At 31.2% G+C, this 72089-nt stretch overlaps 3 protein-coding genes across 6 annotated transcripts; 1 reads left to right on the plus strand and 2 right to left on the minus strand.

Moving 5' to 3' along the window:
- Positions 1-1785: 1785 nt before the first annotated feature.
- Positions 1786-2726, minus strand: LOC134683900 (ubiquitin-conjugating enzyme E2-17 kDa-like). Its single transcript, XM_063543209.1, has one exon. The coding sequence runs from the start codon at positions 2558-2560 to the stop codon at positions 2117-2119; it is 444 nt and encodes a 147-aa protein (XP_063399279.1). The 5' UTR covers positions 2561-2726; the 3' UTR covers positions 1786-2116.
- A 39-nt stretch (positions 2727-2765) lies between these two features.
- Positions 2766-29619, plus strand: LOC134683910 (neutral amino acid transporter 9-like). 3 transcript variants are annotated; one of them, XM_063543231.1, is made up of 16 exons: positions 2766-2971; positions 9662-9718; positions 10522-10648; positions 11148-11233; positions 11879-11942; positions 12453-12546; positions 15888-16055; positions 16763-16822; positions 17483-17611; positions 18252-18305; positions 20213-20320; positions 24270-24376; positions 25016-25120; positions 25909-26057; positions 26663-26752; positions 27421-29619. In XM_063543231.1, exons 1-16 carry the CDS (start codon positions 2847-2849, stop codon positions 27596-27598), a joined length of 1701 nt encoding a protein of 566 aa, XP_063399301.1. In that variant the 5' UTR covers positions 2766-2846; the 3' UTR covers positions 27599-29619. The 3 variants fall into 3 exon arrangements, with proteins under 3 accessions (XP_063399301.1, XP_063399308.1, XP_063399290.1); XM_063543238.1 differs by lacking the exon at positions 18252-18305 and adding an exon at positions 18332-18385; XM_063543220.1 differs by lacking the exon at positions 18252-18305 and adding an exon at positions 19212-19265.
- A 1734-nt stretch (positions 29620-31353) lies between these two features.
- On the minus strand, positions 31354-57547 carry LOC134683926 (dynein axonemal intermediate chain 3-like). 2 transcript variants are annotated; one of them, XM_063543247.1, is made up of 23 exons: positions 57403-57547; positions 54989-55079; positions 52111-52300; positions 50510-50578; positions 49642-49826; positions 49135-49239; positions 48409-48555; positions 47288-47446; positions 46800-47069; positions 46451-46529; positions 45669-45793; positions 45080-45253; positions 44606-44728; positions 43719-43792; positions 41392-41536; positions 40802-40886; positions 40330-40469; positions 36486-36549; positions 35736-35866; positions 35008-35212; positions 33528-33619; positions 33031-33153; positions 31354-31874 (listed from the first exon to the last, which is right to left on the minus strand). In XM_063543247.1, the coding sequence occupies exons 2-23, from the start codon at positions 55058-55060 to the stop codon at positions 31731-31733; spliced, it is 2901 nt and encodes a 966-aa protein (XP_063399317.1). In that variant the 5' UTR covers positions 55061-55079; positions 57403-57547; the 3' UTR covers positions 31354-31730. The 2 variants fall into 2 exon arrangements, with proteins under 2 accessions (XP_063399317.1, XP_063399320.1); XM_063543250.1 differs by having other exon boundaries at positions 57393-57547.
- Positions 57548-72089: the final 14542 nt, after the last annotated feature.

A 72089-nucleotide genomic window follows, 5' to 3' on the forward strand; every position in this document is an offset into this window, starting at 1 on the left:
CCTTGAAAACCAATCTTCTCTGCACAACAGGAATTGTCTCTGAAAAAAATACCGACATGCTGAAACATGACAGAATGCTACATTGTAGTTGTTTTTTATAAGAGACAAGTACTTGACTGTGTTCTGCACCTTTAATTTTTCATTAACTTGCAGATTTCATGAAAACTGTCTGTTGTGTACAGATTGGTGAATATTTCTAATTGAGATGAGTTTTTAACAAATTAAAAGTTGCAGAAACACTATTTGTTCTCTAGACAAAGGGTTGATATTTTCACTTAGTACATGAATATGTAAACTAGGAATATAAATAGCATTTTTTTTTTATTCAAGAAATTATAGTTTTTTTTAAATACAAGTACATGTACCTGTATGTTGAAGTAAAAGATCATAAGTATTCCAAATTTTACAATTATAAACCAAATATTCTGTGCAGAGGCCAAAGAGGTTTATGCTTCATTCTTCATTGCAAAATACATTTTGTAACTTGTAACTTACTTAAAGTCATTGTTTTATAGTTGAAGCAGTGAGGCTGGTATGATAATAGAGCAATGGTTTTAAGATTGCAACATTTGATAAAAAATACATGTGAATTAATTTTAAAACACTTAAGACAAGCTTAAAATCAGAATGTAATTAAAACTATATCATATTTTTAACAGTTAATACAAAAGCAAACAAAAACTACAATAAATAAATAAAAACTCTAACAACTATTGTTTTTTTGTAAAATGTTGTCATACTCCATGCAAAAATATAACATTAAAAACCATGATGACTAGAATAACATCTGTCATTAGACTGTTAGACATCGGACTTATAGTAAAGAACATGTTACATCTGCAAAAGGTTTAAAATATATAGAGTATTTCAATATCAAAACATTCTCGGTCAGACTGTGCTACTTTAACTGAACCAAAGTTTTAACAAATAATTAAAATTTAACATTTAAAGAGAATACCAATTGCTTTACAGTTGCATTTGACAAATGAGTATTAGAAATACAAAAAAAATGTTGTGTGCATGTATATTGAAACTTATTCAATTCACTTTCTAGTTAACTTCGACCTGATGCATTTCTATATTTTGTACATAAAGGTTGAGGTGCATATATAATCATGTAATAACTTTTAGTATGCTATACACTTCAGCTGATAATAATTTTTCTAATAATTTTAAGCGAGTCCTACAAAATGTACCAATTCAATTTTTGTCTTGCACTTATTGCAATTTATATACTACATTTTGTAAGTTAACTTTTTGTTAACATGGTTTAAATGCACATTAAATGAGTCCTTAATGTTACCAGTTTTACATGTACATGTTGAAATAGAACCAACATGCTACATTGTAATATGACAAATGAAATAAATAAAACTGAAAATTGTGTGTACAAAACTTATGAAATGTGGTATGGGTTGCTAATTAGACAACTATGCATCTGCATACATGTTGTACAATTGAACTTTGAAATATAAAGACATTAATGTATTGTTATAATGTACATATATTTAATACATGTGTTATTTAATTTATTGTAAATTACTTGTTAATTTGATAAATGATATGTACAATGAGTCTACATTTGTAGTATCAAAATTCCATAGCAAGGCATCTATTTGATGCATTATCTATTTTAACCTGAATTTTCTTAGATCTTTTGTCATGCTTAAGAAAAAATATCTACTTGTACATGTATATTAAGCATGATATACAATGTACATGTAGATAACCACAATCATATTAAAAATGTATTTCAAACCAAAAAAAAAATTTGTTTTTAAATGTATGTATATATACATACATTGAACTAATTGTAACAATGTTTTTATAGAACATGTATATCATACTAAAATTTGTTAGACATTGTTACAATGTTAGATAAACTGTTCCCAGTTTTAAGTCATTTTGGAATTATATATTTATGTAATATCGCACATTCTCTCGAGCGTTCACTATACTTTTGTCATTTACTAGGATCTACAAACATGACTGTCTAATATAAGTGACCATCAGTGAATGTTAGTCTTTTGAAACATTAACACAGTTACAATACTTAATGTCAAAACAAAGGTTATAACAATATTAAATCTAACACTTTCAGGATTACATGATCAGTTTAATGTGCATATTTTTTAGTCCATTCTTCTGCATGTTTCCTGTACTTTTCTTTGTTTGTCTTGTACACATTTGCAATTTCTGGCACCAATGGATCATCAGGATTTGGATCTGTGAGTAATGAACAAATTGATAATAGAACTTTAGAAATAGTAAGTGCTGGTGACCACTGTGATCTAAGTATATCCAAACAAATGCTGCCATTACTGTTTATATTAGGGTGGTAAATTTTTGTTGTAAAGCTCAACTTAGGTGGCTTAAACGGATAGTCAGTTGGAAAGTGAATTGTCAGAAAGAATATTCCATCTTGATAAGGACTGTCCGGAGGCCCCATTATTGTAGCTTGCCAATGAAACAAATCATCTCCTACTGGACCTGCTGAACATTGTGCAGGTGGGTCTTTTCTTAGATCCTGAAGTTCTTTGTTTATTCTTTTCAGTGCCATTCCTGATTGTACACTTTTTGTCAATCCAACTCTGTTTTGAAAGATCTAATGTTTTAACAGTATTTCTGTGTCACGTTTGTGTGAATGAACAGCAGAAATGTTGACTAAGTTAAGGATTGCTGAAATCGAAAATGAAATTAATCACGAGCGGATGTGACGTCTGTTACTCGGCACTCCTCTAATGTTTATATTTTTCGATAATATTTGACGTTTTCCTTGACATCAATATATCATCATGATGACAAAGTTGTCAAAGTTCACAAACTGACTTTCTCTTAGTTTTAAAATGGATAGAAATCGTCACATGTCTGTAAACAGCCCAGACGACGAAATTCGAACTTTACTTTCATCATCAAATTCGGAAAATTTGCAGCATAAAGAAGAAGGACCCTCTGCCTCAAGTCAAACAAGGCAAATATGTTCCTCAAAAATTATTTGTTTACACCCCCACTCAAGAATTTTTTTATCAGCTTTCTTAAAAGATCACCAGATCTTTATTAGCCTCTGTGATAATGTATGGAAATGGTAAACAGTAAACAAAGCTGAAGAAGTTTGGAGATTATGATTTTGGATCAATTCAATATTATGCTCAGACTACTCAGATCATTTGTTTTTGTACGTCATATTCATTCTTATTATTCATGCGTTTTCAATGGAAATTGTGGCATAATAATGTATTCTTGATAGCACTAAAACCCAGGAGACAGGGATATATAAAAAAGAAGATGTGGTATGATTGCCAATGTTGTCATTGAGACAACTCAATCTTCACAAAATGAAACAAAAATTAACAGCTATAGGTCAGCTTAAGGCCTTCAACAATGAGCAAAGATTATACTGCATAGTCAGCTTTAAAAGGCCCTGAAATCACCAATGTAAAACAATTTAAATGAGAAAACTAACAGCCTGATTGATGTATTAGATGAACGAAAAACAAAAATGTAACAGTACAGTAACAAATGACAACCACAGAAGTACAGGCTCTTGACTTGGGACAGACACATACATACAGATTACAGAACATAGCAGGGTTAAACATGTAAGCTCGATCCCACCCTCCCCTCACCTTGGACAGTGGTGTAACAGTACAACATAAGAACGAATTATAAAAATCAGTTGTAAAAGGCTTACATGTAACTCATCAGACATAAACAAATAGAAATACATTGTACATCAAACAAAAACACAGAGTGGATGTGGCCAGGTACATTTGTACTTGTACATCCCAACAACACTGAGACACTTAAGTACATTTTTGTACATATCTGATATAACTTGCAGTGTACTAATGTCCAGCTAGTTCAAAGCCAATAATAATGATAACCACTAATAAAAAAAATGTTTTTTGAAGACTAAATTATCAATGAGTACACATCCAATGGATTTAGTGTAAAGATGTCATAAACAGTGGTAGAAAACTTTTTTTTATGAATTAGTAACACTAGAACACATTGTGGGTGCATGACTGAATTAAAGTATATAACAATGTGTAAGCCTTATTTTAGTATTGATATTGTCATCTGATAAAGTCATGCCGATTATAAGATACAGTTTTCCTTGCTATCAAAGTCTTTCTTTTTGAACCCGTCAACCTGGAACTTATCAATTATTGGTAATATTTGTTATTTATATTAGAAAACAAAAGGTCCTGGAATGGAGTATTTTTTAATCAACAGCATTGTCCTATATTATTTGTAAATAAAGTTGAATTCTTTGATTCGCTGTTTAACGTCATGCACGCTAACAAATTGAAAACTGTACCTTTACGCCTTATTTTAAGTCCAGATTTTTAGAATTTGTACTGTTATCTTAGAAAGTCTTACTGATTCAAGTACTACAATTGGGAACAATTTTACAATGATTGAATTTAGTAGTGTCAGCGCTGACATGCCTGAGATTATGACCTGTGTATATAGCAAAATCCTTAATACACCGTTTGGTGGTGCGCCTGTCAGATGCGGGACGTACAGATAAGGTAGAAGGTAACAGTTGAATATACTATTGGTATCTGTATTGGATTCGACCCGGAATTTGTTAATTATTGGCAATATTAATTATGTGGAAAACAAAAGGGTCTGGAGTGGTGTAATTTTTAATCTACACCATTATCCTATAATGGCTATACATATATATATATGTATATAAAGTTGAATTCTTTGATTTGTCATTTTTACCCCAAATGGCAAATTGGACCTTGTTATATTAGTATTACTAGAACACACCCGCGAAATCGCGGGCATTCAGAGCGTAGTTTAAAGTATATAAAGTGTTTTTGGGAGAATTTTGTAAAATATTGAATGATTGGAGAGTTTCAGCAAAAGTATCATAAGTCATTGGTAATCGGGGACAGAAAAATGCTTTTTCTTTTTATCCCTTCTCCTTTATTTCCAATATTCCCATTATTTGGTTTTCAATCAATTTCAATATGAACATACATTTAGTATGTTATAAACATTCAAGTAAGGAGCCTGTATTTCAGTGATTGTTGTTTGTGTGTTACATGTTTGTTTTTCGTTCATTTTTTTGTACATAAATAAGGCCGGCCGCTAGTTTTCTGGTTTGAATTGTTTCACATTGTCAGTTCAGGGTCTTTTAAAGCTGAGTATGCGGTATGGGCTTTGCTTGTTGTTGAAATCGTACGGTAATCTATAATTGTTAATATCTGTCTTATTGGTCCAGTGATATTGTTTGCCTTAAATTACTGGAAAATAAAGGCTTTTTCCCCTGGAGAAGAATTACAATTTGAAAACAAATGGCTTAATGTTAATCCCAAAAAGACAACTTTTTTCCCAAACAGTGCAGTCTCAGTAGAAATTGTGCATGAATCCAACCTGAAAAACACTCATTTTTACATTTTTCCTGCCTAAAATGACTATATGTGCAGATTTGAGGGTCTATATGTGCATTATCACTGACAATAAGGGGTCTTATTTCAAAGCAGGGTTTTACTCTTGAAATTGGGTCTGAAAGTTGAAGTTTTAGTTAAATTCATGGTTTATTATAAATTTCCCAATACCGTACATAATGTATGATAAAAATGATGCACATTTTCCCAATAAAAAAGGGTAGAGGTAGTTTTGAAAAAAGCCAACAATATCACTGTGGTCTCTTGTGGAGAGTTGTTTCAACATGGCAATCATACCACATCTTCTTTTTTTTGTAATCAATGAATTTTTTTAAAGATTTAATGACTGGAGAATTTAAGAAAAGGTATCAAAAGTTCACATAAATATTTTTAGCGCTTATCTGTATATTATGAACATTCATTACTATATAAATATAGTGTATGTACTTTCGATTCTAAGTTTACTAATCGATCCATATAGTGGTCATTGATATAGTATACCGACCCTTTCTATTTAATAAACTCTGTGACTGCCTTGGATAGTAAACTTGAAAATGATAGCAGATAGAATTCTGAAAATACACTTTATTCTTTGTATATGTATGTTCAAAGTATACAGAAAAACGCAAACCGGAAGTCTAATCTGACTTAAAATTCATCCAATGGCTGGACAATTTCCGGATTCCTTTTTCTCGGTTTTTCTCCACGGTTTTTCTCCAAAAATAACTCAATCTGAATAATCATATGAATGGATGACAAATGGCACTTTGCACTGTACCTAAAGGACACAGAGGCGTGTTGATCAATTAATTGTGGAAAGAAGAGAAGCGACACCCAAAATGAGGTCTTTTCGTTTAATAGTATAGATAAATTGTTGACAACGGGACATCATTGCACTATTAATTCTTACTGTAACATACATATAAGCATTGTTACATTGAAAATGTACAGGGAAAATAACTGAATGTTTTCAAAGCCTGTCATTGTCTATTGACTTTGAAACTTGTGCTCATTTTTTATGTATTAGATTGTTATTAGGTCAGAAACAATTCAATCTTATTAAAATAAGTTCTCATCACTTGCTCCCCGATTTTTTTATGTCACACGGCGACATGAAAAAAAATCAGGGAGCAAGTGATGAGAACTTATTTTAATAAGATTGGAAACAATTTTGAATTTTAGAATATTGATTTTATATTTTTTTCTTTTTGTTTTTATAAGGGACTTAGTCCCCATGTATTAACAGATGTGCAATTCCTGAATATTTTATGCAATTAATTTTAATAAAATTATAAAATGTCCTACACATAATGAGGAAAAGTGTTGCATATCTGCCCTTGAATAGTCAGTAGACCAACATAATATTGGCAACATTCAAAAAAATCCTTTCCGAACAGCATTTGATTTTGATACAGACAGATGCATATTGAATTTGTCATGTTACTTTTACAATTTCATCTGAAGCCTTTGAAAACATTCAAAATGTTACAGAGATATGCCCTTTTATAAATGGATAAAATTCTGAATTTTTCTTTTCTGTTCCCTCACTTTATTTTGCCTTAACTAAATTTTATGAAATTTGTATAATGTATAAAATGCTAATTACCATAACATACAGATCAAATTTGAAGTTGGTGGCGTGACTTTTACCTTTCTTGAGTTAAGACCCTTTATAAACATAGAAATTGATGAGCTTTGCATATCCTTTCTCTAACTTAAATTAGCCTCAACCAAATGTTACTAGACTTGTACACAATGAATACATGTACTTTAATATTACCCCAAAACTTAGATCAAGTACAAATTTGGGTAGCATCACTTTTACCATTCTTTTTATGTCCCTTTATAGCTTCATATGATATGCAAGCAGTGGGCACCATCTGTGTCCCATGAAGACCTTACCTAAAAAAATAAATTACATATCAGTTCACCTTTTAAAATTAAAAATTGAAAGAATTTGCATTGATATTGAGAACTGATTCCATCTTTGGGCAATAAAATAAAATTTTGTTATATTAAAGAATATGAAAATGAAATGCCTCTGCCACATCTGCCACACTATAACTATTCATCTTTTTATTAAACTAAATTTAAACAATTCTAAGAGGAGTTAGAAAAGAATATACATGTAATACTTAATAAGTAACATATGTTGAACATACAAATACCTCAAAAAGCAACCATGTTCAAGTGAATTTGGTGGACAAAGAATTTAAATGTTTACTATCTTAATCTGTTAATCAAAGGTTGTATTCTGTGTAACTTAAGGTGGTACCTAACACCTGAACTAAAATTAATTTGGCTCATTTAATTTTCTTAAAATTTTTACCAAGTATTTACTTTAACCCTTTGACAAAAATATCAAAAAATAAAAAAAATTTAACCAACCGTTAATTAGAAAAATTACACTGGTTATATAGCAGTTTGATAAACACTTATTTTGATCATTGAGAAGCTAAATATTCCCTTAAGAACACAACGTCATTAAAACGTTCTGCTGATTTTACAGAGTTATCTCCCTGTAGTGTTAGGTACCACCTTAAATGATAATCTTTCTTAGATGAATTTTTATTTAAAAAATTGTTTTGTTTGAAAAACTCTTAAATATAAACTGTTGAAATTGTTCTGAAAGTTTAGTGACCTCTTTCTTTGGCACACTTTAAGGGCATTTCATCAACTGGTAAAAAAGGATTATCTTTTTAAACTTATAAATGAAATGTGCATATTAAGTTTTTATGTGTCTATCACCAACCTAATTATTAATAGAAGAGTTAAGGAATATGATTGTAAATTATTCACATATGATAATTATTTTAATTTTTCTATCAGTAATTTCAATCTCTTTGATTGTTGGAAGTACCTCAGACATGCTTTTTCAAAATTTAAAAAATGAAAATATCTGTGATCATTATTTTTTAACAGAAGCAAGTTCATACAGTTTTATAATCTTAGTTCAATTCATGTGCCATTTGGAATTTGTTGGACTGAGAATCTTTCATTGGTCCATTGGTATCATCTCCCTCTCTTTTCTTAATAGTCATCATGTTTGTTGTAAACGTAGAATTCCGAGCGTTTATAAGTAACAAGTTAACACCATCCTTGTAGAAAATAACAGTCACGATTTATTCACACTACATGTATTATACAGTTGTTACATAAAATACTAAAGACACAGCATACACTCCGACAGTACAAACATTCGTCCATCTTGTTTCTTATGGCAACCCTTCTCACCTTCTCACATCACTATCATACAACGTCAAAAATACAGGAAACAACATTAACACTGTTTTGCGACATTACAGACATGAAGACAAAGTCCAAAGTCACATTCACAACAGTGTTCAATCCTCAGTTGACGCTTTTAGGCAAAAAAACAAACTTTTGATGTTTTTCTTGAAATGTTTTACAAGAGTTTCTATAAGAAAAATTCTTGAAATGAGATCAGAAAAAATGTCCCTCTAAAAAACATGAAAATTATTAAAGAGTAGTTATAAAACAAGAAGCACAGTTGAAATTTCAAATGAAGCAAAAACATCACTTGGTGTCCGCCGTCTGTCGTCGTCCATTGTCCTTAACTTTTACAAAAATCTTCCCCCTTGAAACTACTAGGCCAAATTTATCTAAACTTGGCCATAATCATCATTGGGGTATCTAGTTTAAAAAATGTGTCTGGTGACCTGGCCAACCAACCAAGATGGCTGCCATAGCTAAAAATCAGGGAATGTCTCAAACCTGAACATTAAAGTCAGGAATGGTTAATATGATTGTTTGGCTCATTGTTGAAGGCCTAAAACTATAGTTTTAAAATTCTTCTTATTTGTTCTCTGTTGGAGAGTAACGTGTCTTATTGGAAATCATACTACATCATCTTTTTTTTTAATTTAAATACCTTAAAAAGTGAGGGCTTTATCACCAAAAGGGACATAAAAGTATAAGCAGTTTCGTCTACCGTATATTTGTGAAACTGTCCTATTGCAGGTGAAATTTGATTTAACATGATTTATTTAATACATCTTCAAATTTTATTAAAATGCAGCTGATTGACATTGTTTTTTACTTATGTTCATCATGCTCTTAAATATTTATCAGATTGGAATTTATTGCAAAAAAAAACAAACTTTGTGGTTGCATGGTTTTTATAAATGAACTCATAGATCTTCTAGGATTCAATTTAAGATTGTTGTTTTTTTAGTGAACATTTTTCATTGTTTATCTGTAACTTAAATATTTGATTAATTTTGTGTATATTTCAGATCAAAGCCAATACCCAAAAAGAGTGCAGAAAAAGAAGCATCACAACAAAGAACAAGGTATATTTCTGAAATACACATTTTTGCATGCATTCCTTGCTAAGCTTTATCCTTCACTACTTTCAGGTCTGTAGTAACACAAATAACAGATTCTTTTTGAATTAATGGTCAAGATGATTGTTATCTCCCCTTGATATCAATCTCTGAATAAGATAACCCATTAGTTTGTATCAATACACAAGATACAGATCATGTCAGTGTATTATATGTCATCAGATTATTATTTTTGACATAATACAAATAATTTGCAAAGATAAAATTATAAACAAAATTTTGAACTTGCGTGATAACCAATTTTCTATAAATATTAGATAGTGAGAAATTGTAATTTTTTTTTTTATCATAATCTAATTAATGTTGCAAGGACAATATGCAACTAAATATAAAAAGCTGATTAACAACAAAAATGGTGGATTATTTTATCGAGAGAAAATGAAACTGATATTTTAAACAATGTGAAACATTACAAATTTTAACAAAGGAAAAGTATGAGTGACAGGAGTGTTGAAGTTTGTCGGTAACTACTTGTTATACTGTTTGATATCACGCATAGATAATTTATCTTTTGATTTATTTAATTTATACAAGTGAGTTTTCACATATTTCGCATTAAGTTTATAAAATTTTCAATGCTGCGAAAAAATCACTATCAATGAAATATTGATAGGAATTATCTGTATTTTGAATTAGACCGAAATGATAAATTAATTTAGATATTGATACCAGTATGTTTAAACATAAATATGAACAGCATAGCATGTATGTTATGTGAATTATTAATATGAAAAACTTCTTACTTCCAGACAACCAGTGAATTATGCATCTATCAATAATCCCAATTCAGGAAGCCACGAAGACGAGAGAGCATCTGCCATTATCAGTAGATATAAATACTATAACAGACTGGCACCTCATGGCAGTAACAACTTTGTATGTATATATTTTTGTCATTATTTATAGAGCTGTAAATATATGAGGTCTTTGAATATTTCTATTAAGTCCTCACAATTTGTTATTGTATATATTTGGGAGTGTATATTTTGAGGCAGCCCTTTATTTTCATATAGAATGTTAATTTTGTAAACATATGATCTAACACCAGCCCATGTTATTTCCAACATTTACGAAACAGTTTCTAAATCTTTAAAATTATTGAAAGTATATAGAAATGACATATTGTCATACTTTTAAGCAATCCTATTAAAATAAGTTCACATCACTTGCTCCTTGATTTCTTATATGTCACTTTGTGTAAAACATGGTCACACACGGCAACATATGAAAAATCGAGGAGCAAGTGAGGTGAATTTATTTTAATAAGATTGACCTTTAAGAGACTTTACAGATTCGATGAAGCATTATATGATTGTATAGGACATACTTTTAAATTATGCTTAATAACCTTCTGTTTATTTCTTTTATTTTTCAGCTTATGCCAGACCATGTTGTTCCTCAAGTATTTATCAATTATGTTTTCAAACCAATTCCTGGAGAGCAAAGTAGTATTGTTACAATGTAAGTTTTTAATATTCAATTACCTTGGTTTAATCATATAAGCTTTCTATGCCTCTGCCGAGGGCAACAGGGGCATTAAGTGTTACCCTTGTCTGTCCATCTGTCTAATTTTTTGTTTTTAGTTTAAACATATTTATTTCAAGTGGATTGGAAAACAAGTTATTACAACTTATATTAATCACTTTTTGCTTTGTTGGTACGAGTGCTGCCTTGTAAGGGCATTATCCTTCTCCTTTTTATTAAAAATCTACAAGGGTGAATTTTACATGCAAGAGATATTGCTCAGTCAGTCATTTATCTATTTATCATCTTTTCTCAAAAGCATACTTGCAAATGTTGTTTAGTGATTAGTTGATAGTAACTGTTAGATTTTTTTGGCCAGGGTGTTATATGCTTAGGATTGGGTTAGGGTTAGGATTAATAAAAAGAAGATGTGGTATGATGTCTAATGAGACAACTCTCCACCAGGCACAAAATGGTGATGACATTAGCATATATATATAATAAAAACAGGTTGTTAATTGAGTATAGTGCTATATGAGTTGGGACCCCCAAAGTAAAATATGATCACTTATTCTATATATAAGAATAAAAAAAGCTTAATACAATAGTATTGATTCTTAGATGAATGACATATTTTGACAGATTTTCTCTATGGAACACAATGATGGGAACCTCACTGCTAAGTATGCCTTGGGCTATAAGACAGGTAAGCTATAAAAGGAATTGGATGCAGGCATGTTAAATTGGGAAATATCCAATTGCCCCAAAATTGAATATCATCACTCAACAGTTATTGCCACAAGCCATTTGTTCAAATAATACATTCTTGGCACATTTTTTGCAACTATTTATTAATTACATTGAATGTTTCATGTTTAATTATTGCTTCTTTTATTTTAACTTTTATATTGTACCATCAACATTACAAATAGAGAACCATATTACTGTGACAACAGTTAATGTTTTTACTAGTTTGAGTTTGCTTTAGTTGAACATTGGCAACCTTGAAATTATCACTCAGATGATACAGGAAGGTTCTTTTTGTATTAGAATGGCAGAAAGGGCAAAATAGGAATAAGTTCTTTGAATTTAACACAAGAGTCATTTTCTAATATGTTGATATGCAATAACTAGAGGGATCTAAATGTATTATTCATTAATTTTAAAAATAAGTTCACACTTATTTTTTTGTTCTGTAAGATAACTTGTTTTTCAGGCTGGGTTTGCCACAGGTATTCCATTGTTAGTATTCATGGCAGGAATTAACCTTTATACTAGTTACAGAATACTCAAAACTTCACAAGAATATTGTAAGTAATACTGCAGTTCTACAAAAAAGTTTTATCAGCTTTAGTATTTTTTTCACACTCTTTTTCACACTTTAAGTCAATGATTGGAGAGTACCTCTGAAGTCTATGCTTTGTTTTGATATTGCTATACAATTAAGTTCTTACATTTGAAGACTGTCAATCTGCTATCAAGATCAGTAATAAGATAAGGGTTCCAAAAATGTGGATATTTATGACATGATTATGAGCTTCATATTTATCCTCAATTAATACCTTTTTACTCAGTTAAGTGTTCTATCTGCAGACTTGTAATAGAACAATTCAGAAATGGTGCTGCATTATTGCAATGTCACTTTTTAGGAATGTCTGATTGGTCTAGACATATTTTTTTAAAGATGCCGATACTGTATACATTCATTCATTAGGACAGAATATCAGAATTTGTTAATTAATTTGTTCATTATTTAATATGAAGGAGATGACATTTAAAAAAGATTACTAGATTTAACAAAAATGCTGCTGCAACCAAGCAAATTTAAAAACATCAAACAAATAATGATTAAATTGTGTTGCTTGGTAAATAAACAAAGTGCTTTAGTGTGCATTTTATGTAGTACATGTATTGAAGAAAAAACATAGTGAAAATGTTCTTTGGTAGACTAACAAAGCAAGAACAAAATATGTTCCTATAACTTCCTACTCTAGGAAAGGTAGCAAAGGTGTAGTTAGTCAGTCATTGGCTTAGATGCTTGATCTCAGCAAAGATCTCAGCAAAAAATGAATTTAAGATGTTTTTTCATGTATATATATTTTTTTTCAGTAAACAAAATTGGTAATACATGTACAAAATATAAACCAACACAAAACATGGCAGCACAGTTTTATCCTTTGCATTCCCACCACTCATCCCTGTTCCTTGTTAAATGCTTCTGAAATCAATTTCTGCAATAGGGGTGCATTTAAGGCATTGTTTGCCCCAAAACTATAAGAAGTCATAAACTTTATGAATAAAAATCATTTGTAGGTATATGAAAAATTTAAACTGCTAGGTTTTAAAATTTTAAGACTGCTCACAGACATTTAACCCTTTCCTCCATAATTTGAAATTTGTTTTTTGCATACTTGATTCGCATAGGATTTTTAGCTCACCTGGCCCAAAGGGCCAAGTGAGCTTTTCTCATCACTTGGCGTCCGGCGTCCGTTGTCGTCCGGCGTTAGCTTTTACAAAAATCTTCTCCTCTGAAACTACTGGGCCAAATCAAACCAAACTTGGCCACAATCATCATTGGGGTATCTAGTTTAAAAAATGTGTGGCGTGACCCGGTCATCCAACCAAGATGGCCGCCACGGCTAAAAATAGAACATAGGGGTAAAATGCAGTTTTTGGCTTATAACTCAAAAACCAAAGCATTTAAAGGAAATCTGACATGGGGTAAAAATGTTTATCAGGTCAAGATCTATCTGCCCTGAAATTTTCAGATGAATCGGTTAAACTGTTGTTGGGTTGCTGCCCCTGAATTGGTAATTTTGAGGAAATTTTGCTGTTTTTGGTTATTATCTTGAATATTATTATAGATAGAGATAAACTGTAAACAGTAATAATGTTCAGCAAAGTTTGATTTACAAATAAGTCAACATGACCGAAATGGTCAGTTGACCCCTTTAGGAGTTATTGCCCTTTATAGTCAATTTTTAACCATTTTTCATAAATCTAAGTAATCTTTTACAAAAATCTTCTCCTCTGAAACTACTGAGCCAAATTAATCCAAACTTGGCCACAATCATCTTTGGGGTATCTAGTTTAAAAATGTGTGGCGTGACCCGGTCAACCAACCAAGATGGCCGCCACGGCTAAAAATAGAACATAGGGGTAAAATGCAGTTTTTGGCTTATAACTCAAAAACCAAAGCATTTTGAGGAAATTTGACATGGGGATAAAAATATTTATCAGGTCAATATCTATCTGCCCTAAAATTTTCAGATGAATTGGACAATCGGTTGTTGGCTTGCTGCCCTCCAATTGGTAATGTTAAAGAAATTTTGCCGTTTTTGGTTATTATCTTGAATACTATTATAGATAGAGATAAACTGTAAACAGCAATAATGTTCAGCAAAGTAAGATCTACAAATAAGTCAACATGACCTAAATGGTCAATTGACCCCTTAAGGAGTTATTGCCCTTTATAGTCAATTTTTAACAATTTTCATTAATTCGGTAAATTTATGTAAATTTTTACCAAATATTTTTCTCTGTTACTAATGGGCAAGGTTCATTATAGATATAATTGTAAGAAGCAAGAACATTCAGTAAAGTAAGAACTTCAAACACATCACCATCACCAAAATACAATTTTGTCATGAATCCATTTGTGTCCTTTGTTTAATATGCACATAGACCAAGGTGAGCGACACAGGCTCTTTAGAGCCTCTAGTTTTGATAAAATGCTGAACTTATGATTTGAAGTATTTAAGCATTGTGAAAAACAACTATTTCATCAAATAAATTTAAGTCAGATATTCCTATGATATTCCTTTTCATATTGGATACAAACTTTATTAAGTCAACTGCAGACACTTTGTAGTCGAAGTGTTTCAACTGAGGTACTACACAGGCGTCAAAAGGCGTCATTATGGAGTAAAGGGGGTGGCGTCAAAAGGCGTCATTATGGAGGAAAGGGTTAACGGGCAAAGAATGGCATAAATTTATACATTTTTATTCTCTTTTCCATGGAGAAAAGCATATTTTTATGCCCCAGTTATGGGTATTATGTTTTCTGATCTGTTCGTCCATCCATTCATTAGTTCGTCCATCCGTCTGTCCTGCTTCAGGTTAAAGTTTTTGGTCAAGTTGAAGTTCAATCAACTTGAAATTTGGTACACATGTTCCCTATGATGTGATCTTTCTTATTTTAATGCCAAAATAGAGCTTTGACCCCAATTTCACGGTCCACTGAACATAGAAAATGATAATGTGATTGGGGCAACCATGTACTATGGACACATTCTTGTTACTCATATTTTTAATTAGGAGATATTGAGCTCATTCTAGAACCTTAAGCCCTTTTATACCCATCATATTTCAACCTACCCGCAGATAAATATAATTGATTCTTGCCATTGAATTAAAAGATTTAAAATGATATGCAATATATTAGACTCTTTATGTCAATTTTGATGCATGAATTCAAGTTATTTCTTTTTCATACAATTTAAAAGATTTTAAAAGTGTCTTTCATTCTTAAGTCATGAATCTTCTAATATGTAGAAATTTTAATTTCAGTACTATTTAATCTTGTTAGGAATCTTACAAAATGTAAATCTTTTAACTGTTATAATCATTCATCTTTTTTTCTATTTTTCAGCTGTAGATGGACAGTTGGTAGAATTTTCTGATGTATGTAAACATTACTTAGGGAAGTGGGCACAGTATCTAGCTGTGGTTTCCTCACTACTAACTCTACTTGGAGGTGCTATTGTTTATTGGATACTCATGTCAAACTTTCTCTACAATGTTGTTTTATTTATTTGGCGTAAGTATAACTAGCAAGATATGATATTAAATTTGCATAAGTGTTTATTGTAGAATAGACATTCATGAGACTGCAACTTGTTTAAAAAATGTATTAGGCCTAATACAGCAAGTTATCAAAATTGAAAGTTCATTAATAATTCTGGAGGGGTGTCAATATGGCCATGAGACAGCAACCCAACAACACAAAAATAGATAAGATGTCTAGAAATCAACTTAATTATAGTTTTAAACATTAGACAAGTGTCTGTAACATATACATAAAAAAACTGATCCACTGTGGTATAGGAAAATCATAGCAAAGGGCAAAATAAAGTAAAAGAAAAAACTAAAACAGCAGATAGATTTTGTTGAGTGCCTGTTTGTTTTCTTAAATTTCCTTTCAATTTAGAATCCATAATCATTATGACTTGATCATTCAATTCTTTGAGTAATTGCATAAGATAACTGAGTCTTTTTTTATTTTAATTTTGGTTTATATTATGTTATTTTGGATGGGTGGATTTTGTTGGATTCACAATTTATATATCTCTAAATATTCAAACAAATTTTAAAATTAATATTTTTTTTCCATGTCTTTTTTCATATAATGTGGTAGTGTTTAAAAATAGAATTCTCTGAATTTATAATGTTCCCCATATGCCTTGTCCTTTATCAAAAAAAGAAATATATGTTGTGTTATATATATATCAAAATGGTTAATTTCAGATAAAGCTGAACATGATTCTTCAAATGTTGGCAACATGAATAATACAAATCCAGACATAGGTGAGGTATTCAAATAAAACATATTCACTGTGTTTGAGGACATAAGTTGTTTAGTTTTACCAAAAGAACATGTTGTGAGTGTGAAGGATTAATAAAACTGTTCTTTAAATCTCATTGCTTAGCTCACCTGTCCAGAAGGGTCAAGTGGGCTTTTCTCATGTTTTTTTTTGTGTTTGGGACAAATACTAAATAAGATATTGAAAAATTGTTTACAGAAAAAATATCACCAGTACAAGGTCAACAAAAAGAAATTTTTGTTATGAATTCTATTCTAGTCCACAATGTTTAAGAGTGTCAATTGTTGAAGATGTATATTGACAAAGGCCAGTAACACAGGCTCTTTAGAGGCTCAAGTTTTAATATTAAAGCAGAACCAATGTGTCACTGAATTAGGCATAATGCTACTTTATCCATCAAACTACTATAGCAATATAGGAATTGAAGGTTTCTCTTCTGGAGACAAAACTGAAATTAATGTATTAATATATAAATAATCTGCAATGAGCAATGCATGAACTTCTTGAAGGATAACACACACATTTCTAAGAAAATAATTATTTAGGTGTTTCATTTGCAATTATACCACATCTCCATATTTATATATATATTTATATGCTTATATATTATCATTTCAGTTTAAGTTTGTCTTTTATATTTCAGTGTGCAATGTCCATCATCCAGATATGAATCATACCTCATATCCATCTGGATCTCATACACATGAAGATAGTTTTGATAAAATATGGAATGTATCTTATACAGTACCTTTCTTCTTAATACTCATCTTAGGTCCTCTAGTCAACTTTAAATCTCCTACATTCTTCACAAAGTTCAATGCCTTAGGTAAGTTAGCATAATACTCATCCTAGGACCTCTAGTCAACTTTAAATCTCCTACATTCTTCACAAAGTTCAATGCCTTAGGTAAGTTAACATAATACTCATCTTAGGACCTCTAGTCAACTTTAAATCTCCTACATTCTTCACAAAGTTCAATGCCTTAGGTATGTTAACATAATACTCATCTTAGGACCTCTAGTCAACTTTAAATCTCCTACATTCTTCACAAAGTTCAATGCCTTAGGTAAGTTAACATAATACTCATCCTAGGACCTCTAGTCAACTTTAAATCTCCTACATTCTTCACAAAGTTCAATGCCTTAGGTAAGTTAACATAATACTCATCTTAGGACCTCTAGTCAACTTTAAATCTCCTACATTCTTCACAAAGTTCAATGCCTTAGGTATGTTAACATAATACTCATCTTAGGACCTCTAATCAACTTTAAATCTCCTACATTCTTCACAAAGTTCAATGCCTTAGGTAAGTTAACATAATACTCATCCTAGGACCTCTAGTCAACTTTAAATCTCCTACATTCTTCACAAAGTTCAATGCCTTAGGTATGTTAACATAATACTCATCTTAGGACCTCTAGTCAACTTTAAATCTCCTACATTCTTCACAAAGTTCAATGCCTTAGGTAAGATAACATAATACTCATCCTAGGACCTCTAGTCAACTTTAAATCTCCTACATTCTTCACAAAGTTCAATGCCTTAGGTAAGATAACATAATACTCATCCTAGGACCTCTAGTCAACTTTAAATCTCCTACATTCTTCACAAAGTTCAATGCCTTAGGTAAGTTAACATAATACTCATCTTAGGACCTCCAGTCAACTTTAAATCTCCTACATTCTTCACAAAGTTCAATGCCTTAGGTAATTTAACATAATACTCATCCTAGGACCTCTAGTCAACTTTAAATCTCCTACATTCTTCACAAAGTTCAATGCCTTAGGTAAGTTAACATAATACTTATATTAGGACCTCTAGTCAACTTTAAATCTCCTACATTCTTCACAAAGTTCAATGCCTTAGGTAATTTAACATAATACTCATCCTAGGACCTCTAGTCAACTTTAAATCTCCTACATTCTTCACAAAGTTCAATGCCTTAGGTAAGTTAACATAATACTCATCCTAGGACCTCTAGTCAACTTTAAATCTCCTACATTCTTCACAAAGTTCAATGCCTTAGGTAAGTTAACATAATACTCATCTTAGGACCTCTAGTCAACTTTAAATCTCCTACATTCTTCACAAAGTTCAATGCCTTAGGTAAGTTAACATAATACTCATCCTAGGACCTCTAGTCAACTTTAAATCTCCTACATTCTTCACAAAGTTCAATGCCTTAGGTTAGTTAACATAATACTCATCCTAGGACCTCTAGTCAACTTTAAATCTCCTACATTCTTCACAAAGTTCAATGCCTTAGGTAAGTTAACATAATACTCATCCTAGGACCTCTAGTCAACTTTAAATCTCCTACATTCTTCACAAAGTTCAATGCCTTAGGTAAGTTCACATAATACTCATCTTAGGACCTCTAGTCAACTTTAAATCTCCTACATTCTTCACAAAGTTCAATGCCTTAGGTAAGTTAACATAATAATCACCAGTTGATAGACAAGGTGTTTTTTGGGGAGGGTTATATCTGTATTACCATGTCCTTCCATCTATACATGTGACTTAGAATAACTTTTCCTAAAAGAAACAAATATTGATGAAGCTGTACACAATTTTGAAATACTACCTCAGTATGTGCTTAAAGAAATATGATCCCTGTCCATCCTTTTTTAAGGGGAGATAATTAATGTTGTTGATAGTCTCTCATTATTAGGTCCGAGACCACAATTGTCGTCCCTTGATTTTCGTTGTTCACGAATATAGTCCCTAGTGTTAACAGTGGGTTACTTGCCATTAATTTTTATACCCCTTCCAAATTTATTTCTCCATGTTTAATGCCTCAAATTGTAAGAAGGGGGGTTAAATTACACTGTAAAAAAAATTTGGGTCCAGAATTTTAAAGGAAAGTAGTGATTTGGTCCAGGTGAAAAAGGTTGACAAATAGCACTTCGGAAGCTGTCAAAAGATTTCAAGTCGCCCTAAAGATAAAATTGTCCATATTTTGAGTTAGAGACGATGAAGTTTTCTATAATTTTGATATAATTTGTCCCAAAAGTAGTACAACACACTGTGAAAATTTCATCGAGAAAGCGCAGGTGGGATTTTTTTAATTTTCATTTATGTTCTAAAAGAAATGCACTACGAATTAATTGTGTTCTCGGACCATAAGTCTGTATTTATTTTTGAAAAATGTATGATGTAAAATTTCATTATTTTAAGCAAGAGGATATTGATATGATACCAAAAAATAGATAGAACTACCCATTCTAATTAATTAATATTAAAAAAGAAAAAATATTGAGTAATTGTAAGTCCGAGATAATATGACAATGACTTCACTGTTAGTGATGATTTCCTTCTTTTGAAATTAACACATTTATTTTAAGCTTTTTAATAAAATAATTATACATTTCAGCTACCTTATCTGTGACATATTTGATAATCTTTGTCATAATAAATGCTGCTAAATGGGGAATAAATGTAGAGTTTACTGGAAATGAGCAGCAGATGTTTTATGTCGCAGGTAAGAAAGTCCTATTTATAAAACTTTTTATTGTTCTATTCACTTCTCAAAAGATCAGATCCATAGGGTAAGTCACATACAGTCAGTTATCTTTCTTCCTTATTCAAAACCAAGACGAATGTTATGATAAATTTAGGAATAAATTCATGGAAGCCATATATTGTTGGAAATTTACACATGGCCTGGGCCGTGATATTCAAATTTTATCCTGAGCGTTAGCTTGTATTGGTGTAAATTTCCAACAATCGAATTTTATCCTGAGTGTTATCACGGCCCAGACCATGTGTAAATTTCCAACAATCTATTGCTTCCATGAATTATTTCGATTATAATAAGACAAATACGGTAATTAAAATACTGAAGCGCGGGTTGGTTTAGTGTGTGTATGGCTGATCTTTTTTACTCCCTGTAAGATAAAGTTAAAATATCATAATAAATCCGTCGCTTGCATGGGTTATTTTGTGAAAAAACCGCTAGAAAAAAAATCTGTTTAAATCTTCTTATTCTCAAACCCAACATTTGTCATTTTTATACGAGCGCAAATTTTGAAAAAATTTTCGTCGTAAATTGCTATCACGTTGGCGTCGTCGTCGTCGTCCGAATACTTTTAGTTTTCGCATTCTAACTTTAGTAAAAGTGAATAGAAATCTATGAAATTTTAACACAAGGTTTATGACCACAAAAGGAAGGTTGGTATTGATTTTGGGAGTTTTTGTCCCAACATTTTAGGAATTAGGGGCCAAAAAGGGCCCAAATAAGCATTTTCTTGGTTTTCGCGCTATAACTTTAGTTTAAGTTAATAGAAATCAATGAAATTTATACACAATGTTTATGACCACAAAAGGAAGGTTGGTATTGATTTTTTATACGATCGCAAATTTTGAAAAAATTTTCGTCGTATATTGCTATCACGTTGGCGTCGTCGTCAATGTTTATGACCACAAAAGGAAGGTTGGTATTGATTTTGGGAGTTTTGGTCCCAACAGTTTAGGAATTAGGGGCCAAAAAGGGACCCAAATAAGCATTTTTCTTGGTTTTCGCACCATAACTTTAGTACAAGTAAATAGAAATCTATGAAATTCAAACACAAGGTTTATGACCATAAAAGGAAGGTTGGTATTGATTTTTATACGACTGCAAATTTTGAAAAAAATTTTGTCGTATATTGCTATCATGTTGGCGTCGTCGTCTGCGTCGTCGTCGTTGTCGTCGTTGTCGTCGTCCGAATACTTTTAGTTTTCGCATTCTAACTTTAGTAAAAGTGAATAGAAATCTATGAAATTTTAACACAAGGTTTATGACCACAAAAGGAAGGTTGGTATTGATTTTGGGAGTTTTCGTCCCAACATTTTAGGAATTAGGGGCCAAAAAGGGCCCAAATAAGCATTTTCTTGGTTTTCGCGCTATAACTTTAGTTTAAGTTAATAGAAATCTATGAAATTTTGACACAAGGTTTATGACCACAAAAGAAAGGTTGGGATTGATTTTGGGAGTTTTGGTTTCAACAGTTTAGGAATTAGGGGCCAAAAAAGGGCCCAAATAAGCATTATTCTTGGTTTTCGCACCATAACTTTAGTACAAGTAAATAGAAATCTATGAAATTTATACACAATGTTTATGACCACAAAAGGAAGGTTGGTATTGATTTTGGGAGTTTTGGTCCCAACAGTTTAGGAATTAGGGGCCAAAAAGGGACCCAAATAAGCATTTTTCTTGGTTTTCGCACCATAACTTTAGTACAAGTAAATAGAAATCTATGAAATTTAAACACAAGGTTTATGACCATAAAAGGAAGGTTGGTATTGATTTTGGGAGTTTTGGTCCTAACAGTTTAGGAAAAAGGGGCCCAAAGGGTCCAAAATTAAACTTTGTTTGATTTCATCAAGAATTGAATAATTGGGGTTCTTTGATATGCGGAATCTAACTGTGTATTTAGATTCTTAATTTTTGGTCCATTTTCAAATTGGTCTACATTAAGGTCCAAAGGGTCCAAAATTAAACTTAGTTTGATTTTGACAAAAAATTAATCGGTTGGGTTCTTTGATATGCTGAATCTAAAAATGTATTTGGATTCTTGATTATTGGCCCAGTTTTCAAGTTGGTCCAAATCGAGGTCCAAAATTAAACTTTGTTTGATTTCATTAAAAATTGAATAAATGGGGTTCTTTGATATGCCAAATCTAACTGTGTATGTAGATTCTTCATTTTTGGTCCTGTTTTCAAATTGGTCTACATTAAAGTCCAAAGGGTCCAAAATTAAACTTAGTTTGATTTTAACAAAAATTGAAATCTTGGGGTTCTTTGATATGCTGAATCCAAACATGTACTTAGAATTTTGATTATGGGCCCAGTTTTCAAGTTGGTCCTAATCAGGATCTAAAATATTATATAAAGTATTGTGCAATAGCAAGTCTTTTCAATTGCACAGTATTGCACAATGGCAAGAAATATCTAATTGCACAATATTGTGAAATAGCAATATTTTTTTTTAATTAGAGTTATCTTTCTTTGTCCAGAATAGTAAGCAAGAAATATCTAATTGCACAATATTGTGAAATAGCAATATTTTTTTTAATTGGAGTTATCTTTCTTTGTCCAGAATCAACTCAAATCTTTGTTATATACAATGTATATTCACTTTTTACTACCAACTGATAAATTAAAATAATGTTTACCATTCAGTGATAACAAGCAGTTTTTTTACATCTTAATATTTTATGATGTAATTAAATGAGTAGTTATTGTTGCAAACTCCATTAGAAATTTAATTGAGATTAATTTGGAATAAGGGAAAGGGGGATGTGATTAAAAAAATGGGTTCAATTTTCTCATTTGAAATGAAATTTCATAAATAAAATGAAATTTTCTTCAAACATTTTTTTGAGAGGATTAATATTCAACAGCATAGTGAATTTCTCTAAGAGAAAACAAAAATTTTAAGTTCATTAGAACACATTCATTCTGTGTCAGAAACCTATGCTGTGTCAACTATTTAATCACAATCCAAATTTAGAGCTGATTCCAGCTTGAATGTTGTGTCCATACTTGCCCCAACCGTTCAGGGTTCAACCTCTGCTGTCGTATAAAGCTACGCCCTGCGGAGCATCTGGTTACATGATTTTCTCGTAGGCTTCCATCAAATTCAATGTTGACATTTCGTAACTAAGGAGCCGCAATGTTGACTTGCTGAAATTAGTAAATATGTAAACATTGCAATAGAATAGAAAATAAAACAAAACCTACCTAAAAAATCAGTTTTAATACAATATCATATGAATTTTGATGGTTCAAGTAACAGAAAACTTTCAACTTTAGCGGTTTCATTTGTATGATGTCATGTTTTGAAATGACTTAAAAGCGCCAAAAAAATTATAGACTTTCGTGGAATTTTATTTTATTTTTGTGTGCATTACTTCTTTTTATTATGCATCCAAATAAGAAAAACAGTTATTTTGGTTTTTTTTAAATTGCACTTTTTATAACAATAAAATCGGCAAAGGGTCTGCAAATATGTTCCAATACATGTAGATTTACGTGGGAAGTATATTGTAACAGCCATTATTATGTATATCTCGGAGTCTGCGCTAAGTATAGATATATCGAGGATTTTAAAGTATGTGAGGAGATGGCCACTTTATGTATCTATACATTCAGAGTTAAATGAACATTTTATCCTAATAGTTCAAATCTGGATATGTTATATGCAACATGCAAATATGGCTTGATTTACTGTTGTCTATATATAAACTCTGCTATATCTTAGTCAGCCATGATAACTTGATAAGAATAGTGTTAAGAGTACTTGGTAGTCAGTCCAACAAATCAACAAATACATGTACATAAAAATAAAACAAACAAACAAACAAAAAAGGTGTTAGACTTAATCATTAAACTCAGAGAAATGCCTGCCCGCCTCATTTCTCAATTAATCCAATGCATAATTTTTCAGATTTTAAAGGAAGTTTTCCTGCGTTGACTGGTATAGCAGCTTTAGCTTATTTTGTACAGAACTCTTGTGTATCAATAGTTAGAAATCAGAAATACCCGGAAAATAATGTAAGTATGGGGTCTAAGTGTTTTGATTGGTTAATGTCTGAGTCAGTAATTGTTCTCAAAATTTTTATGACCACAAGGTGTGGCTGACAATGAGATAATGACTCATCTGTATCTCACAAGAACTCAAAATACTTTGTGAAGTGGTTTATATATAATACTATTTTTTTCTTGAAATAGAAGACAAATATTATATCTTGTTTCTAGTCATCCATCATAAATCTAACATTTAGTCATGAACATAGATTTATGATAATGAGATTTCTGCATAAATTAATATATAACCAGCTTACTTCTTAGTAAAAAAACCACACATTATAGTTGTATGCATCCAAAGATCTTTTCTGGGTTAACCCTTTTCAGGAACACAAATCTAAAGAATGGAAAGCCAAGGATGTACCAAAACATGAAAATAGCATTGTCATCAAAAGGGACATATGGTGATAGACAAATCCATCTACCATCAACATTGCATGAATGAGTTGGATTCATAGTTTCATATTAATATCTAAATTTACCAACTAAGGATTTATTTAGGAAGAAAATATATATGTTAGTAGTTGTCCGTATTGGTCACATGCATTGACATATTCCCCATTTCCATTCTCATTAATATTACATCTTTTACTTTGTATTTTGTAGATAAGAGATTTGATTATAGCCTATATATTAGTGGCCTTTACCTATATATTTGTTGGTGTTATGTTTTATATAAGTTTTCCAATGGAAAAAGACTGTATAGAAGATGTAAGTATAATGATTTATACCATAGAAATGGAACATTGAGGGATATATATTTGCTTATGCTAACATTAAATTTTAATGTTTAAAAGAACAACATGAAATCATATGGCCGTATTAGTGACAAGAAATAAACTAGAGTTTGACATATTACTAGACAATTCCTTGATTAGTGTTTTCTTTTATGTTGCTGTTAAGTCATTATCTTTATGTATACTCTTCATCTGGAATAATACTAAAATGGATGGATGAATGGATGACTGTTAAATTCTTAGTGGCAAATTAAATGCATATTCAGGACAAGGAAATGATCATGTGATATAAATGTTGACCCTGCTTTTCACTCAACTGAAACGCTGAGCTGGAGGTTAAATTTTCTAGTATGCATGGTTTCTGTCTTCGAGGAGACATGTCACCCTACCCAGACACAATATTATGACTCTGAGCTGACCAGTCTTTGCTTTTACTCTTAAATATAACATGCTTAGTTGAGAAGCCTCAAATACCAATTTGCAGGTGTTTGTTTTTCAACTGGTCTGGGATATAATCCTTGACCTGCTGCACTGAAATTAAGCACACTGCCATCAGACAACAAGAGGATACAAATATAAAAGTAAACAAAATAGAATAAAATATAATAAATACATTGTACTGCTATATTTGTTGTCCTGAATTAACTACGGAGTTTAGTAATAAATGTATCTTGTAATGTTGTGTCCATAAAACTACTAATGAAAATTGAAATAGACATTCCAATGTTTTTTATAGTTAACATTAAGTTTCTTTACTTACAGAATTTACTAAACAATATGTCTGACACGTATGTCCTGGCATTTGTGGCAAGAATAAGCTTATTTTTCCAGATGATGTGTGTTTTCCCATTGTTATTGTATATATTTAGAGTACAACTTTTGTATACCATATACAATACTGTTTGGCCAGGGTGAGCTATTGTATATATTTAGAGAACAGCTTTTGTATACCATTTACATCATACAACCTTTGTATACTATTTACAACACTGTGTGACCATGTTTAGTTATTGTATATATTTGGTATATACAACACTGTTTGGCCAGGGTATGTTGAAAAAGAATTCAAGTAGTAAAATAGATGTTAGACTTTTTACTGGTAAAATGAAGTAAAACTTCTTTTTATGCATAGCACACTAAAAGAAGTCAATATTAATTTCATTTCATTACACAAATTTTGTTTACACATAGAACACACTATTACAGTGTGATCAATACTGATAAGTTCATACCTATTAATTACCCACAGCTATTTAATTTAATCTTCTTTAAAAAAACATTTGTAAAATGTAGTAACGTGGTTTATACATATTATCACTTTAAATGTTGACATAACAAAAAATGCATTTGAATCTACTGACAACAGGTGATATCAATAGTTTAAGTGTAATAAAATCTCAGGTCTTGTGTCACATAATAAAAGTGTCAACTGCAGTATTGTTATATCTTACAATTGTGTCTATCCATCTAGCTCTTTCAGTTTGTATATTTTAATTCTTATTTTTTTCTTTTGTAGTTTGCGCCATGTTTTGGTATTGAATGTGTGTATTATTGCAGTATGTGTGGTGTTTGCAGTATTTCTACCTCATATAGGAAAAATTATTGGGTAAAATGATTTATCACTCTATATTTTGATTTGCAAAGATAAATTGAAGAATAAGCCAGTAATTCACAAGTTTTCTGGAATCATCTATTATGAATTATGGATCTCTATGGAACTTGAAGTTGGGTGACCTTTTTCAACATATTCAAGGAAAGCATTTCAGAGTGGAACATTTGCATAACTCTTAGCAGTATTGCAGATTACCAAATCAATCAAGATATTCTCAATGATGAATGAATTTATTTAAAAATCAACTTGAATGTGGGTGGTGTCACTTTTACCTGTATAGAGTTATGCCCCTTTAAAAATGAAAAAAAATGCTGAATTTTAATTCCATTCCATGATTTAAGTTTACCTTAACTAAATTTTATGTATCTTATGCACAATGCTTATAAGGGCATATCACAGATCTAGTTTTAATTTGGATTGTGTCATATTTATTCCTTTATAGAGTTATACCTCTTTACATTTGGAAAAATTGCTGAATTTGTTCGATTTCTGTTCTCAACATTAACTTTGCCTCAACCAAATGTTAGGAATCTTGCACAGAATGGACACACTAAGGTGCAAAACAATTAATAATTGTGAATAATTGTGATCATAGGTAAAATTAATCCAAACAGCTGTGTTTGTATACTTGTCATTAAAATTATGTTGATTTATTTTTTCAGATTTTTTGGAGCATTCTGTGGTTTTGCCTATGCCATTATGTTGCCATGTCTAGTACATTTGACTATACAACACAGAAATGGAGAACAGTCTATATTAAGTACTATTTTACATTCCTGTCTCATTGTCTTAGGATTAGCTAATTTTGTTGGACAGTTTTTAGTTCTCAATGTAAAATGAAGTGTGTGTTTCAAAGGACCTCAGGAAATCAAGAGAATGTTTCTTGGTCTTGGAGACCGTAAAGTGGATTGTTCTAGTGGTGATGAGTATAAAGATTTTATATGGATTGGCAATTTGATAGTTGAATTTGTATCACTTTTACATACTTTATAAGCATGCTGCAAAATGTATTGGACAAATTTCTAAAATAATTCAATATTTGACTGTATTATAGCAGGGCATTAAGTCAAGTAGTTATCAAATTGCTATATATAATTTGTATACTGCCAACAGAAAACAACCTTTCAAATTTTTTTTAATTTTTGATCTCCTACCATATTTTTTGTTTTACTTTTAGATTTATTTTGTTAAATAATATATTAAGTGTGTTATGAATGTTATATTGTACTAACTTGTGAGTGTGAGAGAGAGAAACCATATTTTAAGAAATGCAAATGATTGTGTTAATCTCAAATAAATTCAGGTCAAAATTTTAGATCCACAATCAATTTAACTGTATTTTATTTAGTTTAAGATACTGTGAACTACAAAATATTCAAAAGATATGTAATTTAGATTCATAAATATTTGTGTGCATTTTATATTGCTATTGTTGATTTTTAGACAGAAAGGAGGGATTAGTTATTACTAGTTCAGAAATTACTGGATTCAAATAATACTATACAAATCTGAATTGCTATTATTATTTTTGAGAAACCTATCCCACTGCAATTTTTCAATAATCAAATCATCACAAACTTTATAAAGTAAAGTATTTTTATTTTTTCCATGACAGCTTAGCAACAAAAATCTGTTGAAAACGGAAAAGCAAAAAAATTTTTTTATATTTTTATATTAGTTGTTGATTCACTATCACATTCTGTTAGTGTCTGTCCCTGGTCAGGAGCTTTTAGTCCAGTGGCTGTTGTTTGGTTCATGTCTGTCATATTTATTTTGGGTTTTTTGTTTGTTAGACTGTTGGTTTTGTTTTGAATTGTTTTACATTTTTCATGTCTGGGCCTTTTATTGCTTCCTACATATGATACCTTTTTCACATTGTTGAAGGCAATATGGTTGCCTATAATTGTATACATCCACTCCATTTCAACTCCGGTGGATAGTTGTCTCATTGGAAATCATGAAAAAATCTCCATATTTATATACTTGGCACATTTTGTTTTACATTTTAAAATATCCCAGTATATACTTTGAATACTGTAAAAGTATTTAAACATGAGATTGATTTAAATTAATGGCCAGTAGATGGGGAATTTAGTATTAAATGGGGTTATATATGTTTTAGTCTGTATCTTAACTCAAGAGATCAAGTCTTTTAGGACACACATCAGCATACCTCATTTAGTTGTCAGAATTAATTTTTTTTTATTTGTATTTTGTAGCTTGTTAGGTTACACTGCCATCATATTGGTTGTTTTAAATTTATGTAATGTTCTTTCCAATTGAATCTAATATGACTAGACTCCCCTTACATTGGCGGATTCAAGGGGGGGTTCCGAGGGTTGGAACCCCCTTTTTTTTGGCCAACCAATGCATTTGAATGGGGACATATAGTTGGACCCCCTTTGTCCTGGGTTGGGAACCCCCCCCCCCCCCTTTTTAAAATGGCTGGACCCGCCCCTTCCTTATGTAGCATAGCTTCAAAATTGCCAAGTACTCTGCTTTTTTAGATAAAGTCGAAAAAGCTTTATTGCTGTTACTTTCAGGACATTGGTTTGTTCCTTTTTAAATGTTATCTATAGTTACTGCTAATAAAATGAGAATTATTTTAACAAAACATTCTGATAGATATGATTATGTTTAGTCCCCTTTTAAAATTATGTGAGACTCCCATCTCATAACTCCCAAGTAGGATACTGTACTCAGAAATTTTTATTGCGAGGTTTTTATTTATGCAAATGATGTGACCAAATGAGTATTTCAATAATAACTCCCATTTGAATTTGATACATATATCTGTAAAGAGTTTCCTGAAATCACAATAACTAATTTGGCATTGTTGTACATTCATAACATATAACAATAATAATAGCTTCTAAATCATCAGGAACTTGAAAAATAGAATGTTTCTAAATAAAGACCTCAACCTAATATTCAAATATAACAAATTTTACAGTAAAAAATAAAGCATAAAGGGATTTTTATAATACATTATAAGATCTTTATGAAAATGTAATAATAAATAGTAAAACTTTTATCTTGCAAAGCATTTCATTGATTAAACTTTAATTGATTTTGTGTGATTAAAGTATTGGAATGGTTGTACTAGATTTATGTGGGATTCATTTGGGGTATAGATAAAGATAAAGAAATTGGTACCAGGAGTCCAATACAGGATCCTTGGTGCAAGCACTTTGATATTATGCATTCAATTCATTTTCATGTGAGACCACAATTTTATCCAAACAGTATATTGGCATTGCTTTGATTTATGTCATATCTACATTCCAGTAGCTTAACATATATTTTCATACAAATGTTCAAACTATATTACATTTTACCAGAACAGGAAATGTTCAGGAAAATAAACTATAAAATCATAAGTCTTTTAGTCTTTTTTTTGTTCAATTTTATTTACCTCTGACAATATGTGCCTTGACATCCAAGTCCATCAAGAAATAAGAAAATATCACAAGGGAGTGAGGAAGTGAATCAAATTGTAATTCATGGATGGAGAGACAACACCATTGTGGTAGTTCATTAACCTCTTATTTAATGTTTTTAGAAAAAACATGAGAATATCTTAATAGACTTTAATCACAGAGAGATGTCTTGATTTTGGTAATTTTGATAATGCAAATGTTAAAATTTAAATAGCAACACTTTAACATGCAAGTTTTTCAAATATTCAAAGTCAATGAATCATGACTGAAGGTACATGGCTTATCAACCTCCATGGAAATGAGATATGCCAATACTTATACAACGCATACCAAATACCATTGACTTATCATAAGTAGTTCCCTTAACACAACCCTAAACATAAACAAATACATGTAAACTATAAAGCAAAATTTTAAAGTCAATAAACCATAACTGAGGGGATGGGGTCAATATCTCTAATAATGAGATGTGTCAATTCTTATACAACTGCATACCAAATATCATTGACCTTCAACTATTGGTTTGTCTAAAAACTAAGCAAAAGTTTCAGAGTCAAGAGACCATAACTGAGGGGGCGGGCCAGATAATCTCCTTGGTAATGAGATGTGCCAATACTAATACAACAGCATACTAAATGTTTTTGACTTATCACTAGTGGTTCATCATAAACTAGAACTAATCACAAACTAAAACATTGTTGATGCCGCCGGAAACAGCATACCTATGTATCGCTTTTTGACTCTGTCAAGCAAGACAAAAACAGAGTACACTGTTCAAAAACAAACAAAAAAAGACAGAAAAATTTAATTGAAGTATTTGGATATTGAATATAGATTTTTTTTCTTCTGATATGAGGACACAAACAAACCCTTACAAAAGCACTACAACTTGCAAAGAATTCAGTAACACTTCACTTTAGATTTGATGTCTGATCCAAGTTTTATCAAGTCAACATTTCAATTTTGTTATCTGATTTCCTTAAAATTAATCACTGATTACAAAATCTATTAAAGAAATGAATAGTATAAGTGCCAAAATCAACTCCTGAATAAATCAAGAACAGTATACAATGCCAAACCTAATTACAAGAAAAAGACTTAGAAAAAGGCAGTCCTGACTTGGTAAAGGCTTTGTTTAAAATAAGCAGTTATAGATTCATATTCAACAGATTTTATTTCAACTTTTTTTCATATTAATGCATCAGTAAATACAAAAATTATTATTCAATCTATTTTCTGTCAATAAATATAAAAATAGTGTATACATTTAGTTAAATATAACAGATCACAGTCTTAATAAACACAAAATATTCACAATATCTTAAATATAAAAATGCAACAATATAATGTCTAAACAAATAAGCAGAATTAGGTATTTTAAAATGGACGGAATACAATCGAGTTGTTTTAAAAGCTTGTGAGAAAACCCCTAAGTATAATCTAGTTAAATACAAAGGTATCCCATTTCAGATCCAGGAAAATGATGAAACACAAAATATTTTAACTATTGTCAATGTAACTAATATGATATCCTATGTTTCTGGTAAAGGTTCATCTTCCTCCTTCAATAATCCCAATTCTCTAAGGAATGATTGTTCTTCCTCTTTAAACTGGTGATATTCTTGCTTCATTCTGTATTCTACTTCTTCATCAGTTAGTGTCACATTTGGTGCAATCTAAAATAATATACAATATTATAGTTTGAATGTGTGACATGTTGTTCAACTACAAATGGAATACAATAGAAACGATTTGTTAAGGTACTTCAAAAAGTTGTAAGATACACTTTTTCTCCTAAGTGGACATTGGAGCATTAGTTATATAGTTCCAAATGGTGAAGTTGAAATCATCCCTTCGTAAATTTTACGGACGCCATCACGAGTTGGTTGACCGTTATGGAATAACCGTTTCACAAATGATATCGGATATGTTCCTTACGTCGTAACTACAATCCCCTTCCCTTTCATGAATTTGACCTACCGAATTAGACTATTTACCGGATTTGTAATCACATAAGCAACACGACGGGTGCCGCATGTGGAGCAGGATCTGCTTACCCTTCCGGAGCACCTGAGATCACCCCTAGTTTTTGGTGGGGTTCGTGTTGTTTATTCTTTAGTTTTCTATGTTGTGTCATGTGTACTATTGTTTTTCTGTTTGTCTTTTTCATTTTTAGCCATGGCGTTGTCAGTTTGTTTTAGATTTACGAGTTTGACTGTCCCTTTGGTGTCTTTCGTCCCTCTTTTATACAGTTGCATACAATTAAAAGCAAGACTTGCGTGTTATCTAGCAATGAAATCCATTTTATTATAATTTACCAAACAATCATGAATAATTATTAGACTGTCCAACAAAACAGGTTTAACTCAAAGTAGCCAGATTTTTTCTTCAAAGTTTTGTTTATTTCGTTGACTAGCAAACCTGTTTGGATCTAAGTTAAGACTTCAATAAGTAGATTGAGGTTTTTTTTTCAAATAGCTTATGCATTTGTTGGTTCCCTAGCATATTTCTTAACCTTGAGGTAAACTATTAAAGTATGAAAAGCAACCATACTGATACAGTCTCTGCTTTGTGCAGAAAAGGCCTCTTCCATGTCTTTAAAATAGACGAGAAGTCTCATGCATTGTCTTACCAGTCATGCTTCAGTGAATCCCTATATAATCAACAAAATTTTTCACAGAAAAAAGGGGATCCCAGACCCCAGGTCCCCCCCTTGGATCCACCTATGAGTTCCTAAGAAAATTTTTGGACACAGCTTGCATGAATACAGATGGACAAATAGTTATGTTTCCACTGACTTGATGGACAGGGAACTAAAAACACTCAACTTACTCCTGCTTTCTTCTTTAGTTCATTTTCAATTTCTCTTTTTTCATGTTCTCTGAAATCCCATCTCTGTACCACAAATGATCGTCTCTTCACTTCACGCTCTACATAATTTGATACAGTTGCAAGCTGAAAAATAAAATTCTCTGGTTTGTTTTATCCTTGATAAATTGTTTTGCAGAGATAAACTAAATTTTATGATATTTAATGTTCTTTCTCACTAAATATAAAATAACATCTTCCCCAAGAAACTAGATATTTTTTGTCAGACTCTGATCGTATTTTCCTGATTCTAGTAATGAAGAACAGCTTGCATATGTCCCCTGTGGAAACATATATTTTAATCTGTCCAAGGGCAACAGCTATATTAACAAGGATGTGTTTTGTAACTACTGCCTTCTGGTTCTTTGGTATACAAAGTTAATTTCTATGACTTTTTTAGAGTTACACATTCAATGCAGTAAAATATTAATCTGGCAAACTCAATAAGGAAATTATCATACCTCATTTGGTGTAGGTTGTCTAAGACTCCAAGGTATCTCCAATATATGTAGAGTTCCAGCATTATCCCCTACTGCTAAAAGATGTTGCTTCTCTGCAAGGAAATATTAGGATGTTAAAAAAGGTTTTGTAGCTATAGGTGGATTCACAATAACAAACACATTTCTTTTTTTTTTTACTTTATCAGTCTTCATAATTAACCATAGGCTCAGCAGCCTAGGCTTATAAAATTGTTTCGGGCCTTAAAAAAATCATTTCTAAAGGCCAACAGAATCTAACAAAATTGGTCCTAAATATATCTAAGTTTATCATGGAGACTGCTTTATATGTAAATTTTGAAATTTACAATAGCAACTTATCTATATATTCTGGAACATATGGTAAGCAAATATGTCATATCTAGTTAACAGTGCATCATAGATACTGTTTGATATGTTTTCTTCTTTTTCTTCATGGGTCTGAATAACATCAACTTAATGCAACAAACAAAACTTAACCCCTTTGTTTAAAGACGTATTCTTGTTACTTTTCAGTCTCGTTGAAATCTCGTTCTTGAATTATTTCCAAAACGTGTGATACAAGTGGAAAATATCTTTAAAATATTATTATCAAACATAAGTCTGTGTAAAATTATGTATTTACAATGAACGGTTTTTGAGTTATCCAGTTTTCATATTTTACGACCAATCAAGTCTGTATTTTTAGCCAAAATTTTGAGAAAATAGGTGAGGGATACAAAAAATGATTTTACAGGAATCATGTTCATCCCATATCATTTTGGTCTTTTCAAATTTGTTAGATATGTATTTTTTCAATCATTTATAACAAAAAGTTGAAATAATATGCATTTTGATCTTAAACCTGAGAAAAATCACAAAAATATAAAATTGACAGCATGGTAAATCTCACACAAAAAAGCATCAAAATATGATAAAACTTTCTTCTATTAACACTACCTATAGTTTTTTAAGTAAAATTTATTCAGATTAGTTCACTTCATCTTTGTAGAAAGTATGAAAAAAAGTTTAATTGTGGAACTGTGATTTTTTTTCAGGATAAAAGGCCAAAAATAGGTAAAAATCGATGAAAAAGGGAAAATCATAAAAATTGGGCATTTTAAAAGCACCATAGCAAAAAGCGAAATGCACCACCATATGATTCTTTCTTCATCAATTATATTGTTAGTCTTATAAATCATTAAAAATCAGGTTAAGAAAAAAAGTTTAATTCTAGAAATCGTTGGCTCCTCAGAGGTGTACATCCTTAATTTCAGTTTCAAAATCTTGATATTGAATAAGAGGTATCCATAATTCATTCAAGGGGAAGCTACAAACATTCCATGAGATCTTTAAAATCTCTTTTATAAAATTTAAATTTAAATATGACATTATGGGTACAAAAATCAGAAAAGAAGTGCAGCTGTAGCAGCCATAATATTTAGCACATTTGACTCTATAGTCATCTCTTGTATGTCAGACTTACGTGATACAGGGAATGGGAAAATAGTAGTGATCTGAACTGGAGAAACACTCTGTGTCAATGAAGGCTCATGGGTTTTATCTAAGATATCCCAAACATCCACACTTCCATCCACTTTAGCAATAAAGAACACTGCTGGTCTTGATGGGGACCAGTAGCCTGCTGTATATCTCACAGGACTAGCACAAGATTGTAAGATTGGTCCACTCTACAAAACATCAATAACAAAATAAATCAATGTTCTAAATTCAACTGTTTGTTTTATTTTTTGTTTTCTTTTAATTTCACAAAATTCACAAAAATGTCAAATGTAGTTGTAAATCATGTTTCCAATAAAATTATCTCCCCTTATTGAATATTTTTTGTAATAGTTATGTCCCCTGGCCAAGTCAGCTCCATTGACTCATGGACTCTAATTTTATATTGTGTAACATTTCCAAAAAGACAACCTCTATAATTTTGTAGATGGATGCTCAGATTAATAGATTCTATCTACTTAAATACAGGATGTTTCACAATACCTTTTTGGACATTGTATCTGTAAGTGAAAAAGTTATCCAAATTTGTGTAAATATGAGATAAAAGACGTTTTCGTTAATAAGTAATCCTTCAACATTTAGATTCTTTTAAAAAACTTATGGACAAAAAACTATGTGTCATAGACTAATATATGTTGTAGTTGTTTTGTCTTTCATAATGACTGACTAAACCACCACATCCTAGATACCTACATTTATTCCTTCCTTCCAGATAGTGAATGTCCATCCTCCAACACATAATACTACATCATTAAAGAATGGAGATCTTTGTAATGACATTACAGGTCCATCATGTACAGCATGATAATAATCTGGCTTGGGGGCTGTACAAATAAAGAAATATCAAATTTGTAAATATTTTCTTGTGCAAAAGTAACTCCCCTGACCAAACCACATATTCTACAACTTGTGAATATAAGTTTATTAATAGCAATATTTATAAAATGGTGACATCAGTAATGTTGGATGCTTACAGTTGTCATTGGAAAAGAAATTACCAATGATCCAATCTATATCATAACAATTTCCATAATCAGCCATAAAGACCCACGGAGAAATATCTATTCCAATATAGGAATGAAGAATTAATGTTTTGTTATAATTTCTTTATGCTACGCTACAACTTGAGTGGAAAATTGAATGAAGTTAAATCTTATATAATTTATACTACATAAACAACTTCTTTGTGTCACATAATAATCATGTACATTACCGGTAGTTTTCTTTGTTTAACATTTCACTAATTAATAATTATAATATGAAAATATTGTTACATGTAAATTTTATTCAAGTGTACTTGTACAAATACCTCTGTTTCTAAATATCGTACATATAAATTTATATATTCCTAGATGTTCAAATAATGTCTGTGTCATTCATATTGGTCACATATATATATAACATGTATTAGATCCTAGATGTAACATGTGTGTATATTCTTACTTTGTATTTTTCCTGTATCTTGATCTTTTTGTGGCATCCAGTCAACAAATACTACTTCTCCATCCTAAACAATATTGTATTATTAATATGAGTAAAAAATGTCAGAACTCCACAATATCTCATATGATATACAAGTCAAATTTTAAAAAAAATCTATCAAAATTTGTTTTATGAACAGTGAAAACTATGTTTCCATCTTTGGGGAGTAGGTTTGAATTCTGGGAAGAATTTAGTAAAATAAAAAATGACCACAATTGTTTTTGTGAAGTAGTACTAGGTACTAGATATTTTTTTCTCAATTAAAGTGTATTTAAGGGGTGTTTCATACGGAGATTTTTTTTAACTTTCACTGTAAAAGTTATTTAAGATAATAAAAATTGTTCATGATTAATTTCAAATTGTGAGACAAAGTCCATTTATATTTCCGCTTTGTTTTTTTTCACTAACAAATGTAGACTTAATGTTCTTTCCATATCTAAGAGTATGTAAACTCTAAACATTCTACTTACACTCTGACCGCTTAAATTCAATTACAGAAGCCAAACAGGGTAGGGAAAGCTGTGCTGGACATTTGAACATGATTGCAGTGTTGTGAAATGAGAAAATGTGTGCCAAAAGCAAGCATGTGCAATTACAATCATTGTGTTCATTTAATTGAAAGACAAATAAATGATGAATAACAGTACACATGGTATAATGATACTTAATATATAACCTTCACCTGACTTCACCATCTTGTGAAACACTCACAAAGCTGTTAAATATATTCCACAGAACAAATACTGTTGTAAAACAGAGCAGTCAAGTCATCCTTATTATCATTACCAAATGGGAATCTTACTTTTGTACTTTAATCTAACATCTCATTCTCGGAGAAAATTATAAGGTTAATTCAAAAATATTACATCTCATGCTAAAGTGAAACTAAGATGGCTAATGCCAATATATTACATTTCATTCTTAGGAAAGCTTATATTGCTAATACCAAAATCTTACATCTCATTCTTAGGAAAGCTTTAATGGTTAATACCAAAATTTTACATCTCATTCTTAAGAAAGCTTAAATGGTTAATACCAAAATCTTACATCTCATTCTTAGAAAAGCTTTAATGGTAAATACCAAAATTTAATATCTCATTCTTAGGAAAGCTTATATGGTTAATACCAAAATCTTACATCTCATTCTTAGGAAAGCTTAAATGGTTAATACCAAAATCTTACATCTCATTCTTAGGAAAGCTTAAATGGTTAATACCAAATTTAAATGGTTAATACCATAATCTTACATCTCATTCTTAGGAAAGCTAAAATGTGTAATACCGAAATCTTACATCTCATTCTTAGGAAAGCTTAAATGGTTAATACCAAAATCTTACATCTCATTCTTAGGAAAGCTTCCAAGGTTAATACCAAAATCTTACATCTCATTCTTAGGAAAGCTAAAATGGTTAATACCAAAATCTTACATCTCATTCTTAGGAAAGCTAAAATGGTTAATACCAAAATCTTACATCTCATTCTTAGGAAAGCTCCCAAGGTTAATACCAAAATCTTACATCTCATTCTTAGGAAAGCTTAAATAGTTAATACCAAAATCTTACATCTCATTCTTAGGAAAGCTCAAATGTTTAATACCAAAATCTTACATCTCATACTTAGGAAAGCTTAAATGGTTAATACCAAAATCTTACATCTCATTCTTTATAGGAAAGCTTCCAAGGTTCATACCAAAATCTTACATCTCATTTTTAGGAAAGCTTCTATGGTTAATACCAAAATCTTACATCTCATTCTTAGGAAAGCTTAAATAGTTAATACCAAAATCTTACATCTCATTCTTAGGAAAGCTTAAATGTTTAATACCAAAATCTTACATCTTGTTCTTAGGAAAGCTTAAATGGTTAATACCAAAATCTTACATCTCATTCTTAGAAAAGCTAAAATTTATGGTTAATACCAAAATCTTACATCTCATTCTTAGAAAAGCTAAAATTTATGGTTAATACCAAAATCTTACATCTCATTCTTAGGAAAGCTTAAATGGTTAATACCAAAATCTTACGTCTCATTCTTAGGGAAACTCAGATAGCTAGTACCAAAATATTACATCTCATTCTTAGGAAAGCTTTAAATTGTTTATACCAAAATCGTAATCTCATTATTAGGAAAGCTTAAATGGCTAATACCAAAATTTAACAACTCATTTTAATGGATACTTAAGGGCATATGATACAGTTTTGAACAGGTATATACAAGTTGATGAAAAATTGCATGTAGGCTATTTTTTACCTGATTTAATCAAATATGTGATAAAAAATATACCTTCATTTGCTACTTTTTGAGTAAAATGAGATAGAAAAAGATAAAAACAATTTTTTTGTTTGTTAAATAATCGGAAATTTCTGTATTTTATAAGTTTCATTAAAAATTATGCAATTTTTATTCAGAAATAACTCATATTTATCAAATGTTCATGAATAGATGAAAAAATATAATTTTTTGGCTGCATGTTTATCAAAATTAAAAAAATTGCGCTATTTACAGTTTTATAATTTGGGTCACATAATCTCCTTGCAAAATGAAACAAATTGCCGTTTTAAAAAATAGGGGTCCATGAACTTGTTTTCAAATTAAATCAACTTGAATGCTAAAAATCAGTCGAAAAATGCATCTTTTCCCGATATGTCATGGTTTGACGTCGGGAAAATAACATTTTATGTTAGCAACGTCATTACCTCCCCTGTAACTGTATTGTATGCCCTTAAATGGTTAAGATGGTGCTGTTTAAATGCATTTTACAAGTTCTATTTCCATCTGGAAAATATTGGTCATATTTTTGGATAAGACTAAAACTCATCATAGAAATAGTTTTATTACATCCTTACTGTGCAGCAAAAATATATTAATTTAGACACAGATAAGTCAAAATTTACATTACTAGTATTGTTCAACATCCAGATCTTTTTGATTTTTCTTTTGTCAATTTGAAATAAAATTCCTAATTTGAATTTTAAGGATTTTAGACACAATGTTAACACTGATGGTGTAGTAAAAATTAACAATATATCCTTGCTTAATACATACAAGCAGATGCAACATCTTAAAATTTCTATATATGTCTAATATCAATTGACAAAACTTAATGAGCTTCATTATTCTTAACACCCCTTCCCCCTGTTTTCATATCAATAAGCAATCACTTTGTTAGTACCATATATAAATGTTTAATTTCAATATAAACGTTTATTATTTAAAAAATAAATTTCTGAATTTCATAACTATTTTAATTAAATATGACTATACAGACTAGTATCATGCTACATTGAGATGTAAAAGATCAGTCATGCATATCATGTGCAGGTACATACTAGTATATCATCAGTATATATACAGTGTCACATATTTAATAGTTAGAATTAAAGCATGCATTACATTTATTTATATATACATATAAAAATATATGTGAAAAATGGTTAATTTCACTGTTACTATCTTTGTAAAACAGTAGAGAAAACAATATTAAATGTAATTGTGAAGAAAAAGGTTATGTGCAAAAGTAGGTTGGAATAAGGAAGAAAGGTTGATGCTTGCTCTGTTATAACAGTAGGTGAAATAGATAGAACAGCTATGTGCAGGGTGTGACTAAACAGGACATTACAGGGAGTCAGACCCATTCAAATTCACTCTCTTCTTTTACTGGTGGCTGCATGACATTCTTCAGTATCCAAATCCCTAACACCCTCAAACTTTGGGTTGAACAGAATAAAGTTCAACTCATTTCTCCTGTCATGCAATCACCATTTTATGAAGAGAGTGAATTTTAAATGTAAAATTTTGAGTCTACCTCTGACCCAACATAGAAATGAGTCTTGACACTCTGCAGTGTCCTCTTTTCCTTGCCAGACCCGGGTTTCATGGATGAATAATATCCTCCACCCATTGCATCTGACTTAGATGTATCTAATCCATCTGTTGCTTTATTTACTGAAATAACAACAACACGCCTACAGTTAATATTTATATATGAACACTATATTGTAAAATTTTAAATTAATAAACAATTTGATGACGTAATATTTTTAACTGAAGAATAATTAAAATTAACTTGTGCACATTTTGAAACGGTAATGCTGAAATATTCCATAAATATATTATAAAACTTGTCACAGGTAGAACATTGAATTGCTGTATTTAAAACAGGGTTATTATCTGATATACAAATGTATATTTTGATTTAAGAAGGTGATTCCTAATTTCCTAGCACTATGTACAAAGTAGTATTTTTACTTATTATTGTTCTTTCAAATTATACTTACATGATCCTCTGTCTCCTTGTTTTTCTGATATAGAAAACTTAGTAGGACTATGATCCCCACCTGGTTCAGACTTGTGGAGATGAACCTAAAATTTAGGTCAAATCTTATTACTAACAGTGGCAGGAAAAAATCATATGTTCTTTATTTAGCAGTGAACTTATTCAACAAATAATACTCTAGAATACAAATGTGATGCAACTTTATGCAATAAAAATTTCTGACAGGTATATTTTGTTTAGTGGCCTCATGTGCAAGTACGCACAAAGAGGATTAAGTAAGTAAGTAAGTAATATTTTGTTACAGATTTTTATATGAATAATATTCAATTTAAATTTTTAATCAGAAATATATAAGCTAAGATCAAAAAGTGTTCATTGCATGTTAAAACTGTAATGATAACAAGTTGTTCTAAAGTCCGAAATCTCTCCAATGATTGTCAATGTATCTATATTTTGTATTGTTGTATAAGCATTTGGTATTGACCTATATTGGCTGTCTATTTTTTTAATTTATCAATATAATATAATAATCTGTTGAATAACGAAATACCAATTTCATTTTAAAGATTTCTTCTGAAACTACAAACTTACTCTTAAAAATGGTTTCCATGACAAATCTAAGTGTTTAAATGTATTAGGCACTCCCATTGGATTCTTTGGTCCTTTGTCATCTGTTTTCTTTGTTAAAAGCTGACTTGGACCTTTTGGGGGTCGCGTATCCCAAAACAGAACACAACTAAAAAATAAAATAAACTCCTAATACAAAAAATATACAGTTATAAACCTATCCCTGCTCACCTTGTTAATTACATCAACTTTTACAAAGTCTTTCTTGATATCACTCAAAACAAAAGTTACAAACTCATATCCTACTATCAATATTTGGCATTAAGATAAAACCCTTTTATGATTTTAGTCAATAGAAATAAAAATGTTCAATGCATCAAAACAATGCCTATATAAAATTTAGTTTTTGGTAGCTCAAATGTATAGGTAAGATGTAGAAGATACTGTAGAGAAAACTATAAATGTGTCATTAAGTTTAATCTGCAAAAATTAAAGTAGGTATGTATTTTTTGGCAAATGCTGAGTAATAAATATAGAATCATATATGAGTCAAGTTCAGAAAGAACAAGTTACCCTGTATTTTTGCTATGTTACAAAATATTCCTTTGATCTTGCTGACTGATAATTTCCTTTCTCAGCAGAGTCGAGTGATATGAAGAATCATTGCTAAAAACTAAGGGGGCACCTGGCGTTGTCAATGAATTTGACATAAAATCAAAGGTAAGTCATAGGTAAAAAAGGCGATAAACAGATTATCATTGGTCATCACAACTCGATTGCTTTTTTTTCACTTTTGCCATACCAGCTCAAGCAGGAAAATCAATCTCATTGAGATGATCAACAATAATTTATAATTATTTCATCTTTTTTTACAGTTGTCTCTTTTTGTTTATTATATCATGGAAGTATTATATTGACAGGAACTACTACAACCTGACTTCAAACGTTTCATCTGCGATGCCGCGCGCAATTTAATGAAATGTTAATTAGCTTGAAACATGGCAAGTTATTCACATACCAGCGTGTGGTGCCCTACAATATTGTCAGTCTCGGTTGTTTTCGGGATTACGGAAATAAACGAAGAAATAAAAAGTTGTGATAAATTCTTAGGAAACAGCAATCGGCAAACCTCGGCAGATTCCGTTACCGTACATCTGCATATATATGTGTGCCGATTGAGTGATTGATGGATAAATGATAGTCGTCATTAATTCTTTGGAAAAACACATTGACGATGGAAATTTGTACCAAATTTATTGAATAAATGCCTCATTTTTATTGATTTATTTTTCGGTAGAAATTTGACTATATGTAATATATATATCGCAAGTTGTGAATTTATAATAATAACTACCGTGTTTACTCCACAAAGTTGCACACTTTTCCTGCATATTTAAGACGATTGTAAATGATGGTTCTGATAAAATCAAAAGATAAAAGAGATTTTAGATAAATGTAGGAATTATTAAGCTTCGCTCTAAATCCAGGATAAGATCATTGGTTGGTATATACGAATGTTCAGCTGAACTCGATGTGTTGAATTTATTTTAGTACTGGGACTCAAGGATTTTTTTGTGACATTATTCAAATTCTTGTGCGACGGTTCAATAATATTTACCAGTATAATTTGGTCGGACAGTGATAACATATTTTAGGGAACATAAATGTATTTCATAATTAGCTGTATAACGTAGTTATAGATCTCTGTTTTCTGCTGTTGTATTTTGTTGATTGGTACTTGCTCGATTAATTTTCATATTGTAAACTGGAAATTTCTACTTTCCAGGATTATCCTGTAACTTAACCATATATATTACTCTAAACTGCACAGTCTTAATATTTATCAAATATATTTATTGTTAACCGGCTGTAACCGGAACACACCTTAATCGCAATTTAAACTTCACCGACAAACTAATAAAATAATGCCTCTCACTATTTCAAATTGTTGTAAAATAAATAATTCTGGGCCGATTTTCATTTTTTATGCATCAGTCGATTTGTTTAAATACGTTGTTTACGATTAAAGGTCTACCGACGCGATTGAAATACGTAAAGGTGTTTTCCGACAGGTACTATGTTAATCTGTCTCGATTAAAATCATGTGATTGAAAAGAAGTATCTCTGGTCGATTTATGACCGCGGCATTGCACATGGTCACAAAGGGCTATTAACGATAACATACTAATTAGTCAGTTTCCATATCTTTTTAACAGAGCTCCCCGGGTTATAAATAAGTGCTAATAAGTCGTTGTAGTTCCTGTCAATATAATACTTCCATGATTATATTAACATTATGGATATGCTGATCCTTTAGGTTGACAAAACAAATACACAAAATATCTACTTACTAATCTGTAGCACATGTCATTAACTGACAATTCTGCAATGCTTTGTTTTCTTGTGGAACACCCATTCTGTTAACCTGAGAAATTACAAGAAAATACATGCAACTGCAAATCTTAACAAATGTAATAAACAATGTTTTAAATACCTATTCCAATTATTTAAATTCATTAACCTTTGTTAGTACATCTTAAAAATCTGTATTTTGATGATTCACCTTTTCAATGCTTGACTACATAATATGAAGTCCCCAATAACGGTAGAAATTCAATAAAAAAAAAAAAAAATCCAGAATTTTTCATTGTACTAATGAACTCAAAATCGTTCAAATTTTTTTTGTCGCCTGTTTTGAAATCCTGGACCTGCGCAGAAATCTACAATGTACTTCCTTTTTCCGGTTTTGTTTGTATAAATCTTTGAGTAAAATATATATTTATCAGTCTAGTATAAATAGGAAGGAACGCAATACCTATTTCATTTTTAATAATTCTTTGATATGAAAAAACGTTACCTGATGATAGCGTTTCTTTGTTTACATTGCATATGACCTCATAACTTAAATAACGTCACAACTAAAATCCCTAACAACAGAACCAAAATCGGAAACGTTACGGTATTTTCGTTTCTTTTTTTTAACAAATATTTAAGTTACAAAAAAATAATTCATACAGACTTCGTCCCCATTTACAGGTAATGCCTGCCTCATATTAAAAACTCATCAATGATTGCTTACCTCCATATGATCTGGTACCCATAATAGATCTGCTATTGTAGCTTTGTACTTACCTCCATATGATCTGGTACCCATAATAAATCTGATTTTGTAGCTTTGAAATTACCTCCATATGATCTGGTACCCATAATAAATCTGTTATTGTAGCTTTGTACTTACCTCCATATGATCTGGTACCCATAATAAATCTGTTATTGTAGCTTTGTGACTATTTTCTATACTAGATACAGCACAATATCGTACTATTGGTGTTTTTAATGCATTTGGATCTTCAAAACCAGGCTGAAAAGATTCAATATGGATAAGGTTAAAGCACTTTTAATACTTAAGTAAAGTATTGAAAACAAAATGTTTCTTACATTCAACCTAAGCCTTTCTCAATCTCAAGAAAATAGTCTAGCAATTGTCTTTCATTTGTTTTAATTGCTACGCTAACTTCTGTTATAAATAGACTGTTTCTTATTTCATCAGAATAGTCTTATTATTATTATTTTGAGATGCTTTCATTGCATTTTTCTTTTTTACATTTGACATTTATCATTACATCAAACTGTAGGAAAAAACATCATTTGTCTTTTAAGTCAAGCACTATTAAATAATTCATAGGTTAGTAAACACTGTAGCAACTCTTACCAAAACGTTTGTTTTTTTATTCCTATTTCCTCCTCTTTGTTGTTTAAGTCTATCGGCATGTGCAGATATATCCCATAATACAACTTGTCCATTGTAACAGCCACCAGCTATAATGTTAGGATCTGATGGATTAAACTGGAAACTGTAAATATCATCTGGGGCTTCTAAAAGTAACTGTAAAACAAACATAAATTATAGTTAATCCATTCCCTTAAAAAAATTAAAGAAATAAAAGGACAACATCAGACCATAAAAACTTGAGAGAATGATACTGAAGGTTTTGGATGCTTATTCCATTCGTTTTTTTAATAAAAAAGAAAGCTAGATTTTCTCTTTGAAATGGAAACTATAACCATCATTCTAATCAAAATAATAAGTGTAAAACTCTAGGAAAATCTGTTTTAGTGGACTTAAAACTAATATCCCCTTCATATATAGGAGACACTTTAGCAAACAAAAGGCTCCACTAACACATTCTAGTAATGAACATGTATTGTCAAGAATAAGTTGCAGACCTTAAATAGAATAAAACAGTAAAATGCATGGTGATCATAAATTTTTCATGATAATCAATGTAATGTTATCATACCTGTGGATGTATGGGATCTGTAAAACTCCATATAAGTATCAAAGATGGTGTCATTATCACCTTTGCGGCAGAATCTATTCGGTCATCAAATGTCATTTTTTCTGCCACTGACACAGCAACCACACCTGAAATCAAATGTCACGTTTTAAAATATATAACACAAGACTATCCAAGTGTAAATTATATATGTTCAACTAGAATTTAAATTTGCTATTTAGTAATTTTCCATGATCTAAATAATGAAATCAAATCTATTAAAGTTTGGTTATAAGAAGAAAATAGTTCTGAATACATGTACATGTACATCATTTGTGATTCAAATAATATAAGTATGTAATAGGATTAAATTTCAACACAATTTTGATAATGATATTGCTTCCATCACATCATTAAGAAACTACTATGAACAGAACTGCACTACAGAAAAAAATTGTCTTGAACACAAAAATATGCTTCCTTTTTGGGGAGTTTTTCTTAATTTTTTTTAGTGCAGCTCTTTTTATCATTCTGAGTTCAAAGTTAAGCAATTTCTAATCATGACATGTAAATGAATGAGATAAATAAAAAATATTTCTTATAAAGCATATTTCTTGCAAATGAATCCTGATATGGCCAAAAAAAATCAGATAATTATACCCATTCTTCCCCGAGATTTTGATCTTCAACTTCAAATCCTATTCCCATATTTTATAAATCTTGGAATTTATTTACCCATAAACCAAGATTCAAGCTTATTCTTTTCTTCTTTTTTTTCAAAAAATATTAATTTCTTCCTTTCTTACCTTTTATTGTAGGATGCCACTGTATGCATGTTATTCTCTTTTCTTTACTAAACTGTAGATCTGTGAAAGACTGGTACTCCTACAAAATTGATTTTGTTTAATATTTGAAAATTGATTCACTAAGGCATATCATTTTTGGAATATTCTTACCTTACACTTATAAGATGGTATCAATTATGTGAAAAAGACATTTCATATGCAAACTTCATTCTGAAAATGCACCTCGGTACTAGATATTGCACTATTTCAGTACCATAATTTTACATTGATAGGGGTATGCCAAGAGTTTAATTTCAACATTTAACTATATGGAAATTTGAACTTATACTTTACTTGTTAAGTAACTCACTTTGAGATGATTGTCTGCTTTACTACCAAAGCTTTGGTCCCCATCACCTAGATGTAACCAATCAATAAAGAATACATCCATTATCTCATTCTGTTGTAATGCAGCTTTAAATCGTGGAGTCACGTCACTTATAAAGTTTGGTAAGTTTTTGGAACTAAGAATGGCATCTTTTTCTTGATTTGAAAACTCTCTGGGATAATATTGTGTGTTAGCATTCCTTGGATATTTCCAATCAGTCTGTGTGCCCTCTTCTTGTAATGTTGGAATAGCCTACAAAATATAATGCAACAAAATAATGTATCAGTTCATGTATTATTTTTTTATAAATACGGCCTAAATTCAACTTTAACATTATCAAAGGGTTAGTAAATTTACTGTGATTCAAAAAAAGAAGGCAAGATCAAGTTGTTGAGATGGTCTCAATGAATAAGCTGATTAATGATAAATCTATTTGCTGATAGATATAACAAACAACAACAAAAGCCTACCTGTGTGCTCTTGTCAAGTTCTAATTTCTTCAGATCAAAGGTTCTGTCATCATATCCTTTACATTCTATATAACCATCTTTGGCATCAGCCACATTTCTGTCGGAGAACTTAGCAGGCCCTCCAAACTCTTTCCTGATTCTTCTAACAGAGACCTTAATCTACAATACAGAAAATAAGTTTAATGATTACATTACCATACATTAACTTTCATTACCTGACCAAGAAAAATTGTAAAATCTTCAACAAATTGAAAATCAATATGATAATGAATAAATGAACCAAAACAGTTTGTATAAATATTTTCAAATCATTATATTCAACTCCATCTTTGTACTAATGTTTCCCTTTTTGTTTTCATCATATAAACAAAGTTCTAATTCCTTTTGCTTTGAAACAGATTAAGTACTGATTTTCATTTTGACAAGCATGATAACTTTTGAAGAAATTCTTGCATTGCCACAAAAGCTAATGTTTGAATTTGGCAGCTTCATAATATAACATATGGATCCATAGAGGGTAAGTAAAATCCATAGGGGGTGAGGCCGGAGGCAGAGTCCCCTATGAATTTTATTCACCCTCTATGGATCCATAGGGGGTCAGTAGTTAACCGTATAACGAGTTTATCGGACGCTGGACTTTTTCTGCAGCGTTTTGTTGAAAAATAAACAATGAAACACAACAACATTAATGAATGACGTCAACATTAACGAGTCACAAACCCCATATGAAACTTACTAACCCCATACAGTCTCATAGGGGGTCACCTCGTGACGGCGTTTACCCAATCACAACGTGATAATTTATCTGTGGTCCGATAAGATAAGATATATTTTATTTCCAAATAAGGGCCCATAAGGGGCATATAGAGAATACAAGCTTCATATGACCAAATGTAGGTGTAGCTTGTTTGCAATAAATTAATACCTAATATTTAACATTTGGTCACACAGCATTTTATTGAAGTTTGATTCAAAAGTTAAAAAAGGGCAAATTATAGATAGATTTTTACTCTTTATACATATGAAAATGATCAAAAATAAAAGACATTTTGGATCACTTGTACAGAAGCAATGCTTTGTTGCACATTTAATCATTCCATTCTCACAACCCTGTAACCTACCCTTCGTCTATTTTCCACCACATTTTCCTCTTTAATCTCTTTCTCACTACCCAGAGAGACCCATTCTTTAGATTCTGGAGGTGAATAGGTGTATATAATCTCCTCCTCTGCCTCTGCTCCTTCACCCTCAGCATCTTCTACACCAGCCTACAATCACAAAATATTTCACAAGGTCAAGCATAAAATAATGGTATATTTCTTTCACAAATAAAATATGTATATAAAAGATGTTCTTCTTATGTTAACACTAGAAAAAGATAAAATGTATAATAGATTTTTAGAATTCAGCTTAGCTAAAAAGCTATTTATGAGAAGAAAAAAATATTTCAGAGAAATACAATACCAAGGACAAAAATGAATATGTTGAACAAAAACATGGAGGTTGGATATTAAACATACCAAGTGAAAAGAATGAATTTATCTTCATAAATTTAAACCAGGGAGGTGGTGAAAATGAACATTTGAGCCATTATTTACTTGCATCAATGCTTACCTGAGGCATGTTAACCTTACAGACATATAAAAAAAAAACAAACAATTATTATGTCATAATGTTTGTAGCTTTCCATTATGGGACTAACTAGTCCATAAGAATCTGGAATGCAAATAATTTTTAAAAATTCACTCCACATTCATCATCATCTTATATATTTATTATAATGTAGATAATGACATTTATTCACATCATGACAAGTCAGTAAATTCACCAAACTATTCCTGACTTACACTTAATATCTTCTCTTTAGCTTCTTCTGTGAGGGCAACATAGAAATTCTGACCAAATTTAAACTCTGAATCGTATACTACCAGAATTTCATCTGTTGGGTAATTCTGAAATGTTAAAAATACTCAAGTTACAATGTATCGAAAGCAATTGTTTAACTACTGTTTATTTTTGTATACACCAATCATTAGGTAAGAACCTGTATTTCAATGGCTGTCATATTTAACTTATTCAGTGCCTGTCTTTCATAAATAAGACTGTTGTTTGTTCTTTTGAATTATTTTCACTTATTCTGAGATGCTTTTAAAAGTGTGACGTTCTTATTGTTAAAGCCAATGCTATTACTAACAGATGCTAATGTTCTTTCCTTAAAGCCTCAGATATGCACCTTGTTCAATGATATTTATAATGTATGGCCTCAACTGTATATACATACACAGATATATAAATACAACAAAACTTTGGAAAACAAACACAATCTTAACTCTAAAAATGGTATTTAAACATACAATAATATCCTGTTTGAGTGGAGCAAAATCACAGACACCAGCCCTCATCCTCAAGTCTTCCATTATTTCTTCTTTTGTAATAATTTTGATGGGATTTTCTACTGTGACATCTTCGTCCATTCTGCAATGGAAGATCTCCTGTGTTTTTGATGACAAAAACAGTGGTACAACTCCCTCAGGAAGACCTATATCAATAGATGAAAAATGTAAGTATTATGCTAGCTTTTATAAGCAACTTACTTTAAAACTATGCATTTACTGTGGATTTATTATTTTTTTGCAGTTTTTGGATTGAGGGAAAAGGGGTTTTTCATGGACATTAGATTTCATAGTGTTGCAAATATGTATATACAGGACTGCAGTCAATTATTATTTCGCCTAACATTTATGTAAATTTGTGGTTTCCCTTTACCCACTAAATCAATGATAATTGGTACCACTTGAATATAATGAATCCAAGGACCAAAGTATTACCCAACTATGTGTAATTGTTTTACGTTTTTTTTTTTATCTAGTTTAGACACTATTTTATCTTGTATAGAGCATCTCCTATCTATTAGAGAGCATATTTTATCTTGTATAGAGCATTATTTAATCATCAATAGATCTTTATTTTATCTTATAAAGGGAACTATTCTATCTAGTATACAGCACTATTTTTTCATTTTATCACCATATCCTGGAATACATCTATCAGATTTCTTACATTCCTAAACAGAAAATCATGCAACCAAATAATTTTTTATTGTATTCACATAATACGAGTTCAATTATTAATATTCAACATATTTCAAGTACTGTTTCATGTCGTATTTTTAATATATCCTGTAGAGAGAAAAAAACAGTATAAAAAACAATGTGTTTATACCTTCCTCTTCAGTAGCCTCAGCATCTGTTGGTGTTTCTGTCTTTGGTTCTTCTTTTTTCTTTTTGTCACCTACAAAAAGTAATGTCAAATTGTGATAAAGTAGGATTTCAGGTTCAATTAAATATTTTATAATTCATAACTTGTCTAACAGCATTGCTGTCAAGCATTTGTTAGGCCACGGTTTTTTAATTTGTTGGTTTACGGATTTTTCCCATGAAAAAGTCGGGTCAGTCGGTCAATCAAAAAAAGAAAAAAAAGATCTTTCAAAACAGAAAAATATGAAAAAATAAATATATATTTCACCTTACTAACAAAATGTTTGTCTTAGATACTGTTTTGTCATCATTTCTTAACATTTAGTTCGATTAAATATTATTGATCAGTGATCATAAACATCGCATGACATCGTTTTATAACTTTCTGTAAAAAAGGGGGGTTGCACAGAAAAAGACGATACTAAAAATTGTCATTTCACAAACAAGAAAAACAGATTCGCGTAGCTCTCAATCAATTCCAGAAAACTTGGTAAATAATGATCTTCAATCACAAAAAACTGATATAGAAAAAAAAATGTAAAAACGTCGTACAAAATTAAGTTTCAACACACGTGTCGAAAAACGTAATAGACTCGTCCACTGGAAAAACGACAATATCGGGTTAATCAGTTGTCATGCAATCCGGTGTTTATCCCAATGATCGATATTTTTTTATTATCTATGAAACAAGAAAATTTCAAATGATTTGTTAATATTCAGTACTTTAATTGATGTATTCCACCAGAGACATATGTATTATATGTCTCTGATTCCACCTGTCCACGTTTGGACAAGTCTATTTCTCTCAGATGATGCATCTTACGGACTGATGACAAATTAGGGAAACGAACTTATTTTGTAATTGGTTTTAAACACAGGTTTCGTTCCGCAAAATTATTTGCGCAAAAGACATTTCAAGGTCAGTTATAATTGACTTGTCTATTTTAGGAAACGTAAATTGGAAGTTTTATTTTTCACAACAGAAAGTGTTATCAACTTTGTTAATGATTAATGCATTTCATTTCATTAAAAAAAGAAAATTTTAATTATTTTTCAGGGATAATGCATTGATAAGGGTCGGCGGGAATAAAACAGCATGAAAAGTCAATTTTATTTTTATTCTGAAAATCGGCAAAATCGGGTCGGCGGATCCGTAAACCAACAAATAAAAAAATCGTGGCCTTATAACATATTCATTTATTTTTTAATGATAAAGATTTTTAATTTGTTTTAATATGAAACTCTTGAATTTGAATCAATAAAAAGTGAAGCATATTATAGAAGTTACAATATTTAAACAATTGAAACCAGTGTATCATGTTTTTCAATGACCAATTTCCTGATCTTAATGCATTTATTTGATACAGTTCTACAGTGTGGTCAAATAGTTTGAGCCACAGTGTTTAACTCTTCCTTTTTTTGGAAAAACCATTGAAAACTATTTATTTTGTTCTCATTCATATGTACGAAAGAGAAGTTTTTATTTTCAAGTTAGTTCTTTTTGCTTTATCTAACTATGAATATAAAATGCAAATACTTTCCTAAGTTTAAATATTAAATATTTACCTTTTCCTCCAGCTTTAGCAGGTGCTTTTCCAGGAGTAGGACTCTTTGCTGGAGCAGACTTTCCTTTTGCACTATCAGGTTTGCCTTTAGCACTTCCAGGTTTGCCCTTGGCACTGTCAGGTTTACCTTTAGCACTGTCTGGTTTACTCTTAGCACTTCCTTTAGGAGACTTCTTGCCAGCAGCTGTATCCTTTTCAAGAGAAATCAATTTATCTTAATAATATCCTAAAATGTTGAAAATCAGCTTTCTTTTAGAGAAAAATTTATAAGGGTTCCGCGGAACCCAGTGTCTCGCCTTTTTTTGCTGTAAATCGCAGGCTCAACAACAATGAGGAAAAAAATCAATAAACATATTCCTCTTGTTACTGATTGTAAGAAAATCTAAGTCCATTTAAAAGTAAATTACAGAAAAAACGGAGTAATCTTTTTACAAACTTTACTTCTGGATACAATCTTATGATCATAAATAAGCTTCTATCCACGTTTGGTACAAACCCAGGATAGTTTAAGAAAGTTATTTAAAAAATTTTAAAAACTTTAACCACAGAGTGAATGTAATGGTTCCCTGCAGAAAAACTAAGTCCATTTAAAAGTAAAATATGGAAAAAATGGATTTATTTATTTACAAAATTTACTTCTGGATACTATCTTATGATCATAAACAAGCTTCTGTTCAAGTTTGGTACAAACCCAGGATAGTTTAAGAAAGTTATTAAAATTCTAAAAACTTTAACCACAGAGTGAATGTAATGTTTCCCCGCAGAAAAAAACTAAGTCCATTTATAAGTAAAATACGGAAAAATGGAATTTTATTTTTACAAAATTTACTTCTGGATATTATCATATGATCATAAACAAGCTTCTGTCCAAGTTTGGTACAAACCCAGGATAGTTTAAGAAAGTTATTAAAATTCTAAAAACTTTAACCACAGAGTGAATGTTTTGTTTCCCCGCAGAAAAAACTAAGTCAATTTATAGTGAAATACAGAAAAAATGTAATTTTATTTTTACAAAATTTACCTCTGGATACTATCTTATGATCATAAACAAGCTTCTGTCCAAGTTTGCTACAAACCCAGGATAGTTTAAGAAAATTATTAAAATTCTAAAAACTTTAACCACAGAGTGAATTTTTTGTTTCCCCGCAGAAAAAACTAAGTCCATTTATAGTAAAATACGGAAAAAATGTAATTTTATTTTTACAAAATTTACTTCTGGATACTATCTTATGATCATAAACAAGCTTCTGTTCAAGTTTGGTACAAACCCAGGATAGTTTAAGAAAGTTATTAAAATTCTAAAAACTTTAACCACAGAGTGAATGTTTTGTTTCCCCGCAGAAAAAACTAAGTCCATTTATAGTGAAATACAGAAAAAATGTAATTTTATTTTTACAAAATTTACTTCTGGATACTATCTTATGATCATAAACAAGCTTCTGTCCAAGTTTGCTACAAACCCAGGATAGTTTGAGAAAATTATTAAAATTCTAAAAACTTTAACCACAGAGTGAATTTTTTGTTTCCCCGCAGAAAAAACTAAGTCCATTTATAGTAATATACGGAAAAAATGTAATTTTATTTTTACAAAATTTACTTCTGGATACTATCTTATGATTAAAACAAGCTTCTGTCAAAGTTTGGTAGAAATCCAGTAAAGTTTAAGAAAATTATTAAAATTTCAAAAACTTTAACCACAGAGTGAATATTTGTTGACGCCGCCGACGACGACGGAATGTAGGATCGCTTAGTCTCGCTTTTTCGACCAAAGTCGAAGGCTCGACAAAAATTGAATACCAATTAATGGCAATTAAAACTATGATAGTATATATCATGACATACTTAATGTAACAGTTTTGAAACAAGTGCTTATTTTGTATGAAATGCCTACTAATGAGTCCCATTCACACATATTTTGCTGATTAATACTTTTCCTTGGAACCTTTTTAATTGCCTATCAACTGCTTCAAAACTTATTCTACACATAAGCCCTGCTATAAATGGCATCATCAGAGTACCTCATTTTCCAAATGGATACAGTTAACATGTTCTCTTATTCATGATTAAACATGTCCAAATTTGCCCTACTCACAATAATTGTCTGTCCAAATTTGGCCCACTGTTATAGTGCACCTGTGTTATTGTTAGGGTTAGGGCATTACTTGCTTTAAAAAAAAGAAACAAGGAATGTGTCCATACATTGTAGTACACACACTCACAGTGACACTTTCATCTTCCATGTCCAGTGGATTGTGAAATTGGGATAAAAACTCTAAATTGGCATTTAGATTCAAAAGATTATCTACATGTATCATAGGGAACATGTGTATATTGGACTTCAACTTCACCAAAAACTACCTTGACTAAAAATTTTAACCTGAAGTGTATAGACAAACAAACAAACAAACAGACATAGACTGAAAAATGTTATGCTCTTAGGAGTGTAATAATAACAGATTTTAAAATACAATTTATATTGCACAATAAGAAACCAAAATAATTAATTAATTCCAGAAAAAAGACAAACAAGACATTCTAATTCGAACAGCTTCCAAATTCCATCCTGCAAAAAAAAAGTACAGAAAAGAATCCTATTTTGCAAGAACTATTACCGACTGGAACAAACTACCAGATAACATTGTAAATGCACTTCAGTAGGCTCTTTTAAATCTTCAAATTCAAAGCATCAATATTAACTCAAGTACAACATCTTACTTTATCATACAAAACATTTTTTTTTTTTATTTATTTTTTTTTTTTAAATTGTACATTTTTCAATCTATGTCTTGTTGTAAGTTTCCTCCAGTGACATAATCTTTAATTTGTTGAAGGCGGTCACTATATGGTACATGTAGAATAGAATAGAAATAAACTATTACCTTATCTTTCTCATCCTGCTTGGCATTTTCTTTCTCTTTGTCTGATGAATCTTTAGTCTCTGGTTCAGGCATTTTGCTTCTGTTTTATGCTCTAAAATTGACAACAAAAATTACAAAGTTTGTAATATCAGAATATAAATACATATGCACAATGTATATATATATCACAAATGTGAAATGATCAGTCATGCATTTTATAAATAATTACATATTTTGAGTTTTTAAGTACATTGCATCTCAAGTTCTAAAGCAGGGAGGTACAGGATTTTTAAAAGGGACACAATTATGGGATCCTGCTTATTATTTAGTGAGAATCCTGTATCCCACTTCCTATTGCCATAATAGCACATGTAATTTCCCGCATCACCTGCACTATGTTTTCATTCTTAATTATCCGACATTCACTCGGCACCCTATACAAAAAATCATCCAATCCCACATCAAGCTTAGAACCTAATAAGACCCAAGGTAAAGGGCATTAATTACTACCCTCATATTAGTTAGTAGTTAGTGTGCATTCTTGGTTATGGTAAGGTATGGGGATGTTCTTGGTTAGGGTTAGAGCTAGTACAGTATTAGGTTCAGTATGGGTTGGGGTGAGGTTTATGTTTAAGGCTTTAAAGATAGTTTAGTATCTAGCACATATTAATGAAAATAATTATCTCGTGTCGTATGTTTTCGCGTCATTTGTTTTCAAATCAACCCCATTTCATTGGTTTAGACTGTACATGCTTGCATTGTGGCGTGTTCTTCGGTTTCTATAATTGGAACAACAACAACAACACTACAACGTGAAAAGTGTATGACACATTCAATTTCCCTTTTAAAAGACGTAAGAACTACAATAGCTACATCTTCAGCCTGTCAGACACTGGATCTTCAAGACATGTGACTGTCACTTGTTTTTTTGGTAGTTTTTAATACAAACCAGCCAGTTCAAATTATCATGCTTCTTATATAAAATGGTTGTTCAAAATCCATCTATTCAATATCTAATTGACAATTCTTTTAATAATTTTTATACATTCTTAATACATAAAGATGAAAACAAGCTTAATTTTTTTACATTAAATCCCAAATTTTGAAAACTGCATTTTATTTTCAAAAGAATATGTCTTTTGTAAAAAGTTTGAAATAAATCACAATGTTATAATTTCAGGACATGAAACCTCATCAACATAAATCAATTTACTAGTTATTTTTAGTACTGAAAAGTATTAAATAACTTTTTTTTTAATGATTTAAGCAATCACCATGACTTTTAAAAATACTGATTTCAAGATTTTTTAGTCATTTCCTGTCCTATATATACTGGTCCAATTTTTAATTCATACGAAAACATATGACACCATTTTACATATGAAAATTGCAAAGTAATGGGAAACATTAAAAAATTATTGTTAGTCTAAAAAGCCCTCGACATAAGATCTAGATACATTGTACCTATAAAGGATCTATAAACATTAAACAAAACATGCTTTTAAAATTTTAGTTTAACACCTGAATAAAAACTCAACAGTGAAAAACGTAAGTAGTGAAAATTGTTATTAGTACAAAAACACATCACACGAGGATATATACATGTATACTATTATTTTTGTTGTTACAAATTATGTAAATCAGTTGTATCTGATTTTATGCCCTTTATGGGCCCTGTAATTTGGGAAATAAAAATATTCTATTCTATACACCTTATCGCTAATCCCAGCTGACCCTGCAGCCACTTTTGATGCATACAACAATCACTTTTCCATTGTGGTGACAGATATTTTGTTTTATGACGTCAAAATTTAATGGGAACGTGTGATATCCAGGAATGGCGGACAAATAGCGATAAGGTGTATTCTATTCTATACTGAAATTTCAGGGGGCCCCAAGTTCGGATTGAGTCTTAGACCTTTTATCAGTGTAGGGATCAGTCTTAACAGCTAGATCTCCAACCCCCAAATTATTTTTTGAACAATCATGACTATACACCTTATCACTATTTGTCCGCCATTACTGGATATCACACAGATTCCCGTATAATTATGATGTCATAAAACAAAATTTCTGACTCCACAATGGAAAAGTGATTGTTGTTTGCGTAAAAAGGTCAAGCTGCCGGGTCGGCCGGCCGAGTAGGCTAATAGCGATCAGGTGTATTGTCCAGTGGGGAACCCCCTGGGTTTTTTTTACAATCAATGCATTTTGAATGGGGACAGTTAGTTTGAACCCCCCACCTTTTTTTGTTCTGGGTTAAAACCCACCCCACCCCTTTTTTTAATTGGCTGGAACCGCCCCTGATTGTCAATATTGAGGAAAGTCCATGTCAACAACTATATATAGAAATAGTTCATGTGCGTTTTTATTTGGTATTACGACATTATAGGTATGTTTGTACTTTTTGTTATATTGTTTCAACCTGTGCTTACAAGAATTTATTATAAATGGGATGTCCTGGTCAAATATTAAGCCTTCGGAGCAAAACTTGTGACTATGTGTTGCTTTGGACTTTTCAAATCGGATTTGTTTGTGTGTTGGCGTCCATTATTAAAGTTCCCGGATGTAAGCAATGTCTGTTTCCAAGAGCAACATATTAAATTTATATTCATTTTATGCATATATATGACCAAACTGAAATTCAGAGCTGATTTAATTAATTTAAAAAGTATTTATGGTGTTTATGTAAACATGGTAAACGAACAAGAATTATTTTGGTTTTCGAGAAGTGGATAGTTTAAATGGCGGGAATCTTTAAAACAGGTGCTCGTTTTCCCATTCTCGTTCGCCCTTTTCGTGTTTGCACCCTTTTTAAAAGATTTTGTGTTGAATACATTTTAATTTTGGATAGTGCTTTAGCTACTGTATAAGATTTTTTTTAATTATTTTTTTTAAACGAAATTTTCAAGAAATGTCGAATTTTCCGTACTACACTTATAGTTACTTATAGTTGATTTCCATTATTTGTCAAGTCGGTTTTTGAATGAATTTATGGATTGTGACTCTGTTATTTTATCTGGTAGTTTATTCCAGGTTTAACCGTTTTAGCAATTCTAACAGAGAAAGAGTGTTTACGGATATTGGGAATCTTTTGATGAACAACTTTTTTACTGTTGGTCCTGCTACTATTTCTTTGTTGAGAATCATCTGCCTTTCTTAAAAATGAGCTTACTTCTTTGTCGTAGTATCTGTTCATTGTTTTAAAGGTTTCAATCATGTCTCCTCTTATTCTCCTATAGGATAATGTAGGTAGGCCTAGTAAGTTTTTTAAGTCTCTCTTGGTAGCTCATGTCTTTGAGACCTGGTAATTGTTTTGTAACCCTTCTATTCCCAAGTATTTAAATGTTCTTCTAAGAACTGCGAATATGGAGTTTGCTTTGCTCACTTTTTCACTAATGACGTGGTTTTTGAAGGTGAGTTCTGCGTCGATAAGGACTCCAATATCTTTTCCCTCTTTAACACACCCCTGTTATAATACACCCAGTCCCAATATAGTCCCAGAGCAATAAAAATTAGCCTTGAAAGACGTCCTAATTATTTGGACTAAGTACACCAATGCTAGTATAATATTTTATTTCTAATGGAAAATGCAGTTGTAAGTGTTTAAAAAGAAAGTTTGAAGAGTCCGATTTTTTTTTATGGGGGGGGGGGGGTCTTTTTACCAAAAATAATAAAATTGAGAATGGAAATGGGGAATGTGTCAAACGAGACAACAACCCGACCGTATAGAAAAAAACTACAGCAGAAGGTCACCAACAGGGGTCTGTTGTTCAACTTGTGATTAAACTAATCATATGATTAATTTTAATCAGTCGTTAAAAGTTAATCGGATGATTAGTAAATGCAATGATTAAATTTCGTTGTTCAACTTATTTTAATCATTGTATTTACTAATCATGCGATTAATTTTTAATCATATGATTAAGTTTGGGTAGTTAGCAAGTGTTTCCCACAATGCATTGTAAATCAGGGCCTCTATAACTTCCCTGTTTGCATTAAATCATAACATTCTTCTTTTAAACAGTTTTTGGGTACCAATAGTTATTGAATAAATATCTTATAACATGTTCATATTTTTTTATGGAATCATATTCACTTTTAGGTTAATTTGTTTCCAGTTCACAATGAAATGTTCTTTAATAAATGGAAAAATAATTTCAGTGAAAAGTCAAGTAATGCCCTAGCTACTTGAAGAATATGCGGCATGGCCAATTTGTGTGTCCCTACATGTTTACCATGAAATGGTTATGGGTACATTTTGTAATAATCAAAATTTGCATTTCACTTGAAATATCATGCAACATTTGGTTGTTCTATAAACTCAGAAAGATCCAGAAATAATGTCAGTGATCTGAATTGTCTCCAGTCAAGAATGCTTCCGATTCATGACCGTGATTTTCATGATTTTACCCCGGTTTTCCACATATATCCAGATCATAATGATTTCTTTAAAATCCTGTCACTTATGTTGGTGTTTTTTGTACAACCTTCATCACATGCTAAATGACAAAATAACATCTCCATTGACGCGTTGATGAAAAGTGCTTTCTTTCACGTCCGCGTTTCATCAAGTATGGCAAGCCAAGTTAACATTTAAGATATTTTTTTAGGATGGTGTAGATCGCACTATATTTAACATAACTGAGATCGATTGTAGTTCCTATGGCACAAGGAGATACAGAGGGACAATTACAAATATTCAATTGTTAGGTCAAGGGCGCTATCAGAGAATGTGCTATTATTTGAACTTCGAAAAATGGGGAAATTAGCAAAGACTTGCTTCCAAAATCTCCTATGGCCTGTACATTAATGCTTTGGTAACATTTATTATTTATAAAGCTGTTTTGCGTAATATTTTATTGAATGATTCCGCACAATAATGTGGCCGTCGTTGCAATCAACACCGTCACTGAGCGGTAAAATACAAACGGAAATCTGCCGAAATGTGCAGTTTAATTCTGTTATCAAATGACCAATTAATGAGTGCGTCCGATCCTTCGCCCCATCTTGTCAAATCTCTTGTCAATTTATGTGTCAACTCAACTCCTAGCAAATATATTGTGTTTCTTTCAAATATTAAAGCTCTTTCCAGGAGCTAAATATATCTTAAACATCTCTTATTACAAGGATAAACTTATTTTTGCATTGGTACTGCAGCCATCTTGGATGCTTTAATCATATGATTAAAATTTAATATACCTCAAAGAGGTCGATTAAGTTTAACGACAGTTTTAGCATTTTTAACGCAGCGTTAAAATTAATGACAAGTTGAACAACACACTAATCATATGATTAAATTTAATCGAATGATTAAGAAATTTTAACGACGCGTTAGCACTAACGACAAGTTGAACAACAGACCCCAGCTGGTCTTCAATGTAGCGAGAAATTCCCACACCCGGAGGCGTCCTTCAGCTGGCCCCTAAACAAATATACAATAGTACAGTGATAATGAACGCCATACTAATTTCCAAATTGTACACAAGAAACTAAAATTAAAATAATACAAGACTAACAAAGGCCAGATGCTCCTGACTTGGGACAGGCGCAAAAATGCGGCTGGGTTAAACATGTTTGTTGGATCTCAACCCTCCCCCTATACCTTTAGCCAATGTAGAAAAGTAAACGCACACAAATAAGACTATTTCAGATATTGACTCATTTAATGGCTTTGCTCATTGTTGAAGGCGGTACGGTGACCTATAGTTGTTAATGTTTGTGTCATTTTGGTCTTTTGTGGATAGTTGTCTCATTGGCAATCATACCACATCTTCTTTTTTATATCATTTAAGACTCCTCTCATTTAAGTCCGATTTTTTCGTAATTTATGACGTACAATGTCAGAGTAACACATTTCAATTTTCTCCCCTATTTTCTGATCGCCTTAATTGTTATCTGCAAAATTTGCTTTTAAAAAAATGTTAATAATAACTCTAACAAAATATCGCAGCTTCTTTATTCATATATAATGTAACATTTTTTCTACAAACTAAATTCGATCAGCGTACATGAAGTTTATGTCCATCCTGTTACCACTACGGGCGTATTGCATTTGCGCCAAATTTAAAACAAAATCCAATATTTCATTTGTGACACAAGGTTATATTTCATAAGCGCCAAAAAAATAAAAAAATAATTTGCTCAATTTTACAGGTAATACAGTATATAACGGAAAAGTTGAATATTCATATTATATGGAAAAGAACAAATTCAATAATTGTTGCAGGGATCAAAGATCGATTTTTGTAGATTTCATCTTGGGCATAATTGTTCTAGTCCATATGAATATGTATTTATTTATTATGAAATGCACATTTATAGATTTCATCTTGGATCATCTTGGGCATAATTGTTCTAGTCCCTATGAATATGTATTTATTTATTATGAAATGCACATTTATACCCCTAGAGGTTGAAGGCATATACAAACAATACAATACAATGGAAAAATTAACATATTAAACATCATATATAAAGTGGTAAAACAGTAATATTTATGCATGCGTTGTGTCCTCTCTCTTGTAAATGTTGATTAATATTTCAAAAGAAAAGCCCAAAGTAACCTTAACATTTAAAACAGCAAGTTTTTTGTATAACAGTGTACTCGCAGAAAAAAAATTTCAAGACATTTAGAGGGAAAAAAATAGCGGGTACTTTTGTCATGTCTATGCTGTTACCAACATATTGATTACACCAATATCATACTTACTTTTGTCATGTCTATGCTGTTACCAACATATTGATTACACCAATATCATACTTACTTTTGTCATGTCTATGCTGTTACCAACATATTGATTACACCAATATCATACTTACTTTTGTCATGTCTATGCTGTTACCAACATATTGATTACACCAATATCATACTTACTTTTGTCATGTCTATGCTGTTACCAACATATTGATTACACCAATATCATACTTACTTTTGTCATGTCTATGCTGTTACCAACATATTGATTAAACCAATATCATACTTACTTTTGTCATGTCTATGCTGTTACCAACATATTGATTACACCAATATCATACTTACTTTTGTCATGTCTATGCTGTTACCAACATATTGATTACACCAATATCATACTTACTTTTGTCATGTCTATGCTGTTACCAACATATTGATTACACCAATATCATACTTGTTAATAGTGCAATGACATGCTGGAAACCAAAATCAAAACAAAAACAATATAACTTCATCAAAGTAAGTTGTTATTAAACAACATCATTCAAAAATAAAGATCTTTGTCTATCCTGTTACTATGGTTGCTATGGTTATAGTAACAGGATAGAAAATAGCCTGAGACTATTTTAATTATAGTAGACATGTGCAGACACGTCTTTAAAGAATTTATAATAACATTTAGTAGGTCACATAACAGGGGCGGATCCAGCCATATAAAAAAAGGGGGGGTCCCAACCCAGGACAAAGGGGGGGTTCCAACTATATATCACCATTCAAATGCATTGAGCGGCAAAAAAAAGGGGGGTTCCAACCCCCCAGATCCCCCCTTAGATCCGCCAATGCATAATGAAATTGTTCGTTGTTTGCACCCATCTACAGGTTATAACGTCTTCGTCTTTAAAATTTAGCATTTGCATATGTAAGTTATACTGCTAGCGGTAACAGGATAAACAAAAAGGTAACAAGAAAGAACCGTGATATATCATTAATGCACGTTCCTGTAACCAACAAAATAAAGACAAAAGTAAACCAACATGCGAGGGTTTTACTTGATGTTGGGTTTATCTGAAAGGGGGGAAAATGCTGAACAATATGAATTGACATCTTTGACTTGCATTGCTGGTAATACAAAAAAAGAAGGTGTGGTATGATTGTCAATGAGACAACTATCCACAAAGACACAAACATTAACAACTATAGTTCACCGTACGGCCTTCAACAATGAGCAAAGCCCATACCGCATAGTCAGCTATAAAAGGCCCCGATAAAGCAATGTAAAACATTTTTATTATCAAAATTTTAGAGTCATTTTTCAGTACAACATGAAAAGTTAGCAAATGATTTTATTTCACAAAATGGTTATATATATATATATAGAAGTTTTTACTCTTGAAAACAATCTTCTTGGTTATGAAAAACAAGCTTACAATTCATCGAAACCTTTTCTAAATAACTCGGAATTTCTTTTAAACATGATATTAACAGAAGAGACAATCTTGCTTTGGCAATTTGCAACCTTTGTTCCATTTTAGCAATTTCAAAATTCCAGTCAATCTAGCATACATCTGACCCTAACCCGAAAGTAATTGCAAAAGAAGATTTTTAAGTTTTAATCTTTAGCATTATACCCCAAATATACACAGAAAAAAGTCCCATAAAATCTAACTTGAGGAAGACTTAAAAATCACCATTTAAAATTTCTTTGGAGATTTGCATTGAAAAGGGAGATAACTCTTGCAAAAAAGAAAAAAAGAAAACTACCCATAACACTTCGGTTGTTTACATTTCATGAGCAGAAGATTAAATAATTTCGTCAAATTAAACTGAAAACCCGATCAAAGTATCATACTTTAAATAAATTTCAAGAAAAACAACCAAAAACTGACCAAAAAAGACTAATTTTTGCAAGAGTTATCTCCCCTTCCAATGTTAATTTTCATAGGAAATTAAAAATGCGGATTTTGAGTTTTCCTCAAGTTAGATTTTGGGGACTTTTTACTGTGTCTATAAAAGGCTTAATGCTATAGATTAGAACTAAAACATTTTCTGTTGCAATTAGTTAAAGAAGGTTAAATCTTAGTTTGACTGGATTGTCATGATGATCAAAGAATAAGTCATTCGTCTTTGATTTAATTCAATTAAATTCTTTATTAACTTAATGTTTCACAACATAAAGGTACATGGTATAATCAATATATTCGGAATATAGATTACAAAAATGTACGATCATGACAAAACAGACAGAAGTATTTAATAAACAATTTTTTTTTTCGCCTGTCCATCTGGCCTTTGTTAGTCTTGTATTATTTTTAATTTTAGTTTCTTGTGTGCAACTTGGAGTATAGTATGAAGTTCATTATCACTGAACTAGTACATATATTTGTTTAGTGGCCAGCTGAAGGACGCATCCTGGTGCTGGAATTTGTCGCTACATTGAAGACCTGTTGGTGACCGTCTGCTGTTGTCTGTTCTATGGTCGGGTTGTTGTCTCTTTGACACACTCCCCATTTCCATTCTCAATTTTATATAAATACAATTCCAAATTGCAAATATTTGTAAAAAATGAATTACAAATCATCTTTCTGAGCTTCAGTGCTCTAAATATATATTTTCCTAAGTTGCACAAATCTTTTACATTAGTAGCCGTAAAGAAAGATAACGGCTATCAAACTCGTCACCACTTGACTATTCATTTCTTTTCATGAAAAATCATCATCATTGTTTTAACACCAAGCTAACTTGTATTTGACTTTTTATTATATACTAACCAACCTTAGAAACGCAACACTAGATTATTCTTTTTGTAACCACGATTTTTATTGTTAAAAATGTTAGCGATGGTAGTATTTTTAGATAACCGATTTTGAAGATTGAGACGTGTAAATACCCTTTGAACAAGTTTAGTTAAACTTTTGAATGAATGTGTCACCGCCAAAAGCAATGACTGCCTGTAACAAAAGCCACAATGATTGTCAGAAAAGATAACCAATTCTGTTTGACATGTTTTGCACCTTCTGAGCTTGCCTTTGTACCACTCATTACAATGGGTTTTAGTAATTATGCGTTTGAAACTTTAAGGCTTTAAATGTTTTTCTTCGGCCGATTCTTTGGCAGTCAGTTGATGGTAAACATTTATGGCATGAATCTATGCGCAATGACATTCGGCAATTTGATTAACAGTTGACGTTGCGGTCGTAAACATCAGTGTCTCGCAAATGACGTTGTGTTATCAAATTCTATTGACGTTGCATTGGTACTACATGTTGATCTGGTCATTGATGATCATTGATGGTCAGCAACAAATCTGCCTGTATCGTTGTCGGAAGGACAGTAAGACGAGTTTCTGAAGTCAATCTGTATGTTTGCCGCACGTTCACGTTTTCCTGTTTGCAGTATTCTTATGAACTGATTAAGTTTTTTATTCCTCAGTCTTGGCAATATGGAGATGCAACATTTTTAACTGATTTTAGTGTGGCCAAGATTTTTAAGAACTGTTTCAGGAAGCAAAAAAAAATGAAATTTTTTTATGGGTTCAAAATTTCGCTTGAAGAATTTCGTGCGGCTTTTAAAATTCGGTATCTTCAATAAACACAGGTAAGTCAGAAAATGAGTGTGCATTTTTAAAGTCAGTCAGTGTATATCTCTGATTCAAATAAAGAAAAATAAAGGTCTTGACTTCTGTAGAAAGCGCGAGTCTCACTCTGACGAACATAATTAAATTCTAATATCATCTATGTATCATGAAATTATTGATTTTCCAAACAAGCTTACATATTTTTTACTGCATTTGCATTCAGATATCGCAGATCAAATTTTTGTTCATAGTGTGTTAATTTACGGTTTTTTGATTGAATTAAGCCTGCCAATTGATATTTTATCGTGTGTTTTTCTATTTTGTTATGTTATGCTATTGTTTCAGAAAAGGGAGAAGGTTTGGTACCGTTGAAACGTTTAATCCCCGCTGCAAATGTTTGCACCTGTTCTAAGTCAGCCTCGGGATCTGATGTACAGTAGTTGTCGTTTGTTTATGCAATTTATACGTGTCTCTCGTTTCTCGTTTTTTTTAATATAGATTAGACCGTTGGTTTTCCCGTTTGAATGGTTTTACACTAGTAATGTTGGGGCCCTTTATAGCTTGTTGTTCGGCTCCGTGTTGAAGGCCGTACATTGACCTATAATGGTTTACTTTTATAAATGGTTATTTGGACGGAGAATTGTCTCATTGGCACTCACACCACATCTTCCTATTTTTTTTTTTTTAAAATAAATTGACTATTTTGAAGGAATGTGCCGATATTTATAAAATATCTGAAAACAAGATATTATTCAAACTTAATTTTCCCTGTTTTTTTTGTTTTTTTTAAATCACAGACGCTTGCATGGGTATATGACAGATATTTTTTTGTTGTTGATTAAAATATTCAATTTGAGACATGCACAGAGGTGATAGCTATGTATTATAAATATGGCAAATTGAATATTTTAATCAACACCAAACAAAAATAAGAAAAATATCTGTATCACATACCCAACGAAGCGCCTGTGGAATACAATTTGATTGATAAAAACAGAGACATATAATGCATGTACATGTTCCAAGTCAGGAATATGACAGTTGTTGTCCATTCGTTTGGTGTGTTTGAGCTTCTGTTTTTTGCCATTTTTAGAAACTTTACGTTTTAAATTTCCCTCGGGGTTAAGCATTTTTGTGGTTTTCGTTTTAAGAGACCGTTTATGTACTCATCAATGCAAATATGGTATTCAGATGAATTTCTACCTGATACTCTATGAGAAAATTCACTCAACGAAACATTAATAATATCAATAAGAAAATTTGTTAACTTAAAAATGCAACAAACAACAACGTTCATAATTAAAACTTATTATCAACTACCGACAATCAATAAGAACAAATGCATAGAATTCGCAAAGTTAAGATAATATATGATGAAGAAATCAGGACACAAAAATCTGTTGATAAAGTTCATATTTTAGCGTAAAAAAGTGGTCCTGTTTATGTTACGTTTTAGTCCTTACTTGCTTTAAATATTTTTGGTGTAAGTAGACATATTAAAATGATTCTTTCAATTTACTTTCTGCCTAGACACCACTATTCTGCAGAGTACACCGATATACCGAAAAGATTACAAACAGAAAGAACCAAAATCACAGAAAATGTTCGATATTTCGTTTTTTATAATGCGCTTGCTGGTTATATAAGTTTCTTTATAAGTTTCGACTTGTCGACGCTACCAGAGACATTAGTTTAAACATATTTATTTATAGTGGATTGGGAAACAAGTTTTGCAACTTATATTAATCCCTTTCCACTTTGCGGGTGCGAGTGCTGCCTTGTAGCGGCATTAGCCTACTCTTTTTCGAAATCTACAAGGGTGTCTTTAACGTGCAAGAGATATGGCTCTCTCTTAACACGGGTCAGCCATTTATCGTCCCCTTCCGACGGACTATCATCGTTTCCTTAAGACCATACTCGCAAATGGTGTCAAGGGAGAGACATATTATACAAAATCTCTGACGCTATCAATCAAATTATTATTTTTCAAAGTATAACACGGTAAGGTATGGAGAAAATAGAGGCTGAATTGGAGATTATTTTTTTAATCTAATTGGGAATCAGATTTTTTTTAGGAAACACACATCCCCCCTTTTTTCTTTGAAGTTAAATGGTCATTCATTAATAAAAACACGTTCTTATTTCGTACTAGACAAAAAACGATGGAGGAATATACAAGAAACTGAACTGAACTGTTAAAATGAGCATAGAGCATGACACGAAGGAATTATTTCTTAAACAGAAGATTTGATGGATTACTAGAAGTGGTAAAGCTATCGGTCCTTATTTCGTCACGTATTCAAACAGTTTTTGATAGGTATTGAATTTCTTGATATAAAAATGATCTGAAAAGAAATATGTGGATCAAAGATTTTGAAAAAATAGTACTCGAAAAAAAAATGGGAGTAGGACTTAAAATATACATACATATTTTAAGTAACAATGTAATTTAAACACACTATTTATATACATATATATACATATCATAATGTTTAAAATATTTACAAAATGATAAAGATAAACGCAATATTTCGGTAGACAAACTAGCTTTATCAAGCGTGCATCTATCCAGGTCCATTGACCAATATAACAGAATTGAAAGGACGATGTTGTGTATTAAATGATTAATTCTTTTTCTTTCCTGTATCTTTTCTCGTCTTTTTCGTTAAAACCATCAGGTCCTTAAGTGTGGAGTTTCCGCTTTGAGCCAAGATGTCTTGTGAGAGGACAGGTTTTGTTGGTTTTCAGGGGTATATCGGCCAGCATTTTAGAAAGGGGGCGAAGTTTTTAAAAAGATCGCCGAGCGGAGCGAGGTGAAACAATTTTTGGGACCTTTTTGGGGCAAAAAAAAAACACGAAATAAGTGTACAATGCATATTTTAAACGGTTCCTAATTTTGGCATGTATATTTTATAGTTGCTGTTAAGTGTGAGGGTTGGACATTTTTGATGCTGTATTATCTGTATTAATTGTCTATCAAAATGACAATCTAATTTAAATATTGATCTCTGATTACGTTAGACATATGAATGTAGTATAACGTAATCAGAGATCAATATTTTAATAAGATTGTCAAAATGATTGTATGGATCCAAAGCTATGTACTGATATATTACATGTGGGACTTGTCAGTAAAAAATGGATATGAAAAATTCTCACAGACTTCTTGTTATAAACCAGATTTACGCCGGGCTATTCAATGAAATTTACAATATGACCGACACGATTTAAGAAAGACAAACAAGCAGTTTTTATCTAAATGTTTGGTTGATCTTCACCCAACAAAATTAAGAGAAGTGAGGGTTCCAAATTAACCAAAGACTACGATAAGTCTAAAAGGACAAAAAGTTTATTCATGACGGTCGACAAATGGAGACTAAGAAAGGCCACTCCCAGCAGCCGGTTGCAGATTGGTCTTGAAAATCAGAGTAATCTCGGACTAGACTTCGACATTATCCGCATTAAATACCAGCAAAACATATCATTATAAGTAAAGAATTGTCGTATAAAAAAAAAAATACACGGGAAATGGCAAAGTTCTCGAAGTCTAGTCTGATTAATTATTTTCCAAAAACGAAAAAAAAAAGAAGTCCAAGCAACAACAAAAAAGGGGGCCGTAACTCTCTCCGCCCCCTCTGCAAAAGTCACTGGTTTGGTATCATGAACGATGGTTATTGAGACGAATATTGAATGTATTCAATGTTTCTCCCACATACCGAACGCCGCAAGTGTCACATGTTAATAAAATATGTTATGTTGTAAAGTTGCCAATACAAGCAGTTCTCTCATCAGCTCCATTACTAAACAAAATTATACCATCTACTCAAATTCCAACTGTAAACCGCCGATGGAATTTAGGATGGCTATGTCTACTCTTTTGCGACTTTTATAGCAAGCTCGTTAAAAAAAAACTATAGCGCAAAAACTTAACACTGATAAATGAACCATAATCAAAGCGCGAAAGCGCTGTAAAGGCAGTTAATTACAGGTTGTGTGTATTTCTAGTCAAGTTATATCATTATCTTCCATAGTACAGAAGTGGTTTGAAGTATTTAAAAGTATTTTAAAAGTATTTAAGAGTTCACCTATATTGATAGTCTACTGTTTCAGAATATTTTCTGTACCTCGCCACGAAATGCATTTTTAAGACCTAGGAGAACTTTTTCTTATTAACATAAATAGACGTCTTTTAACTATTGATTATATACGCATATTCAATGACTCCCATCCTATGAAAAGTAGTTCACAAAGACTGACTAGTCCCCGTTATGTACTGTGTGTATTGCAAGAACATCCAGAAACATAATGGTAGATATGCATAGTAACATGTCAACTTTTTTTATGACCATACTTTTTAACTCAAAGCAAATGAACAATGAAGACAAGAAGAAAATGATGCAACGCAAAAAAAACTTACTTGTAAATCTATGAAATTCTCTTTACGGTATAAGTTTTTCTCATTGTTGGAGATTGTGCAGTAGTACCTGTAACTGCTTATATATATATAAAAAAAAAAGAAGCTGTGGTATGATTGCCAATGAGACAACTATCCACAAAAGACCAAAATGACACAAACATTAACAACTATAGGTCACCGTACTGCCTTCAGCAATGAGCAAAGCCCATACCGCATAGTCAGCTAAAAAAGGCCCCGATAAGACAATATAAAACAATTCAAACGAGAAAACTAACGGCCTTAGTTAAGTAAAAAAAACCATTTCTTATGCACTTAAGTTTGCTAAACTCACTAAATATCATGAATATATCTCCTTATTTTTATATGCATTACAATATCATTTACAATTGTAATTCAAATCTATATATCAAAGCACAATGGATTGCACCACTTTCATTTATGCATCCTTTGGCAAAATACAAATTCTTAAATTACACAATATAAATTTATTTATATAAAAATAAAATCTAGTATACGACTCTCACCATATACAAATCAAAGAGCTGATTGCTCTGAGGAGGTGTCAACGTGTATTTGTTCCACCTAACAGAAGTTCCAGTGGAAACTTTATTATAAACAATGTCATAATACCTGTACCTGTTGGAACAAAATATTCTATACTATTTATTCCGTTAGGAACATTTATTGTATTATTTCTTCCTGTGGAAATAAAGGCAACAGTAGTATACCGCTGTTCAAAACTCATAAATCCATGGACAAAAAACAAAATCGGGGTAACAAACCAAAACAGAGCGAAACGCATTAAATATAAGAGGAAAACAACAACACAACACCGAAACGCAACACACACAGAAACGGACCAAGCATCAGACAAAACACCACGAGAATAACAAATATAACATGAAAACCAAATACATGAATTTGGGATAGAGAAGTACCTTGCCACATCTTATCTCAATATCTCAAAAATAAGAGAAAACGCAAACGACTCAACGTTAAAATGCAACACACAGAGAAAAGAACAATAATATAACAATGACCATCTTCCTGACTTGGTACAGGACACTTTTAAAGGGGAATAAAAGTGGTGGGTTGAACCTGGTTTTATGGCATGCCAAACCTCGCACTTTAATGGCACAGTTAAATATAACATTGAAATGACAACATAATATTACAGGACTACAATACAAATAAATATTCCAGAATAGTTTTACCATTTGGAACTTATATTATGAAGGAACTTCTATTCTTCGACAGAATTACCATAAAAACAGCCCCACTATATAACACAGGCTGCTTTGTTCCATTATCGTTATGATGTTGTTTTTTTCTTCAAACAAGAATGTGTCATAAGTCATGGATTTCCCATCCGTACAATCATTTTCTATGTTCAGTGGACTGTGAAAATTATGTAAAATCTTTAATTTGGCAGTAAAATTAGAAAGATTATATCATAAGGAACACATGTCTACTGAGTTTCGAGTTGATTGGATTTCAACTTCATAAAAAAATACCTCGACCATGAACTTCAACCTGAAGCAGGAAGGAACAGAGAGACCAGAAAACATAATGCCCATAAATGGGACATAAAGATGGTAAGACTTGTTACATAAATACCCAACAACTTTTGAAAGTTCCCAAGTGTTTTTTTAGTGCGCAACAACAATTTTAATCATAACAATTTTTAGCAAAGTATTTTGCACGATCTGGATTGTCTAGAAAAAGTGTCATATTTGTATAATGAACTTACATGCCTTTTTCTTAAGTCTGTTTGCATGATTCTAGTTATTAAATTGGTAGAAAAGATGAACACGTAGCTAGCTGACCAGGGTTTATTTATTTGTGTAAGAATAGTACATAGTCCTTTAAATGATTTAATTGCATACAAAAATATTATATGTTACAACAAGTATTATGTCAATAAATTAGCATAATAGTCTCAGTCCCATATATTATATCAAATATTAGTGGATGCCGGATTGACTAGATGCCGATTTAACCAAGTGCCGCATTGATTTTTCTATGGGTGCCGATTTGACTTGTACCCCAAAATACTCAGCTACAAATATCCGATTACCGGATGAATCTATATTCATTGAATATTCTACAATAATAAGTACATCTATTGCTTAATATGTGAAAGGGCTGGAGGATTGATGAAGTGGTTTTTATCAGTTACATCACCAAGATGTTTGCGATGTTTGCGTAAAAAATTATCAGCTGATTATCTGATTATGTAATGATTAAATTTGTTTGCACTTGCAGTTTTTAAATCCTATATTCTTTAAAATAAATCAAATGTCCTGAAATATTTATGTGAATTATCATCTTCCATCCATAGTTTGTCTTTACTTGTTTAGTAAACAAATTAATATCCATTATTTACATTTTCACACAGGTAAACTAATTTGGCTATAAATAGATCAAAGCATGTCTA

This window comes from Mytilus trossulus, chromosome 1 (genome assembly GCF_036588685.1).
Source record: "Mytilus trossulus isolate FHL-02 chromosome 1, PNRI_Mtr1.1.1.hap1, whole genome shotgun sequence".
Classification (NCBI taxonomy): Eukaryota; Metazoa; Mollusca; class Bivalvia; order Mytilida; family Mytilidae; genus Mytilus; species Mytilus trossulus.

Excerpts from the sequence above, each read along its gene's own strand:
- LOC134683900 (XM_063543209.1), bottom strand. The coding sequence starts at position 2,560 with ATGGCACTGAAAAGAATAAACAAAGAACTTCAGGATCTAAGAAAAGAC.
- LOC134683910 (XM_063543231.1), top strand. The coding sequence starts at position 2,847 with ATGGATAGAAATCGTCACATGTCTGTAAACAGCCCAGACGACGAAATT. Across the intron at positions 11,943-12,452 it reads TGCCTTGGGCTATAAGACAG|GCTGGGTTTGCCACAGGTAT; the intron begins GTAAGCTATAAA and ends CTTGTTTTTCAG. Across the intron at positions 17,612-18,251 it reads CTTCTTAATACTCATCTTAG|GACCTCTAGTCAACTTTAAA; the intron begins GTCCTCTAGTCA and ends TACTCATCTTAG.
- LOC134683926 (XM_063543247.1), bottom strand. The coding sequence starts at position 55,060 with ATGCCTGAACCAGAGACTAAAGATTCATCAGACAAAGAGAAAGAAAAT. Across the intron at positions 36,550-40,329 it reads ATTTCTATGTTGGGTCAGAG|GATGGAGAAGTAGTATTTGT; the intron begins GTAGACTCAAAA and ends AATATTGTTTAG. Across the intron at positions 33,154-33,527 it reads GACAACCTACACCAAATGAG|CTTGCAACTGTATCAAATTA; the intron begins GTATGATAATTT and ends TTTATTTTTCAG.